The sequence below is a fragment of the Populus nigra genome, chromosome 10 (genome assembly GCF_951802175.1).
Source record: "Populus nigra chromosome 10, ddPopNigr1.1, whole genome shotgun sequence".
NCBI lineage: Eukaryota > Viridiplantae > Streptophyta > Magnoliopsida > Malpighiales > Salicaceae > Populus > Populus nigra.
This window is the reverse complement of record NC_084861.1, coordinates 3,697,174-3,766,507: the sequence shown is the minus strand read 5'-3', so window position 1 is coordinate 3,766,507 and position 69,334 is coordinate 3,697,174. Positions and strand designations below refer to the sequence as shown.

At 34.8% G+C, this 69,334-nt stretch overlaps 8 protein-coding genes and 2 non-coding genes across 19 annotated transcripts in view; 5 read left to right on the top strand and 5 right to left on the bottom strand.

Annotated features, from left to right (window-relative positions):
* Positions 1–11,352: 11,352 nt before the first annotated feature.
* On the bottom strand, positions 11,353–13,836 carry LOC133705090 (cytochrome P450 71B37-like). The gene is made up of 2 exons (XM_062130182.1): positions 12,925–13,836; positions 11,353–12,213 (listed from the first exon to the last, which is right to left on the bottom strand). The coding sequence occupies exons 1-2, from the start codon at positions 13,828–13,830 to the stop codon at positions 11,596–11,598; spliced, it is 1,524 nt and encodes a 507-aa protein (XP_061986166.1). The 5' UTR covers positions 13,831–13,836; the 3' UTR covers positions 11,353–11,595.
* Positions 13,837–15,748: 1,912 nt separating this feature from the next.
* LOC133704292 (pentatricopeptide repeat-containing protein At1g13040, mitochondrial) lies at positions 15,749–19,686 on the bottom strand. 4 transcript variants are annotated; one of them, XM_062129086.1, is made up of 5 exons: positions 17,808–19,686; positions 16,999–17,122; positions 16,701–16,760; positions 16,190–16,292; positions 15,749–16,066 (listed from the first exon to the last, which is right to left on the bottom strand). In XM_062129086.1, the coding sequence occupies exon 1, from the start codon at positions 19,368–19,370 to the stop codon at positions 17,832–17,834; it is 1,539 nt and encodes a 512-aa protein (XP_061985070.1). In that variant the 5' UTR covers positions 19,371–19,686; the 3' UTR covers positions 15,749–16,066; positions 16,190–16,292; positions 16,701–16,760; positions 16,999–17,122; positions 17,808–17,831. The 4 variants fall into 4 exon arrangements, with proteins under 4 accessions (XP_061985070.1, XP_061985071.1, XP_061985072.1 ...); XM_062129087.1 differs by having other exon boundaries at positions 16,222–16,292; XM_062129088.1 differs by lacking the exon at positions 16,701–16,760.
* A 1,592-nt stretch (positions 19,687–21,278) lies between these two features.
* On the bottom strand, positions 21,279–29,600 carry LOC133704099 (coilin). Of its 2 annotated transcripts, XM_062128842.1 has the most exons (14): positions 29,292–29,600; positions 29,152–29,216; positions 28,798–29,067; positions 28,395–28,550; positions 26,295–26,450; positions 25,420–25,489; positions 24,683–24,760; positions 24,224–24,443; positions 24,075–24,115; positions 23,384–23,581; positions 23,051–23,122; positions 22,816–22,965; positions 22,217–22,379; positions 21,279–22,095 (listed from the first exon to the last, which is right to left on the bottom strand). In XM_062128842.1, the coding sequence occupies exons 1-14, from the start codon at positions 29,466–29,468 to the stop codon at positions 21,908–21,910; spliced, it is 2,004 nt and encodes a 667-aa protein (XP_061984826.1). In that variant the 5' UTR covers positions 29,469–29,600; the 3' UTR covers positions 21,279–21,907. The 2 variants fall into 2 exon arrangements, with proteins under 2 accessions (XP_061984826.1, XP_061984827.1); XM_062128843.1 differs by lacking the exon at positions 24,683–24,760.
* A 2,556-nt stretch (positions 29,601–32,156) lies between these two features.
* LOC133705526 (protein PECTIC ARABINOGALACTAN SYNTHESIS-RELATED-like) lies at positions 32,157–37,820 on the top strand. The gene is made up of 11 exons (XM_062130783.1): positions 32,157–32,508; positions 32,590–32,640; positions 32,730–32,820; positions 33,499–33,575; positions 34,789–34,877; positions 35,361–35,480; positions 35,595–35,711; positions 35,834–35,977; positions 36,070–36,193; positions 36,287–36,478; positions 37,051–37,820. The coding sequence occupies exons 1-11, from the start codon at positions 32,236–32,238 to the stop codon at positions 37,408–37,410; spliced, it is 1,638 nt and encodes a 545-aa protein (XP_061986767.1). The 5' UTR covers positions 32,157–32,235; the 3' UTR covers positions 37,411–37,820.
* Positions 37,821–38,300: 480 nt separating this feature from the next.
* Positions 38,301–44,854, top strand: LOC133705525 (uncharacterized). Of its 2 annotated transcripts, none has more exons than XM_062130780.1 (14): positions 38,301–38,632; positions 39,558–39,720; positions 39,832–40,089; positions 40,379–40,553; positions 41,402–41,463; positions 41,548–41,711; positions 41,839–41,936; positions 42,333–42,391; positions 42,482–42,616; positions 42,701–42,945; positions 43,028–43,178; positions 43,666–43,741; positions 43,830–43,880; positions 44,498–44,854. In XM_062130780.1, the coding sequence occupies exons 1-14, from the start codon at positions 38,571–38,573 to the stop codon at positions 44,716–44,718; spliced, it is 1,920 nt and encodes a 639-aa protein (XP_061986764.1). In that variant the 5' UTR covers positions 38,301–38,570; the 3' UTR covers positions 44,719–44,854. The 2 variants fall into 2 exon arrangements, with proteins under 2 accessions (XP_061986764.1, XP_061986765.1); XM_062130781.1 differs by having other exon boundaries at positions 38,305–38,632; positions 39,579–39,720.
* A 2,642-nt stretch (positions 44,855–47,496) lies between these two features.
* LOC133705231 (eukaryotic translation initiation factor 4B2-like) lies at positions 47,497–54,067 on the top strand. The gene is made up of 3 exons (XM_062130365.1): positions 47,497–48,979; positions 52,294–52,722; positions 53,624–54,067. Exons 1-3 carry the CDS (start codon positions 47,838–47,840, stop codon positions 53,646–53,648), a joined length of 1,596 nt encoding a protein of 531 aa, XP_061986349.1. The 5' UTR covers positions 47,497–47,837; the 3' UTR covers positions 53,649–54,067.
* A 1,760-nt stretch (positions 54,068–55,827) lies between these two features.
* TRNAK-UUU (transfer RNA lysine (anticodon UUU)) lies at positions 55,828–55,899 on the bottom strand. Its single transcript has one exon. It is a non-coding gene; the product is annotated as a tRNA-Lys (tRNA).
* An 82-nt stretch (positions 55,900–55,981) lies between these two features.
* On the bottom strand, positions 55,982–56,054 carry TRNAR-ACG (transfer RNA arginine (anticodon ACG)). The gene has a single exon. It is a non-coding gene; the product is annotated as a tRNA-Arg (tRNA).
* Positions 56,055–58,516: 2,462 nt separating this feature from the next.
* LOC133704864 (GDSL esterase/lipase At3g26430-like) lies at positions 58,517–61,198 on the top strand. Of its 2 annotated transcripts, none has more exons than XM_062129887.1 (5): positions 58,517–58,983; positions 59,686–59,895; positions 60,040–60,209; positions 60,298–60,568; positions 60,669–61,198. In XM_062129887.1, the coding sequence occupies exons 1-5, from the start codon at positions 58,731–58,733 to the stop codon at positions 60,935–60,937; spliced, it is 1,173 nt and encodes a 390-aa protein (XP_061985871.1). In that variant the 5' UTR covers positions 58,517–58,730; the 3' UTR covers positions 60,938–61,198. The 2 variants fall into 2 exon arrangements, with proteins under 2 accessions (XP_061985871.1, XP_061985872.1); XM_062129888.1 differs by having other exon boundaries at positions 58,550–58,983; positions 60,650–61,006.
* Positions 61,199–67,253: 6,055 nt separating this feature from the next.
* LOC133705978 (uncharacterized) overlaps positions 67,254–69,334 on the top strand; it is a 7,156-nt gene continuing 5,075 nt past the window's right edge. Inside the window, exons 1-4 of one of the 4 annotated variants that reach the window (XM_062131450.1) lie at positions 67,254–67,420; positions 68,271–68,390; positions 68,535–68,646; positions 68,826–68,960. In XM_062131450.1, coding sequence (XP_061987434.1) covers positions 68,371–68,390; positions 68,535–68,646; positions 68,826–68,960 — 267 coding nt within the window. In that variant the 5' untranslated portion in view covers positions 67,254–67,420; positions 68,271–68,370. Of the gene's footprint in view, positions 67,485–67,767; positions 68,088–68,107; positions 68,131–68,270; positions 68,391–68,534; positions 68,647–68,825; positions 68,961–69,334 lie in introns of those variants that run through there. The other 3 variants (XM_062131448.1, XM_062131451.1, XM_062131452.1) reach the window with 3 other exon arrangements.

Sequence of the window (69,334 nt, the reverse complement as noted above, 5' to 3'; positions counted from 1 at the left end):
CTCCTGCTGTCGTCATCTGCGTTTTGCTACCACTTAGCCCTTTTGTAAAGTTAGACATGGGAGGTGGAGGGTTTAGTGGGAAATTTTCTTTGTGCTGCAACATGCATAGAATCAACGGGGTTCCTTGCCACGCCTGTTGCTCTTGTCCTGTCTAATTGTGCCTCTGCTTTTGTAGCCAAATTAATGGCTTCTGTTAAGGAATAGATGGTGTGTATTGAAACTCGGTCTTGTATATTTAAGCGCAATCCTCTAATGGACCTAGCAACTTGTTGCGCGTCTGTTTTCAACAAATTATTATGAAAAGATAATCTGTGGAATTTCTCAACATATACTTGAATCGTCCGACTCCCTTGTCTGCAATCCTGGTACTGCTGAAATAGTATCTGCTCATAATCTGGTGGCAAATACCTGTAATGCAGCAATCGTCTCATCTTTGACCATGTCTATAACATCCCTTTTCTTTGTCTCATTCATGTGAGTTGTAACTATTCCCACTAAGCGGAGGCTCCTCCCATTAATCTGTAGGCGACTAACTTCACTTTTTTATCTTCAGGGATTTTCATGTAGTCAAAGAACCTCTCCACTACTTCTAACCAATCGAGAAACCCCTCAATCTGAAGCTGACCATTAAAGCTGGGTAGATCCATCTTCATCCAAAACGCTCGAGGCTCTCGCTCTCCTATATCGTGATGGCCCTGTCGATTAGGTCTTAATATGTGTTCGGCATATTCTTCATCATCACTTAATTCTTCCTCGTAAGCTAGCTGCCTACTTGGAATTGGATTATGTTCACGAGTAGGGTCAATCTTTTCCCTGTAATTCTTGCGATCCCTCACATCTTCACGCCGCTGATTATTTCCAGTCATTAATCTAGTAAGAGTTGTTTGTATTGCTTACAAGGTCTGCTGGGTTTCACGTTGGAAAGTTCTAAATTTTGCCTGTGTGATCACGTTGTCATCACGGATTCCGCCATCAAGGGCTTCTCGTTCGTTCAGTGTGTTTGCCATCAGAACAACGATTAGACCTGCTCTAATACCAATTGACATAGCGAAAGGCTAACAAAAATTAAAACAAAAAAGGTCACCGCCGCTTTTCTGAATGGTTTCCTCGAATCCACGAGTAAGAATAACTACCTGAATCCATGAGTATCAAAGTAACGTTTTTGAAAGAAAGTTCTTATTCAAAATCAAAAGTATCCTAATGAGTGGATGGCTGCTTGTATTTACAAGCTGCCAACCCTAATCCTACTGAAATAATTATTTACGAAAGTAAATAGGAAAATAAGGGGTAATAGGAAAATCCCTACAAAAGAAATAAATCACGTTCTAAACTTAAGCTGAAATAATAGAGGCACACAAGGGCCATAAATAAGAATCTACGTTAAAAATAAGGAAAGAGTAGCTGGCAATTGTTTCATGGTAGTAATTCTGTTTAGGACTTGTATTCTTCGGTTGCAGCAAACCGTAATTCAGTTCATGGCAATCTCTTCGCCTGTTTCAGCAAGTTGTCCTGTTACAACAGCAAACTGTTCTGCATCACCGTTTCTCGTTTCAATGATACTTCTTATGACTGGATGGCATTGCTCAGCATTTCAGATTACCCTTGTCAAGAGTGAGGCCCCTCTCCATCATCTAATCCCATACCCTACAAGCATCTGAAAGCTTATTTTCCCGTACAAGAGCTCCAATGATCAATTTATAAGTCACTTCATCAGGAAAGGATCCTCTATAGATGCATAACTTTACCTCCTCTCAAAGATTTACAAAATCCATTTATAAGGGCATTATATGAAACCACATCAGGAATAATACCTTTTTCTACCATGTCACAAAAAATGCTGAGAGCCATCTCAACTTTAGTAGAGGAGAAGAATCATAAAGTGAAGAATTTGAATGGAACAGTGGGTCGATTAATGAAGGAGAAAGAACACATTGGTACTTTACTTAGGAGTGCCTTGTCAAAGAGGATGAAATTAGATCCATCCTCCAAACAAATGAGTTGTTGAACTTCTCTAATAAAATGAAACTTGATTTTGATATGCTTTGTACGTCCATAAAAGACTGGATTCTTTAAAATTGATACTGCAGAACTGTTATCACACATGATTTTAGTAGCTTCAACCTGTTCATGCCCCAAATCCTTTAACATTTTCCTCAACCAAATTGCTTGGTTAACAGCAGAGGCGGCATCAATGTACTTTGCTTCTGCAGTGGACTAAGTTGTTGTCTCTTGCTTCTTTGAACTCCAGGTGAAGACACCTGAACTGAGTGAGAATAAATACCCTAAAGTGCCTTTTGAATCATCAACACATCCTTCCCAGTCACTGTCAGTATAGCCTCTTAGTTCCACAACCCCTTCTGATGATCTTGGACAGAAAATACCAGATTAATAGTACCTTTGATGTATCTAAGTATCCTTTTTGCTGCAATGAAATGAGTCTCCCTTGGAGAATGCATGAACCTTGAAAGAATACTCACAGTAAACAATATGTCAGGTCTGCTTTCTGTGAGATATTGAAGGCTGCCAATTAAGCCTCTATACAAACTTTCATTCACTTTTTCAGATTCATCATCCTTGCTAACCTTGATACTTGTTATCATAGGAGTCCCCACTGGTTTATAATCCTGTATTTTGAATCTTTTTAGGATGTCTAAAGCATACTTCTTTTGGCATGTAAAAATGCCATGGCTGGATTGCATCACTTCCATTCCAAGGAAATAATTCATCATTCCAAGGTCAGACATCTCAAACATCTTCTTCATTTCATCTTTTAACTCTTGGATCATTCCAAGTTCACTTCCTATGATAAGCATATCATCTACGTAAATAGATACAATTAGAAAATGGTTACCACAGGATTTCACATACAAAGTTGCTTCATTTTGGCTTCTGTTGAACCCAAGTTGAAGCATATGTGTGTCCATTCTGTCATACCAAGCTCGGGGAGCTTGTTTCAATTCATACAAGGCATTCTTAAGTAGATACACATGATCTTATTTATCTTTAACAACATATCCATTGGGTTGCTCTACAAAGATTTCTTCAGCAAGAAATTCATTCAAGAAGGCAGACTTGACATCAAGTTGGTGAATCTGCCAAGAGTTATGTGCTGCAAGTGTAATGAGAAGTCTAATAGTATCATACCTTGCTACTGGAGCAAAGGTCTCTAGGCAGTCCACACCATATTGCTGAGCATAACCCTTTACCACCAATCTAGCCTTATGTTTACATATTGACCCATCTGGATTGAGTTTTGTTTTAAAAACCCATCTTACACCTATCACCTTGCGATGCTTAGGCCTTTCAATCAGCTGCCATGTTGCATTTTTATTGATCATTTCCATTTCTACCTCCATGCTGGAAATTCTTGAGCTTCAGTATAGCTGGTTGGTTCTAGAATTGCTATGTTACATCTTAGGTGAATATCTTCCAATGATCTTGTGCCTCTAACTGGAAAGTCATCCATTGATTCACCAGCTTCCAGCTGAGGTTGAATGGTGAATGGATGATCAGAAATCATATTTTTCTGATGTTCCTAATCCCATGTGGTTGCTTCATCAACCTTCATATCTCTGCGGAGAATTACCTTCTCTGTTTATAAGCAAAGGATTCTGTATCCTTTGGTTGTTATTCCATAGCCCACAAGAACTCCCTTTTGAGCTTTGTTGTCAAGTTTTATCCTCTTTAGCTCAGCTATATGATAATAACATATGCTGCCAAAGATTCGAAGATGATCTACAGCAGGTTTGACACCATTCCAGCCTTTATATGGTGTCTTGTCCTCCAGTGCTTTGGTTGGAAGTCGGTTCAGCAAGTAAACAGAGGTATTAACTGCCTCTGCCCATAATTTGTTTGGCATTTTCTTCTCAAGTAAGAGACATTTAGCCATCTCCATTACTATCTTGTTCTTCCTCTCTCACACACCATTTTATTGTGGTGTGGTGTCCTGATGCACAATGCCTCTTCTATTGCAATACTTAAAAAACTGATTTGAGGTATATTCAGTACCATTGTCAGATCTTAAGCATTTAATTAGCATGTCACTTTGATTCTCAACTAAAGCTTAGAATGTTTGAAAGATTGTAAATACTTCACTCTTAAATTTGATGAAATACACACAATGCATCCTAGTATAATCATCAATAAAGAGAATGAAATACTTGTTACCACATAAAAAGGCTGTCTTCATAGGTCCACACACATCAGTGTGGATGAGCTGAAGCTTTTGGCTAGCTTTCCATGCTTGCCTTTTAGGAAATGGTGGCCTTGATTACTTGTCAAGTTGACATGTTTCACACAATTGAATCTCACCATTCAATGTGGGCAATGCTTCAACCATTTCCTTTTGTTTCAAAATTGACAAGCTTTTTTGATTGAAATGTCCAAATCTTTTATGACAAAGATTTGAAACATCCTGAGTAGCACTCACATATGCATAATTGGATACTTTATCCAAGTCAACAACAAAGCTTTTGTTTTTCATCTTTACATATAACACTTGTTCTCTAAAAGGATCAAAGATAGTGCATTTATGATCCTTAAACTGAAGAGAATAGTTTTTCTCAATCATTTGTTCAACACTCAACAAATTTTGACTGATTTCAAGTATGAATAACACATCAGGAATGTTTTGATACCTAAACTTGTTTGAACATTTACTGACCTTCAGAAATTCTTCATTGCCAACCTTTACTCTGGATTTATAAGATTCATCAAAGGTTTTGAACATTCCAGCATTATTGCATAAATGGTGTGTGCATCCACTGTCAATAAGCCAAGTATCAGCTGAATCATTTGTTGAGAAACAAGTGACAACAAAGAATTGCTCCTCATATGTATCAACTTCATCTGCTATGTGAGCTTGTTAAGGTTTTGGGTCTGAATTTTTAAACTTGCAGACCTTTGTGATGTGCCCTGATTGTTTGCAATTTCCACAAATTACATCTGGCCTCCTCCAACAATATTTTTCTGAATGTGTGTTTCTTTTACAGTGAATGCAAAGAGGAAACTTCTTTTGCTTTGAACCTTCACTAGTGTTGCCCTCTTCATTTCTGCCTTTAATTCTCAAATTAAGCAACTTCTTTCCTTTTCTAGTTTGTTGATTTTGCACATAAAAGGCTCCTTCAGTCAATCTATCTTGCCTGATTGTTCTTCATCGCTCCTGTGCTTGAAAAGCACTCATTAGTTCATCTAATGAGATTTTACTGAGGTCCTTAGATTCTTCCAGAGAGGAGATTTTGGATTCAAACCTCTAAGGAAGAGTCACAAGAACCTTCTTCACAATCCTACTGTCAGAAAAGTCTTCTCCAAGTAATCTGATGTTATTGATAATTAGTGAAATTCGATCAGAATACTTGGAGATTGTTTAATCTTCTTGCATGTTAAGTGCCTCAAAATCTCTCTTCAAATTCAGCACTTGCATTTGCCTTGTTCTATCACTGCCTTGGTATTCTTCTTTTAGTTTGTTCCAAGCCTCGTTGGCTGAATTGCATGCCATAATTCTGTAGAAAATGCTTTCTACCACAGAATTTTGGATGATTGATTTTGCCTTAGATTTCTTTGTCTTTTCCTCACTGCTGAACTTGATTTGAGCCACAGTGGGATTTGTTGGTAAGGGAGCTAATGGTTTGTCTTTGGAAACAATTTCCCAAAGATCATAAGCTTCAAGAAAGGCTTGCATCTTCACTAACCAAATGTGGTAGTTTTCGCCAGTGAACATAATGAGAGAGTTTAAAAGTAGGTTGTTGGATGTCATTTTTGAGATCTTGAAAAAAGTGTTTTGGTCCTGTAAGATCAAAGAGTGCTCTGATACCACTGTTATGAATTGTGTTGTTGTGTTTTGTGCAGGTGAAGGGATGCACAATCAAGAACAACAGTGCTGGGTATTTGAAGAACACAAACTACACACAAGGTGTTTGATAAAATGTCTCTCTAATTATTTTATTAATTACATGTCTTTAAATACATGAAAAAACTAGATATGTATGTTGGCCTTGGCAGTGGCTTGGGCTGGACTTTGTAGGCTACCGCAATACCGAGACACACCAACAGAGTCAAATGAAATGGAGCTTTCGGAACCCCTCCTATGATCGTCTCTTTCCATTCTTCCTTTTTTGTGTATGTATCACGAACTCTCAAAATTATAGAAATGATAGTCAATACATCTTCATTCTTCAAACTTAGGCTTTTTTTCCTCCCTATAATGAAGAAGATTTGCACAACCATATGAATTATTGACTATTTGTTGTATATGACTCTGATGACCTACTTCTGAACATTGCCCAAGATGATGATGTACTGTGCAGTTTGTTACATAGCTGCACGACAGAATAATAGAAGATGTTGCAACAAGTAAAAGACTACTATAGGAAGGCAAGAAGGAGCAGGAAGTAGAGATGCTAGGAGCACGCAACCTGTTGTTTACTTATTAATATTTTGTTAGTTAGTTGGAGTACATTTAGTTAGCAAAGTTTGTAAATCAGTTAGAGTTAGTTGGATTGATATGTTAGTAGTCAATGTGGATTACTATAAAAGCACATTATACGGATTACATTATATATGAATAGATTGCAGTCTAATTTTGATCTCATTTCTTTCTTTTCTTACTATTCTCTACTACTATCACTCTGCTTCTTAGCTTCATCTTCTTGATTTGTTAAAAGATCTTAACAATTGGTATCAGAGCCTTAAGATCTAACACTATGGTGGAAAATCATAAGCTAAAAAACGTTGAAGAACACTGCAAGAAATTGGAGGAGCAAATACAGATCCTTTAACAAAAACTTCAGGAGTCCCTGGTCGATGAACAAAACAAATGGCAGGAACAACTCGGTAAAAAAAGTTAGAAGACTGATCAGATTAGTGCTCAAATTGAAACATTATTGAACCAATTTCAAACATTCCTTACTCATCATATGACAGGGAAGGATGTGGGAAGCACTTCCAGAGGAATCTTACATATACCAGCAAGGGGCAATCCAGAAGGAATGTTATCAAGGGAAAAAGGTCCTGCTAGGGGAGATCAAACTTATAGCCATGATGGATAATGCTGCCTGTCCAAGGATGGATCTGACAACATTTCGAGGAGATAATTTTAGGGGTTGGTTGAGGAGGTGCAAGAAGTTTTTTAGGCTCAACTCAACTTCATTTCAGCAATGGGTAGAACTAGCGTCTCTTTACTTCGAAGGAAAGGCAGAAAACTGGTTTGAAGGCTATATGTGTGGGGTAGAGGGTAATCTTGATTGGGAAGAATTTTCAGGAGCCATATGCAACCGGTTTGGTAATAGAGCTAACATTGTGGAGGAATTTAACAAATTAACACATAAGGGTGGTATTAAGGAATACATTGAGAGGTTTGAGGAACTGAAATCATTAATGCATTCGTTAAATTCCTTACTTCTTGAGTCCTACTATATTTCCAGCTTCATTAGTGGGTTAAAGGAGGACATCAAACTAATGTTGAAGATATTAAATTTATGTTTTAATGTGTATAATATGTTTCCTTTAGCTTTAAATTTCTATTTTGGTTGAATGTTAGGGTTTTAAAAATTGTGTTTTGGGTTTATTGATGAATTAATTTGAATGTTATAGGGTTGATTGTTGTGGGTAATGGATTGTTTAGTTGATTTTGAGAGATTGTAAGTAAAGATGATGATTTTGAGTTATGATTTGTGTAAATGGTGAATTTTGAGTTAGAAATCTGGAACGAACAGTAGGTTTTCTGTTGAAATTCTGGGTTTAAGGTTGAAGATGACACAATTTCGGTTTGGTCCCTCAATTTGTGAAAATTACAGTTTAGTCCCTAAACTTTGGAAAAATTATAGATTGGTCCTTGGAGCATATTCCTAGATTCTGGACAGAATAAAAGATGAATTATGGACAAACTTCCACTATAGTCATGAATTTATGATATTTTGAATTTGATCCTCCAATTTGACAAAGTTACAATTTGACCCTTAAAAATATGATAAATTACAAATTGATCCCTAGCTGTAATATTAGCTTTTGCAGTTGGTTTGATGATTAATTGAGGGTTATTTAGTGAATTATTATCAAGTCTTATTATTTGTTTTATTATGGATTAGATTTCGGGAAAAATGTTTAATTTTTGGGTTTTTGAGAAAATTGACTAGTTAGTTCAAAAACATATCGGGTTATGGAATACACCTTTAGTTAAGTGTATTAAATAGGTTAAATTTTATTTCAAGTCGTTCTTGAATATGTGTCCTTTGTATTCAAATAATCTTGATATTCTACAGGTGAGACGTCAGTATGATTTTCTTCGGTATCTGTTTTTGACTTCTGTTTGCTTTCGAGTCAGGTGAGTGAATAATTTTTCATATGCATGAGAAATATTATAAATATTTGATTTGTTAATATGAATTGGATCATGATTCTTGATAATATATATATATATATATATATATATATATATATATATATTGATTATTATCCTTATTATGATAAAGCATAATCAATTGTTGAATCTGAATTCTTGATATGAACCAGTATATATTTTGAATTGACTTTTGAATTGATAGCTCCTCATTTGATTGATGTCATGAGTTGAGCCTTGAGATATGAATATGTCTGTTTGATTATGATTATGAACCTATAGTATGTCAGTCAAAATACTCATGCTAACAGGGTAGTGTTAGTCTTTATGCACATTGTATCTGAACCCTAGTTGGTCCGGAGAGTCACCAACTTGTGTGGACTGATCATCCCACAGTACGGAGCCTTATACTCATAGCATTTTGATTTTCTGACGAGCTTTACCTTATGATATTCTTGTTATGGCATATTTAAGAAACCTTCCTATAAGAACCTAAAGCCATAATTGTATACATATACGTTATTGTTATATTATCTCGTGTGTGTGTGTATTGAACGCTATCTACTCACTAAGTTGTTGAACTCACCCTCCCATTATTTATTTTTCCAGGCTTATAACTTGTTAGCGGGTCATTTTATTGGATCTTCAGGACCTGTTATTTTGTTGAAATTTGTATTTTTCCTTATGTTTAGTTAGTGCTCCACAACTATAAAATTGTATTAACTCTTGTATTAAGACAATTAAATTATATTATGAAGTTAATTTTGTTATTAGTGCTACGTTGAACTCTGATTGAGTTATTTGAAGGATACGTTTGTATGTAAGTTTGGGTTTGCATAGGCATGGAACCTTGGAGAGGAACCTTGCCTATGTGCCGATCATGGATTCGGGATTTGGGTCGTGACAAACTTGGTATCAGAGCTTTAGGTTAAAGGAACAATAGTATAATTAAATTTCATAATAAGTGGAGCATTAGGATCCATATTGTCTTATTTGTTGTCTTTGAAATTCTGAATTCTCATCAAGCATATCTTCTTACTTATGATAGATATGCTTTCCTATAATTCTGTGATAATTATCATGCTATTCTCCTAGCATGACTTGAGTGCTCTCACTTTTTTATAGGAAACGCCAAGGAATAGACGAATAGCTGATACTATTAAAGTAGATGACGATCAAGATGATGTCCCTATTGTGCGGTTGAGAACTACAAGGCAGAAAAGGAGGCGCGGTGCACCTGTGCCTCAACATGTTGAGGAGGTACCTCTACTAGTGGAGGAAGAGCCTCGGGAGATAGAAGAGGCAAATATGGTTGATGAAACAGGTGTGGGGGTAGCTGACCCTGAGCCTGTTACAACGTTTCAGCAACTTAGCCAGGTTGTGTGAACCTGGATAGAGTTTATTATAGAGAGAGATAGAAGAAGGGATAGAGATGTACCCTCGACATCCCATACTGTTCAGAGAGTTAATGTGTTGTTAAATGACTTCATGAAGTTGGCACCTCTTATTTTTACTAGGATGGACAGTTTAGAGGATCCTCAAAGGTTCCTAGATGATATTTGGCAACAGTGAGAAGCTTTGGGATGTACAAACCACCGAGCTGTGAGTTTGGCATCGTTCAGGTTGGAAGGAGATGTGGCAATCCCTTGGTTTGAGTCTAGGAAAAGAGCAAGGCCAATAGCGTCTTAGTGGACATGGAAGAAGTTTAACTCCATGTTCTTAGACAGGTTTCTCCCTCAGAGCGTTAGGGATGCTCGATTTTATAAGTTTGAGAGGTTATCTCAGGGGAGCAGGACAGTGGATGAGTATGATCTGAAGTTCACTCAGTTGTCCAGGTTTGCAAATCTCTCTACCTACTAAGGAGTGGAGGGTGAAGAGGTTCATTAGATGACTCAAATCCTCTATGTATATGGTGATGGTGTCACAGGTGTTTCCATCCTACAGGTGTTTCCATCCTACTCCTTAGCTGATGATAGCACTAGGTTGATAGAGGCGCGAGAATTAAAGGACATGACTGTAGGCCAGTCTAAGAGGCCTAGAGAAGAGGGTCAGTCTTTTAAGCAACAGGGATTATGTGATATCCCACATCGAAAGCGAGCGTCCAGAGCCAGGACCTTATAAGTGGTGCTAGTTGCTAACATATTGTACATGTATTGGGGCCATGCGCAAGAACAAAACCGTGAGGGGGACCTGGGTAGAAGCCCTGGAAATGGGTGGACTGGGAGGTCCAAAGCGAACAATATACAGCATGTTGGGTCAGGCCATTACATTTGGTATTAGGGCTGAGGACAGCTCGTCTTACGGTGGGGGAATTGTGATATCCCACATCAGAAGCGAGCGTCCAGAGCCAGGACTCTATAAGTGATGCTGGTTGCTAACATGTTGTACGCGTTTTGGGGCCATGTGTGGCTGCCAAGAACAAAACCGTGAGGGGAACTTGGGTAGAAGCCCTGGAAATAGATGGACTGGAAGGTCCAAAGTGGAAAATATACAACATGTTGGTCAGGCCGTTACAAATTAAGTACATGTCCGTCTAGGGGACAAAGTGGACGTCAGGGCTCATGGGTTCAGAGGAGGTTTAGACAAAAACTGTCAGTTAGTGGCTCAGACGGTCATAGTATCAATAGTGGTACTCAGTTTAGTTCAGACTACACCTTATAGTTCATTTGTTTCACTGGAAATAGTTTTTTATGTCAGCACTGTACAGAGAGTGTTAAAAAAAGACTAGGACTTGTTTTAGTTGTGGCCAAAAGGTCATTTTTTAGACAATAAAGTGACGGAAGCCTGAATTAGGCACCCACACCCTTAACAGTATTGGCCACTAATTCCAACTCATTCATCCTCAGGCATTTAAGATCTGCTAGCTATGGAGAAAGTATCCCGTCGACCTTCCTTAAAGTATACCCTGGAAAGCTTTTTACACATGGAAGTTTCATTGAGAGACGCGGAAGAAAACGAGAGAGGGCTCAAACATTTCAACCAAACTCTTTGTGTTGAAATTTTTGGAACTCTCTGCAGACAGCCATAACTACAAGCACATACATACACATCACTCGCATACATTACAATCGTGCACAAATCGTACTTTAAGTGCCATGAGCCTCTGGCTCAATGGCATCCATGTCCCCCACCTCGAAAGAGGTGTTCTGATCCGAGCCTATCCTTCTAACAAAAGCTAAAACGAAAGAAAAGCACAATCATACATTCTTAAGTGCATGAAACTATAGATATGCTTATGAGATCATGATATCTTCTGATAGTCACTGAAGGTAGTTGACTGGTACAAGGATGAGAGGTGTCTTCTTAGAGGTAGTAACACTAACACCAGCTTTCTCTTCCATGTTGATGTCTTCCATATTAATCCCATCGGGAAAAACCCAATCAAAACAATACAAGAGATTTGCAAGTATAATCTCCATTGTTATAGATCCCATATGAATACCAGGACAAATTCTTCGACCAGATCCAAATGGCAAGTACTCAAAACTTTGTCCTTTATAGTCAATGGAGCTATCAAGGAATCTTTTAGGGAAAAACTCTTCAGGATCCTTCCAGTACTTGGGGTCACGTCCAATTGCCCAGACATTAATTTGGACCAGCATCTTCGGGTAGATATTATGACCACTGACTTTACAGTGAGACATGGTTTCTCTTGTGATAAGTAGTGGGGCAGGAGGGTGCAGTCTCAGAGTTTCTTTTATTACCATCCGGAGATACTCAAGTTGATCGATGTCGCTTTCAGTAACTCTTCCCTTATTTCCAACACATTTCCTAACTTCATCCTGCACTTTCTTCATCACTCTTGGATTCCTAACAAGTTCTGCCATTGCCCAATTCACTGTCAGTGAAATAGTGTCTACTCCTCCCAGAAATAAATTCTGACAGACAAACATCAGAATCCAATTAGACAATTAATCTGTTTAAACAATAGAGAAAAGTAGGCAATTAATTTCATAATAACAGCAAGCAAATATTTCTTTATAGCTTTAGTTTATAACAGAAATTACAGCGCATGATGTTGCTGGACAGCATCATTTAGCATGTTGCTCTTACTATTCCCAACACTTGCACAGTGATGAATCTCAAGAATCATGCAAATTTATCAAGCACAACAACTTAGCTTTGAGATTATACTCTGAGGGGTTTTTCTAAATGGTATAGCAACCATGCCAAGAAACACAACGAAATTTTCTGATATAATAGCACTTGAAAAAGCTTTGGCAATGCACAGACAAGGGCTTAGATATAATGATAGACGCCACCTCCAACCCAAAAGCCAATACTAAAAACGTACGGGTACATCTTATATATAAGCACCTTACTTACCACTGGGCACCCAACAAAAACTATCTAACTTTGACGGCTTATCAGCTAGACCCTTAACATATATATGTGAAACTACATAACTAGATTCCTCTTTCAGACAACCAAATGCCTGTGGCTTGTTGCTCCCTAAAAGCCTGGTGGCAAATTCTGAAATATGCTAGCGGCAATGAAATGATAGACACTACATATACACTTAATAACATGAAGTAATCTATTGAAGCTCAGGATTTAATGTATGATAATGGCAATGTTGAACAGCATACCAGGAGGATTGCCTTGATATTATCCTTTGTGAACTGAGATGCACCAAGTTCAGTCTGATCCTTCTCTACTCTCAGCAAAACATCTACCATGTCATCGTGCTCCTTTATCCTTCCAGGTTTAAGATGATTATCAATTAAATGCTGAAAGAAAGTATCTAATTCATGGAAAACTCTCTCAGTCCTTGCACGATGACCAGTAAGCCGATCCACAATCCACCCTAAATACGGGATGGATTCATCTGCTGAGATGCTTCCCAGTACAACCTCGGTGTCATGAACCACTTCATGAAATTTATCTCGATCAAAGCTAGTCCCTCGATAATTGAATCCATAAGCAATCCTGAATGTTATATTCGCAACGAGAGCATATAATTTCTGAGTAAGATCAACAGGTGCTGCTAAAGCTGATGACTCAGAGATAAAATTGACCAGCAAGCCAACTTCTTCTTCCCTGATGAACCGGAAAGACTGCACCCTTTTCAAGCTGAATAGCTCCAGAGTAACAATTTTTCTCATGTTTCTCCAGTGATCACTATATGGTGAAAATGCTATGTCTAGATAATTGTACGTGAGTCTCCCTGGCCCAGCTAAAAGAGGTCTGCTGCAAAAGGCAAGATCATGAACTTTTAAGACCTCTCTTGCTGCCTCAGCAGAGGAGATAACGACAGTTGGTATTCGACCAAGTCGAATTAGCATGACAGGGCCATATTTCTTGGAGAGTTGCCACAGAGATTGGTGAGGCAGTGATCCAAGTTGGTGCAAGTTGCCTAAAATTGGAAGCTTAGGAGGGCTTGGAGGAAGAAGCTGCTCGCTTTGTCTCATAACTCCCATCTTTTTCAAAAATAGAAGCAGTAGTGCCAGAAGTAAGATAAGAGGAAGCCATAAAGGTACAACATAGAGAGCCATAAGAGTTTAGCAGCATGTAGAATGTCTGAGCTACCTTGAGATTAAATATCCTCACCACTGATTAAAAATCAACAATGAGTACAAAACATATCAGTACTATTTGCCCCTGTTAGGCTAATTGATTGTTGCTACCTGTGGTCCAATTATTTAAAGTGGTAAGGTTTACTGTTACTAGTCATCCAGGAGCTATCTTATCTCCAAAAGAACGAGGCTTAGGACAGGACGATTATCCCTCCTTCTGTTGCCAATGAAAAATAAATATTTTAATTTTCAGTGATTTGTTATGAATCAGTAAGGACAACATTACGCTCTCCATCTTGCACTGTCTAGCTACTTAAAGGTAATGCACTTTGTAACTTCCAGTGATACATAGACATCAACGTGAAACGGGGCAAGAACTAAAATGGAACAAGACTATAAGCGATTGCAAATCCTGAAATCCAAGAAAACCAGAACCTGGAAAAAGAAGTAGAAAACAAGACCAGGGAACAATCACTTCAATGCTGATGCTCAATGTGCAAAATCGAACAATGTTTGCCGGTTCGAAAATGTATACAGGATTGGTTCTCCTATCATCGTTTTGTTCTGCATTTGGTAGCTCGAAGGACACCACTAGGAGGACTTGTCACCAAGTTAATTCAATGACCATACAGCCTCTACGAATACCACAGCAAACTCCCCAGTTTCGATCGCACCCTGAAGACTCCCTTCACATCAAGTAGGACTCCGTTTCTGCTAATCTGCTCCGAAGCTGTTCGCTTTCCATTACGGGAAGCCGAACCTGAATAGAAACCATATGAACATTTCCAAACCTTGACTCAACCTTGACTAGCAATAAGAGTGCTTCCGTAGTATAGATCAACGATCAGGTGACTGAAATCTACACTAACTTTCCTGTTTGGATTGGTTTAGTTTGCTAGCACGGAGAGATCAGCGTCAAGAGCCTGCATCGATGTACGCTGTATTTAAGGTGGCACTGGAAACATCAACCGTGGACTACGTGGACGATATACTAGGTAGACTATAAGGACACTGAGGCCTCCTAGGAATATTACGATGCAAAAATTTGTGCAGAAAACTGCACCTAAACATGTTGTGGGTTTGGTTCGAACAGGTCTTGGCATCCCAGAAAACTGTGCTTGTGGGACTCTTTGGACTGTGGGGCTGCCGGGGATGACGTTCTTGATGCCGTGGATACGTCACCCTAAGACCACGGTCTCGATCTTGATGCATTGGTGGTACATGGGGTTCCCCGTCATGCTTTGGACTATCTGCCTGGGATGACCTTGGGGCTGTGGTGGCAGCACCCATGGACTCTGGAATTTTCTATCATGCTGTGGAAACGGAGATTCGGGATGTTGGTCCGTTTGTTGTTGTGGTGTGATCCACGTACAGTGGAATTGACCTTCATGCTTTGGTTGCACCACCGAAGCACCCTTCGTCTTGGAACCATGGCCTCTAGTCCGTGTTTGACACGCCAGAGGGCCATGTGGTAGCTGATTTTGTTGATCTTGGCGAAGCAGACACCCCAGGGCTAGGTGGCGTCTGGGAATCTTGGCCTTCAAGCTGTTGTAGCAGTGTCTCAATAAAATGTGGGTTTGTTACTGGATGCCAAAACATGGAAGCATGGAGATTGTCTCAGAATTGGCAACTTGTAACAGTGATTCTGAACGTGCATAACCATCTTCTGCTTCCTACACCAGAACAGTTTGGTCACCAGTGAAGCAAAATACAAGAGGAATTCCCACTTTCGCATCTCTTCCCACTGGAGCAACGATAATAAATTGTTTCTACTGCATAGTGGCCAGCGAAGTGCAGATGGCCTTGTATCGAGGAAATATTTAGTGCCAAAGAAACTAGTTGCTCCTAGTCCTATAGTAAGGAAGAAAACTGGCAGTGAAATTTAAATCATACAAGATTGGATGCTTTCAATTTCTTCTAGCCAAGGATAATAAATCTCGGTACACTAAAGGGCTCTATTTTTTACTTTAAATTACCAGCTCATGTTTGAAAAAAAAAATTCTGAGCTCCGTAAGAGAAGGCTCACTTAATAAGCAATCAGTTCTTCATCTGTATGTCATCTTTGTAGGAGGCCTATCAATTGGAGTCACAATTTCAGCCCTGAGCTCTCCTCAGAATAAGATGTATTTTATTAAAATTCTGAGATCGGCAAAAGGGGCAGCTAACAGATATTCAGACAACATGACGAAACCTTTCCCTTTAATTAGCTCATCTCCTGCAAGATCCAAAGAAATACTAGCAAAGAATTAGCAACAGTCATCTCGAAATCAAATATCAGCTTTCAGTTTTGTTTCCATTTAACATGATATTACTAAGAATGGGACATCCAGGATGTCACCTTTGATACATTTAGGATTTGAGAAGCCATACATCTGCATCTGGATTTTAAAGCTTGAAATCCATCATTAGCGATCCTGGATGTCTGACACCGTTGAAGTAGCCTAATCACACTCAAGAAACATGAATAGTTTGTTAAGATGGTGAGAGAGATATTGGAACATTCTTAATATAAAGATCCTACAGCTTTGCTTTACGGGAATGTTATGGAGAAAATGAAAAGCTAAAATGCAAATAGAAATTCATAAATTTTGACACATGGCATCCCTGTTTCTTGGCACTTCATTTTCTGTTAAGAATACAAAGAGTGGACTAAAAAAACATAATGGTTAGTGATTCTGTTATATCACCCCCAATGACCGAGGGTCAAAGTAAAAAAGGGTCTGATTATTCATATACAATATGCATCCTCAAGCTGAAAGTGAAAAGATGGCAGACATGTACATGTCGCAATAATTTCTATCATTAGGAGGAGAAATAATAATGTTTCAATAGAAGGGGGCAAATCTTACGAGGATAAGCCCCATATTTTTTTGAAGCATCTGACTTCAAAGCACCAACCCCACCATGCACTGCATATTTTCAGTTAAATGTCAGTTTCCTTGACAACATTCCAATTTGAAATTATCCAAATAGAGCAATGCCACTCAGAAATAATTAAAGAAAAAGACAGTCTTGGAATCATATTGTTGCTATGACCATATCCCTTTCCATACCATTTTTTTCATTTCATAAATAACCAGCAGAATATTAGAATTATAGGTATGCATGCATAAGAAGAAAAGTTTAAGAAAAGGCAGGGACTCAAACCTGAGTGTCTCATTATTGCCATTTGTGAAAGAAGTCGATGAAGTGTCAATGAAGTAGTAGCAATTTAGGCATGCTAAGATGTACTCCAACCACAAAATACTCCAAAACTTGGGCTTGCAATTGACTGCGGAGGTGAAGAGAAATACCGGTTAGATGAAGGGGTATTCTATGGTTCAGTTGCTTAGTCATAAAAGGCACATGTATATAAACTGTAAGAGATTATTGTCACGCAGTGAACTCAAATCAACATTATATGTGTAAGCAATGCACTTGCTCATTAATCTATAAACATTTCAGACCATTCCCTGATGAAAATGCCTGATGAAAATGAGAATTTGAAAAAAGATTGAAACCAAGAAGTCATCTCCATCCTTTAGGGGCCAATTGCATGCTCATACCCACCTTCCGACAATGCAGTTGTTATCAAATTCAGTAAATGGCACAAAATGATTGGTCGGCACAAAAATGTCTTAGCATTGGAAATTGGCACCAGAAAATGTAGTGCCTAAGAATCAGTAATGGCTAGCAAAACAGTAAACTGTTTATTCTCTACTCTCTAGACATCATTCAAACGAGGATTTCTTGGTAAAGTTCTGGCACATGGAAATGGCATGTTTAATAGGATTTCTTGGGATAATGGTCATCAGTCATCTGTAGTCATTGCAAACAATGCCCTAGTAAAATCACTCCACTTAACCTTGCCATTCACAATCGGCATTAGCAAAGAAGGAAAAACACTTAGCTTTGGAACATGCATTTAACACACACATGAAGAGGATCTGGAAATAGAAATTACAAAATACACAAACCGTTTCTCGTTTCAATGATACTTCTCATGACTGGATGGCATTGATCAGCATTTCAGATATACCCCTGTCAAGAGTGAGGCCCCTCTCCATCATCTGATCCCACACCCTACAAGCATCTGAAAGCTTATTTTCCCGTACAAGAGCTCCAATGATCAACTTATAAGTCACTTCATCAGGAAAGGATCCTCTTTGCAGCATTTCCTCATATAGATGCATAACTTCACCTACTCTCAAAGATTTACAAAATCCATTTATAAGGGCATTATATGAAACCACATCAGGAGTAATACCTTTTTCTACCATATCACAAAAAATGCTGTGAGCCATCTCAACTTTCCCACTCTTGCAGTGGTGATCAATGATTGTCGTATAAAATATACGATCAGGCAAAAGGCCCATTCCTGCCATCAGATCAAGAAGCTTCTTTGCTATATCAGAATTGCCTTCTCTAAGGAAAGCTTTTATAAGTATTGTGAACGTTACCACATCTGGGGCAATCCCCTTTCGTCCCATTTCCTCAAACAGCTTATAGGCCCTTCTGTTATTACTAATACTGCAAAATGCTTTGATAATAGTATTGTACGAAACGACGTCACAAAAACCTTTTGGCACCATCTTCGTCACCATAAACAGATAAGCTTTATCCGGGTGATTAGCTTTACAATGTGCCTTGAGAAGTTGATTATAGCTATATACATCAGGTTCTATCGCACTACACTCCATCTTCTTCAACAACTTCACCGCCTCCTCAAACATAAACTCGTTGCAACAATAATTCAACAACACATTGTATGTAACCAAATCCGGGTTGCACCCAGTCCTACTCATAAAAGACACCATAGCCAACGCCTTATCAATCCTACCTGCTCTACAAAACCCACTAATCAATGCATTATAAACCAATGTACTAACCTCTGACAGACCACCACTAATTACACCAATTATAAGCTCATAAGCTAAATCCACTTGCCCCCCATCACACAAGCCAACAGCAAGCGCCACACAAGCCTTGTTATCCGGCCTAATACCTTTATCTAACATATTAAGCCAAAACTGAACGGCAGCATTAAATTTCTTCATTTTACACAAACCATCAATAATAATAGTAAATGTCACCACATCAGGCTCTCTCCCTCTCTCAACCATTCTCCCAAACACCTCCAATGCTGACTCTTCCCTATTCTCGCGAAACAAAAGATTCAAATAGATATTAAAAGCCCAAATATCAGGTACACAATGAAGTTTCTCCATGTCTTTTAACAAATTATCAATAAAGCTAAACTCTTTTGTCTGGCATAAACCTGAAATGAAACGAGAGTAAGTAAAGGAAGACAAGGAGAACCCAAGAGGGGCCATTTTAGAATAGTAGTGATGGGCTAAATCGAAGCGAGAGTGGCGAATCAAAACGCCAATAAATCGGTTATAATCGATGCCAAAAACACGACATTCTGACAAAGTCATTTCGTCGAACACCTTGACTGCATAATCGATGAGACCAGCTTTAACGTAGCTGGCAATGCGAGTACGGTATATGAGGCGGTGTACGCCCAGAGGTTGATACATGTCAGAGAGATATGCATATTAATCGATTGAATGGTGAGCTCATGAGCTTTGTCAATGCTAGAAGAGAGAGTGTAGACACGGAATCATCAACAGATAGAAACGGAAAGATGAAGTAATTTTTTTCTATGGAGAAAACTGAAGAGAAGCTGTAGAAGCAGTAGCTTCTTTTATCTGAGCCCTAGCTGGTTTCGGCGATGGAGAAATGAGAAGGGGAGAGACAGGACAGCTGAGACCGAGAGAGCGGCGACGCGAAAGAGGGAAGCTGGAGACACATTTGTTTTCTCTTTTTCTTTAGACTGAGCCCCTTCCGCGCATAGTTATTAAACCCAACCAGGGTTAAACCTGATCCAATGTCTAATTAAATATGAGATTATCTAACTACTTATTTGACCGAATTTCACCACAATTCGAATAATTTTTATTATTATAAAAATGTGTGTGTTTTTTTAATGTAAATAATCTCTCAATCATAAAAAGAAGCTTATATGATTATTTAATTAATTAAGTTGATATTTAATTTTACAAACATGAACAATATGCTTAATTGTGTTTAATAATTCTATTTTTTATAATAAATATCTTATTTAATCAAACAATTATTTATACCAATAAAAAATAAAAAAGTTATTAACAAAAATAAATTGAATAAAATTATAAAACTTAATTATAAAATAATTTAATATTAAATAAAAATAGGTTATAATACTAAACTAGATTGGTGCGGACAGCACAATACACCTTAACATGAAGAAAAAATCAAAACAATTCAAATATCGTTGTGAAAAGTGATATTTAATCACCCGACAAGCTTGCATGCTCTACATGAAAGGCATGGTGTCACTCACGCACTAACGAGTGCATTGCACATATCATCTATTTTTAAAAAATAATATTTATGTTGGTTAAATTACAAAATTTCTCCTAAACTATCCTTAAAAAACACTAAATGAAAATAAAAAATACCTTTACACGTAGGCTAAATAAAATCTCACTTTGTCATTTAAATCATTTTATTATTCTTAAAGAATTGAAGATATGAAACACGCTGGACATTAGTCCTGAAGAATTTTCAATCTAGTGATAGAATAATTATTTTATTGTGCATTTAAAATATAAAATTATTTAATTGTTTTTTTTTAATTTTGATGATGACTTATGAGCCCTTGTAAAATTACAAAATTACTTTAATACCAATTTGTTTTGTTGTGTTTTGAAAAATGTAAAATGAATATTTCATCGTGTATTGTTAGAGTAAAATACCGTGTTTTTTAAAGTTTTATTAATTATGTATTAAACAGGTTAATCGGAGTTAATGGAATTTTTTTATTAAGAAAGTTAATAGATTTTAATTCGATCAACTTCCCAAATTCTAGGTTGATCTGCCCTAGATGTAATAAAAGTGCTTCCATACTGTTCTGGTTTGTTTCTCAGTTTTTTTTTTTTTTTTAATTTCTTCTTTATCAAAACTCCAATGCTTAAAAGGATTAATTAGGAAATCATGTATCAAGTATTTCCCCCTCCAAACAAAGTCTATCTTTTCAATCCAGGACATTGCTTGTTTTCTAAAGAAACAGTTTTATTTTTTTTAATGGATTATTTCTTTATATAAAATATTTGATGAATTATAGTATTTGTTATGTTAAGCATCATGCCATCAAATCCAATTTATTTAAATTAATTGCAATTTGTCAAAATTCTGTACTTCTAATTCTCATAAAATTGCAAATGAAAATAAAATAAAATAAAATAAAAACTAAATAAAAAAAATCAGGTATTATTTTATAATTAATTAAAGTAATTCAAAATTCACCGAGAAACAATTTAGTAAAAAAATTGTCTAGAAAGCCTTGCACCATGCATTTTCTTCCTAAAAATTAAGAGCAGAGACAAAAAATGGAAGACCTCTCCTAGAAAATTAATCCAACTTCTCCACTGTAATTTTTGCGAGCGTAGAAGGAAAAAAATTGACACAATGGCAAATAATTCAGACCTAGAACGCATATCAGGACCAAACTCATACAAAAATTGTAAAGCAAAATCTTGCACCCCGACAGCCTCCACCTCCACCTGCGGAGCATGCAATGCAAAACGTCCATTGCCATCCCTAACCTCGAGATTTTCCTTGTGATATTAGGAAAAAGCAAACACCAGATACCAAGATGGGTCTTTCATTTGCCTCCCACAAAAGAAAAGAATAGCAATTTCAGAGTAAGCACCTATGGTAATAAACGAAGGTTATGACTTTCATGCTTTTCTAGTTCAACAACAAATCACATTCCTCCACTGAGAATGTTGTGATTGATTGAAGATCTCACACTGCATGAAGGAGATAATTGACAGAAAGGAGTTGTGCATAAAATCTCAGCCATAAATATCCCTTGCATTACATGTTTTAATTGCATCCCGAAAGCAAAACTTGGCATCATAAGTGAAATGCTCACCCACCTTGAGGTTGCAAAATTAAGTGGATGGCAAATGCACAGTTCATGCTACTCAATTCGTTTTGTGCTCTTCATATTCCATTCATCTCGTGCTCATCATATTTCGTTTTGTGCTCTTAATAAAGCAATTGTTCGACCCAGCGAGCTGCCTCTCAAGGCCTTATAGGACCATGGGCTCCTGCTTGAACTCTCAGTTTTTTTCCAACCATCCTCCTGAGATAGCAGTTCCTTCTTTGCTGTCAAAGCCTGGTTAATTTCTTCCCATGGATTACGTTTTTCATTTTCTGAAGCACAGAAAAATCAAGTGAGCTTGTTTGCATTTAACATATTGCTATCATTGCTACTTGCACTCAACCATTAACCTGATCCTTGGTGTAAAAATAGTTGGAAACTTGGAATTAATACCTTGAGCGGAAGTATTAGCTTCATGGTTATTGTTGGGACTAAAACCTGTTCCAGAATCTTGATCCCTGACATGGACTTCATTAGATCCACTAGCAACGGATTTTGCTGACTCTAGATTACCATGGCGGACAAGGCGAACCTCATGAAGTGTTGAAAACTTTATCTGTAGAAGAGCTTTAACTGTCAACCTTCTTAATTGAGAAAGACAAACAAGAAAAGATTGGCCTAAGGTTACTAAATCTATAATTCAGACAAATACAAACTTGACCGCAATTATGCCCAAGCCTTGATCTAATAACCTGAGCATAGAAGATGCAGATGCACAACCTAATCGAATTCATTTGAGCAGTTCAAAACTAAAGAAGAATACCCCAATTAATTTAGTCAGATTCCTCAAGTTTTGGGAGGCGCATCCAAATTATGCGATGGTTAAATACAAATAAATCTGCATTCACTAAACTACGACCCCTCCATGTATATAGAGAGAGAGACGCGCACACATACAGAGATGCCTCATCACAAACACTGCCCCCCCCCACCCCCCCACCCAAAAGAAAAAAAGAAAATATTCATATATAAGAAATGTGAAGCTAATATACCTCTAAAGACCCATCTTCCCCATAAGGGGATGTTTCTGGTAGTGCAGCAGATGTCTCATCATCTATCTTCTCAGGAACTACTGGATATCCTGGTACTTGGACCAGTATAACTATATTGGATTCAAGATCATATTTTGATATCTTTCCAACCTGTGCACAAAGAGAACAAGATAACTTTCATGCTCTGCCAGTAAATAATAAGTTGAACATCAGTTTTATTGAAAAAGAAGCCTACACGGTAGGATGAGAGCTCAGGGGTCCAGGACGATGACAGCTCAACTACACGATAAGCAATTACATCACCTTCCTGCAAAATTTCAAGAACAAATAGATGCTTTAGCCTCCAAACAAGAAACAAATGTGGACCATGCTCTTGCATACAACGACACTATAAAGACAAAAAAGAATTTAAGAGATCAACCAACTGACCCAGAGTAGGTCTCAAAATTTACGTAAACTAGCAGTTGCTATGACCATAGAAAGCCATTTGCCACTGTCATGTTTTTCTAAAATAGAACGTCATAGAGATCAACTCAACAATTGCAATGAAGTTTTAAAAGAAAAAAACCTTTGGCAAGCTAGCATAGAGTGGAAGCTCTTCAAAGTTGGTACAATCATATACAGGTGTCTGTTCTTCAATAGAAAGACTGCTGGAAGACTCTTTCCTGAAATTGTTATAATCATTTCTTTTACATGACACTGTTCTCTCTTTACCCCACTTTTGACCCTTCTTTTTGCTTGTTATCCCATTCCAGTGAAATGTTTCCTGAAGCAGGACATGAGAACACAAATTTAACATCAATTGAAGCTAAGAACAAGTAAGCATTATTTTACAAGGAGCATGTACAGATATTGTAAAATTTTGAAACCACAGAAGTCAGAACCTGTTGATTATTTTATAAAAACATCTATGCATATAAATCCTATTTCAAAGCAGATCCAGAATATTTATAATAAACCATTCTGCAGAATATTTAACGATCCCCTATATTCACCCTCATAAAGTATGACATACTTGTAGAGTTTGCGAGCCAAGAAATCAAGATTATAGAGATGTTTGAGCACAAACAGCTTAAAACTTACAAAAGTGAATATGGGGGAGAGCTTAAAATGCTCTGCATAAATGGTTTGCAAGTTTGACTATGAAACTTAAATGGATAAAACAAATGCTTTGGAACATATCTATCTTCAAGGTATTGATTATTCAAACATAACACAGAGAAATGCATTGAAAAATTAATTGGATAAATGAAACATACAGCGGGAATGTGATTTTGCAGCACAGCCTGATCATCACCCCCTGGAACAACAAACATGTAGGCACATCACATGATTGAATGGAGTATATACAGTACACAAAATTGTTAATCACTTGGAACAGCTGTAAGATAAAAATGTAGAATCAGACCTTTCTTGAGTGGCTCAAAGCGAATATGTCCCGGCCTTATCACTATGGGAACAACATCACCTTCTACATCACTATCTTGCTCTCCCAATTGATTGTCTTCCCTGAGTTTTTCTTCTGAAAGTTTGTGACTTCCCAATTCCGGTGATTTCTCAGCAACATTCTGAGTGTCCCTTTTAGACGATTGCTGATTGATTTTTGAAAATAACTGCATCTGATTTTGCTGTAAAATTCAAAATAATAAACAAACAGTGTAGAAGGTGACTAATTTTCCCACCAACAGCACTGATATAGATGTGGGTGTGTGTTGTGCAGGTGCATGCACGTGTGAAACTCTTAACCTAATACCTGCTCAAAGACTGTACCCATCAGCACTTGAGCCAAGCCCAAACGCGAACACAGCTATACCACATAAATACAATCACAATAACAGGGTTGAAAACCTAACGAACACCAATATACCTCTTTCTTTTCAGCTTTGAGTTGTTCCTTTAACCATTGCCTCTTGGCCTTTTTACGCCTAGCACTTCTACTAGGGAACTAACAAGAAAGGGGAATGCAAGTGTTAAAAAACACACTGGACATTCAAGTGATGAACAGGTAGAGTTTATCATGATAGAAGCAAGGTCATGTATAATATCCTGCATTTCATTACCTACCTACCTCACCTAAAATGGTTGCTTGCACAGGGAGGCCAATAGCCTTGAACTTGAGCCCATGGGTCCACTGGTCATACTTGCAAGACCTCTAGCCTCTTAAATGATAAAAATCAACTTTCAATTATGCAAACGCTCTATTCCTTTTCTTTCCAATTACCATTAAAGTTCATGTTTTCTAATTTGTCCCTTTGTCTTCTGTAAGGGAATCATAACTATGCAAGCATCCATCTTACATGGTCCTCCATGGAAAAAAGGGCAATGAATAGGGAATACATGATATTGTTTCTTCTATAGACTTTTATGAGCAAAGGACACCCATCATATTAGACTCTGACAATTTTAACTGCACAGACTCTTCCATAAATACAAGCAAATTATGGCTGTTTGCCATCAGAAAGAGAGCTGCTCTTACACAAACATACATTTACAGAACGTGTTTACTACTATGCATGGTGGTTTTAGCCAGGTTTTAATAACATTTACTTTTTTTTTTTTTTTTGGGGGGGGGGGGGGGGGGTCAGTAAAATGATAGATCAAAACCTTTTTAGATCCAGAAAGTGTATGTGGTGCATCCACACTCCCATTGCCATTTTGTTCAGGTTGGCAAGACCTACAAAGCAGGACAAAGAGATATTCAGTAAACCAAAGGAAAATGTGGAAAAGAATTGAAGACATCAAGAGCTATGAAGATGCATCTCCTCATGAACAAGCAATATTTTTGCATAGTCATGTCATATAGGAGGGGACCCATCATCATATCATGTGCTGATGTTTCTAGATAAGTCAATCATAAATTTCAAAATATGAATAGAGTTTTCGATTGGAAATTGTGGTATAGGAACTAGACAAGACCTAGAATCTTCTTCTCTCTGGATAGCATGTTCCTTAGGTCAGAAATGATCCTTGTTAACTTCATCAAGGTACATATCATTCACCACTCAACAACAAATAGACACGAACGACTATGGAAGGCTGTGTGCTCAAATTGGCAATGAAAAGACAGGATGCCTTGAAAGTCTTGCAACTAGTCTGGTGAAGTTGATTTGGAATTGGTGATCAAAACTTAGTATCAAGGATTTGGTAAAAGGGACACTTATGACAAACTTTATTTATGCCTACCTTCTGCATTTGGCTTCTTTTAAGGCAATCCTTCAATGCCGTATATAATCTTAGCCCCATTGAACAATGTTCTGGGACAGGTCATTCCCCATTCCCATTCCAAGTTCATAATGATTGAAATTCTTGGTAACTTGGACACAAAATAATACATAGCTCAAAACTTAGTGGTGCCACAAACAATGATGGGTGATGAGGAATCTCTCATAGTGAATTTGTTTTTGGAAAATCTTATATTTTGGAACCTAGTAAGGAGGAAAAACAAGATTATGCGAGAATATGGATTTTACAAAACTTACTTCTTTGCATTGCATGTAGCTTCTGTCCTCTTGCTACTTCTTTCATGTGATTTCACAATGGTCAAAGTGCCATTCTGTCCTGTGCAGACACTTGTCCCTGCATTTTCTGAAACTTCCAGACATTTTTCAGCAATAGCAGATTTATTTTTCTTCCTCCTGCAGTATAGGAATTCCATAGTTGAGTGCAAAACCAAAAGTTCCTAGATAAATTATAAAAACTGAAAAGTGCGCTTATATAAACAAAACTTACAGTTAATAAGGTGAGCTAATTGGTAGAAACAATTTTAGGGAAAAACATACAGCATTAAACCACTGAGAAACAAATTTGGTGGGAGAAAACAACACTTGAACAGCATTCAGGCACACAATTTTTGTAGTAAAGCAGTAACCAGAACATGAATGTAATCAGTATGATCATGACCAAATAACAGCCAATTGTATTTTATTCAGTACTTGTTCAAGTGTTAGGGTGAATATGATAGGGAAGCGTCTAGTAAAAAGGTAGGTTTCTAGTTTATTTGTAAAATGCATTCTTATAACCAAGCAAGTACGACAGCTTGTCAGTTTAAATAAATGCCTTGAAGTGAGAAAAGTTTCATATATAATGATTGTCTGATAGGTGAATGATATTAGCATCTGTGCAACTTATAAAGATTCCCTCGAACATTACAAATTACTGATACATTACTGTGATATTGGAAAGAATGTAACCGATAAAATGCAATAAGACAACTACTTATCTAAGTAGAAGAACATCTACAACAATTGTAATACTCGAAGTTCAACCTCCTTAGGATGAATACATGCAACAGGGTAAAGTATGAAGCATTAACATAAATGCAATTTGCCCCTGTAGCATCTAACACCAATTCTTAGAAATCTTTTAATTAGTTTTACCAAATTTTCAGAATTTTGCTGAAATCTCACGCTGCATCTCCGGTATTGAGATACATGAAAGGCCACAGAATATGCAACCGATAGAATAATAAAATGTGCTCATAAAGCTGCTTCTAGCAATGCTTCAGATTTCAATTTATCTTTTAGTTGAACGGTATCCAACAATATGTTGTGTACCACATAAGGAATCATATATGAGCTTTTCAAAGACCAAAATCACTGTGTTTCATGCAGTGATACACTTTCCATCCTTGTCTTTACTGCATGATTTAAACACCACATGTGCTAGCTTTCTTTTGCGTTACAGAAATAGTCTTAACAATGCAAACAAGGACATCATTGCATCTATACAAGGGAATGCGCTTATTTTCATGCAGCATTGAAGACTCAGAAGGGAAGCCAGTTCAAATCAGGCTTCAGCTATTGAGTAAGAAAGCTTCTTCTCTTGATGAAGTAAATGCTTCTTGAGTTTCCAACCTGTCATGATATCAATAATTGACCACATTCTTTGCAAAATATATGACCACTTCTCAGCAAAAGACACCAAAAGAAATCTCTTTTTATATTTATATAGTGACTTAACAAGAATCTTTCTACAGTGGCCATTTTATCTAGAGATTTTTTTTTGGAAATATCTCTCTCTCCATAGCATGTTCCTCAGGTTAGAAATAGCACCTTGTTAGCATCATTGAGGTACATCCCATTCACCAATGACAAAAAATAGACACAAAAATGGAAAGTTGTGGGCGCAAATTGGCAATGAAAATACAGGATGCTTTAAGAGTGTGGCAACTAGTTTAGTGAAGTTGATTCGGGAATACTGATCCAAAACATAGCGCACTCCAAAACACTGATTTTGTCACCTAGAGTCTACTTACAGTATCAACTTTTTGGGAAAAGCAACATTTACAACAAATGTTACTTAGGGACACTTATAACAAACTTTACTTATCCCTACCATATTGCATTTGACTTATAATTAAGCAATCCATCAATGCTGTATATAATCTTAGCCCCATTAGATGATGTTCTGGGATGTTTCACACCCCATTCCCATTCCAAGAGGTCATATTGATTGGCATACTTGATAACTCAGATACGAAAGAACACAGAGCTCAAAATTTAGTGGATGAATGATAGTTAAGAACCTGTGAAGGAAGTAAAAACAAGATCATGCAAAAATAAGAATTTTACAAAACTTACTTCTTTGTGTCAGGCGTGGATTTTCTACTCTTGTTACTTTTTTCATCAGCGTTAACAATGCTCAAAGTTCCATTCTGCTCTGCACAGACATCAGTCCCTACATTTTCTGGAACTTCTAGACATTTTCCAGCACTAGCAGATTTGGTTTTCTTCCTCCTGCAGCATCAAAATTCCATTACATAATGATCTTACATTTTACAAGAACTCGTTCTAGACTGCCTACTTTATCTTCAAATTTGTTTTGGACACAGTGAAATTACTAGTCAGAGTCTCTAAACCCAAAGGACTGATTCGGATACACTACCACCAGCGCAAAATGGTTGATAAGGGTTGTAGAACATAAGATATATTAAAATTGTTCATATTTTTTACTCCATTTTGAGGAGGAGCACGGGAGCCATACTTTGGGCAGCGAAGATCCTTCGATGCCTTTCTCTTCTTGGAAACTGTTTTCACCTCTGGACTATTTTCCACATCCTCCACCTCTTCAGCCACATCCTCCTCTGATTCAGTTTCATAGCCACCAGATTCCTTTTCAAATTCCTCATTTGCAAGCAGATTCGTGCCTTTAGTTACCAGTGGCTTGTCAATTATTTCCACCACATTCCAGGAATCATTCAGCCCATCATCTATCTTGATAATTTCAGTAGACGTGCTGCCTTTCTTTTTCACTCTGTTACAGACATTACAGAGTAATATAAACAGCACACGGAAAAATGATTTTAAAAACAATATATATTTTTTTAATAAAACTAACCTGATAATATCTTTGTCCTTCAAAATACAAGTAGACTCGAAAGGCGGTAATGCAAACCCTTCCATCTGTAACAAAAAGGGGGAAAAATTAAGGACTGGTGAGAGGAATTCCAGGCTGTTTTGGAGAGATTAAATACTTACGGAGAGGAGGAGGCCGTGAGGGCATGCATTGTGGAGGTCAAAAACGTGGAGGATATGGGAGGAGAGATCGGAGATGGTTTTGTGTCGGGGCTTTAAGAGAATCCAGCACTTTCTAAGTCCTTCCGTCGTCGTATTCAAAGCGTTGTCGAGCACTAAACGGAGCCTCACCGTGTCCATCGCTGCAGCGATTGAAGGGAGAGGGGGGGTTTCGAGCAGGACAGGGTTGCCGAGACCGGCAATTTTAAACCCTCTTTCTCAGTGGCTTTGGGGTTTGAAACCAGTAGACTGTCAAGTGTCGGGGTTTACAAGTGCGCGTGTACATTTTAAAACGGAACACGTAAGATTTGAGGGTTTTCTTATTTTCTTATTGTTATTATTATTATTATTATTATTACAGCATATGCCATCATCTTCGAACGACAACCAGCATGGGTCGCAAATGCATTAAAATAAATATTTATACACTATGTATTATTCATTAAATACAAATTTTGAATATCTATAACTAATCTATGGTTATTTTATACTAACTCAAGTGTTATTATAATATATATATATATATATATATATATTATTGAATAAAAAACTTATAAAAATCATGTACATGCATGTTATTGTCAAGTGTTGTGGCGTCACAAATATACATGTATATATTTTAAAATAAAATATGTAAAATTTGAGGATTTTCTTATTTTTTTTATAGCAAATGCCATCATTTACAGTCCCTGTATGTTAAAATAAATATTTATACTTTATGTATGATTTATTAAATACAAAATTTGAATATCTATAACTAATCTATGGTTATTTTATATTAATTCATGTATTATCGTTATATATATATATTATTGAATGAAAAAACTATAAATATTATATGTCTGTATACACATATGCGCACGTGGGCATATACAATATTAATGCATGTATTTTGAGTTGAGCTTTGATTAAATCTTGCTCATTTTTTTTATAAAACAAATTCAGCTGTTTATTTTTATTTATATTAATTTATCATCTTTATAGATGGATTTTTTTTTTCAGGATGATACATTCACGCATCCAGCCACATATATTTCCTAGACACAAACATAATAGATTTATAATTATGCAAACAAATTTACAGAAAATTCCACCATTTTTCATATCATTGTGTTTTTGCCCTTACAACCTTCAAGAAACCACGTAGATAATAAAGTACATTTTGATTATTTAATTAAAAACTCACAACCTCATCATTATAAAAAAAATAAAACACTATCATAATTATAGACTTTGTAGTTATAACTATTCCAATTATATTATATTATATTATAAAAGAAACTAAAAGATTTGAGATTTTTAAGAGGCGGTGAGAAAAAAAAAAGATTAAATTGAGAAAATAAAAATAATAAAAAATTGATTAAACTGAGAAAACCAGAAAAAAACTGAAAAAATCGAACCATGAAAAAAAACTGATTAAAATTTTGAAAAAATGAACGTTTCGATTTCGATTTTATAAGTCTGAAACCAAAAAAAGAAACCGAATCCAAACCGAGTCAAACCGGTTTGAACTGGTTTTTGTCCTAAAAAACTGAACCGACCGGTCGGTTTGAACCGGTTTCAGTTTTTTAAAAAAAATTTGATTTGGTTACTTTTTTTGGATAAAAACCGAACCGAACCGAAAATGATCACCCCTCATTTCGACTATGCTTTTAGAGGGTGTTTGGCAGTGTGGTAGCGGTTGCTTTTCAAATAACTTTTTGTGCTGAAATACATGCTAATTATATTTTTTTTAATTTTTTAAAAATTATTTTTAATATCAGCATATCAAAACGATCCAAAATATATAAATCATATTAAATTTTAATAAAAAAAATTAAATTTTTTTTGAGAATGCGGTTTGCACCGCATTCCCAAACACAATCTTACTCTCACATTTCAACGTTCACGTCATCATTCACTACCAAAATTTCACTTGGTCCTTGAATGCTTTCTCACTTGACACTTTTGTCATTGGTGTACTTTTTTATTTAATTCCTGCGAGTAATGCTAGCATTATTTTTAATGTTGGGATTTATTACTATTTGCACCAGATTCATCAGATAGATAAAAACCAAATCAATTCAATTAATTTTTTTTTTAGTTTAACATGGATGTCTGGATTAGCTTGTTCGCACCTCGACTAATTCTATGGACCTTGAAGTTAACGACCATATAAATCTTCGGTGGTCATCATATAAGCAACCACAAAGTTTGAACCTAAGATCACAGAGAAAGCAAACCTCTTGGTCCTAAATTTTTACTATTGAGCCACCACTTAGATGGTTTAATTCAATTAATTTTTAATCTACCCTCAAGAGAATAATAGAAAGATCAAGGATTAAGATTGATATTTAAAACAAAATCAAAACATCTTCCTACTTACCTTGTTTAAATGGTGTGGTAAAGTTCATCTAGATCTTTCAAGTTTTACTTTTTTAATATTCCTTGCCTGTTTTTAAAACTTTTTCATTTTAATCCTTAAATTTATTTTTTTCATCCCAACCTTAAATGTTTATAAAAAATAGAAAAAAATCATAAAAACAGCGAGACAAAACTCTCCAATTGCTAAATTATCACTATCAATAGCCATGATCTTGATGTCATTTGATTTATTTTAAAAAAAGTATTCAATATAGGTTGTTTTTAGTGGGATTTAATTTTTTTAATTTGATTTTAATTTTTTTTCTTTTTAAAATGTGTTTTATGATACATAATTTCTCCCGTAGTATATAAAATGACCGGAAGGTCCCAAGTATTTTTTACCTTGAATCTCAAATTTCAATATTTTTTTATCCAAAAAATGAAAAAAAAAATATAAATCTTTAAATTTCATTTTAGTAATAGAGCAATTATCCCGATTATTATCTAAACTTGAGACGGTTCACCATCACCACCCGCGGAGCTGGCTTACAGTCCAAAGAGAGCGATGGTGGAGCTGAGGCACTCGAGCTCGCTTGGAGCTCGAGCCTCTTCTTCCCCAATGAAGCGTGACGAGGACGCCTCCCCTCTCATCCACGGTAGCACTCACGACGACGATCACCGCCATCAATTTTCCAGAGATCGTGACCGTCCCTTTTGTTCTTTTCTCAGTGACGATCCTAGGGTTTTTTCTCCCCTAAACTCCAAGATCTCCTTAATCTTGATTTCTATCTTTGTTATTGTCGGATTAATCTCCGCTTTCTCCATCTTTAATCGATTGGTGAGTTTTTGGATTTCGATTTTGAAATTTGTTTGCGTTTTTGTTTAACTTTCACTGCTAATTTTTTTATTGTCTTTGTAGAATGCTCCATACCTGTGTAAGAAAGATGGCATTGTTCTTCATTGTCCGCATGTAAGTTCTTGAAATTTTCTCTCTTTTTGCCTCAATTTACAGTTCTTGATTAAAGTATGCCAGCTTATATAACAGCTTCTATATTTTAGGTAAAGGAAGCCCCTTCACTTTGGGAAAATCCAGTCTCCGCCACAACCTCTTGGAAGCCTTGTGCTGAGCGCCGCGATGATGGGATATCAGGTGATTTTATCATGAAATCAGTAGTTTAGCCCTAGATATTCACGTTGACTAGATACAAAATTGATGTGGGTGTGAAATCTAAGTTCTCAACACAACTGTACCTGGTAGTCTAGCCCAGCAATACTAATGTCCACATGGTGTGATCCCGTCCTTTCATTTTATTCTCGGTTCCAATTCACAACCATTTTGTTTGTGAGCATTGATGAACAGAGATATGAAGGTCGAGCCCCCCTTTGGGCTCTTGATGCCACCTATCACATGGCCCCTCTAACTCCCTTGAATTCTTGACGATCACCTGCAAGCTTTGATGTTTTTTACCTTCTTGTTATTACAACCTGTTCCATTTTTTTCAATAAAGGAATTTAAAAGCCCTCTGTTGTTTGTCCGTTTGTGCCTTTACAACTTCAGGAATAAAAGTGTTCTGTAATCTGTAATAGAAATGTTCTAGGCAATAAAAAAAAGCCAGTTCGCATACGGAATTTAGAAGAAACTTGTGCTGTTTAACATTTAATGCTATATTTCCAGTTTACATATCCACAGATATAGGAAATCGCAGTTGTATGTCGTGTTGTTGGAAAGATCAGCATGAATTAAATCTAATTGTGAAATCAACTTTCTTTCTTCTCATCCATTCATTTTATCTGTTTTAACTCTTTGACTTTTCTCTAATTTTTGCAGATCTGCCTCCTGAAAATGAAACAAATGGTTATATATTTATCCATGCAGAGGGTGGTTTGAATCAGCAAAGGATTGCTGTATGGATTCATTCTCTCAAATAGTATAATTATGCAAGTTCTCTGTGTTTTTTGTTTTTTGGTTTTGAATTGAAAATCACAGCAACCCTTCCCCTCCACCTACCCCCATCCACAAGAAGGAAAAATAAAATAATTTGTGAAATGACTGGGTCTTGTGGTTCTTTATATTTTTATTTGAGAAATTGTCATTTGCTTCCTTTTCATACTCCCCCCACATTCAAAGCAAGGAGTTGCATGAACCTTGAGAATCTATCCCTTCATCCTCTGCATGGCCTAATGTGTCACGGAACCACATGGTTCTGTCATGCTTGACCTATCTCAAATCTCTTAAGACTTTTGTTGTTAAATATGTAGTCTTAACCCTGCAAGTGATATATATTTTTTGTTTTTAAAAAAGGAAACTAATTATAGATTGTGATGTAATTTATCTACCCAAATCCCATCTTTTCTAATGCAATTCACTATTGTGTCTTCCCTTGCTGGCCATGGCCACAGAATAGTTGGCATGCTGCACAATGTCCTTAAGGATAATAGAATTCCAAATAACTAGAGTTAGCTCCTATTTAGCTGTAATATGGGGCATTTATTTCATATTTGGGGAAATCTACCTAACAGGACCCAATTCATGCCACAAGGTACACATTAAGGAGGTTGACCTTGCTAAGACACTTTTAAGGTAGCGTCTAATTATTGTCTCATGACAAAAGAGACGGAGACAAAGAAGACATGATTCTTTGTACCTTTTGGTTTCAGAGTACAAAAACACGCTCCAAAACTGACCTACAGATTTATTTTATATCCATGTCTATTCAACCAAACACATTTTTGTCTCTTTTGTATCTATTCCTTCTATTTTGTGACACTAACCATATGCAACCTAAGTGATCACTTCACTTAGAATCCTTTGATCTTAGTATAATGTATGTTAGTTTGGTAGGTCAAAAAATTAAAATATCTGAACTAGGTGGTTTCTGATACTCCCTTTTTTTCCAATCAATTGTTAATATTTGATCTTGGTAATTTTGCTGGTTTGATAATTAAGTTTTCTTTTTTTTTTTCTCCTTACCTCTTTATGTTTAATCAAATTAACTTCCAGTAGTAAATTTTCATAAACAAATTATGCTTGTTTTTTCCACTTACTTACCAAGCAACAAGCTTTAAAGTGATTGAATTAGACTGGATATATGCAATGCCACCCTTGTTTTTAATGCAGATATGCAATGCTGTAGCAGTGGCCAAAATAATGAATGCCACCCTTATTTTGCCTGTTCTGAAGCAGGATCAGATTTGGAAAGACCAAACGTAAGCCAAAATTCTTATGCATATAATAGCATTGATACCTAGAGCTTACGTCTTGCAACATTCTTATAATGTAAAATGTTTGTTTTTGTTTCTCTTTCTCTTGATTCTGTCTTTAACTTCGAGACTTAAGAAATAATGTTTCTCAAGTATAGCGTTGCTCCTCATATCCCTTATTAAGGTCTTCCGGCACACTAACCGTTCCTGCTGTTTTTTTTGAAAAAAGAAGAAAAAATCAGTTGGAAATTGATGTGATTCTGATGTGCACTCAACAAATATGTATATTTTGTGGCTGTATAATTGTCTGAAATAGGTTCATTTGACTTTGGCATAATTACTAGTATATGTTTTGCTATATTTCATTCTCTTGCTAAACTTTGTCACATGTGCGGTTATATTAATGAGTTAGGTTGTATCCTCTGTTCACAAGCCATCTTTTATGATTTTAGAAACTTAAATACCTGCTTTTTAACAAAATGTCTGCAGGAAATTTGAAGACATTTTTGATGTTGATCACTTCATTGACTATTTAAAGAATGATGTACGGATTGTTCGTGATATACCCGAGTGGTTTACTGACAAATCAGAGTTATTCACAAGCATAAGGTTTGATTTTTGTGTTCTTTATCATTTTCTCATATTATGTACATTCATGTGTGGACTCCAATTTGTTGTGACTAGCATTGATTATTTGGAAACAAATTGCCATTTATGTTATAGACGAACAGTGAAAAACATTCCAAAATACGCACCTGCTCAATTCTACATAGACAATGTACTGCCTCGAATCAAGGAAAAGAAGATAATGGCCCTAAAGCCTTTTGTTGATCGGCTCGGGTAAGTCGTGGATGTCTTGCATCTTTGGGGCACTAGGCTCAAAATTTTGCTTTTGTCAAGGGAAAAATAATTGTTGTATTTTTTTTTAATCTGTTTATTTTCCTTATTTGTTTATGTTGTAGATATGATAATGTTCCTCCAGAAATCAACAGGCTAAGGTGCAGGGTGAATTATCATGCTCTGAAATTTCTTCCTGAGATAGAGGAGATGTCTGATTTATTGGTATCAAGGATGCGAAACCGCACAGGAATTTCAAATCCATTTATGTATGTGACATTGTAATCTGAAGTTGACTGGGCTTCTTTCCGATCATTGTTAATTCGAAGTTTAGTGGTGCTGAAAGTTATTTATCATACAGGGCTCTTCATCTTAGATTTGAAAAGGGGATGGTAGGTCTATCATTCTGTGATTTTGTGGGGACAAGGGATGAGAAAGATAGAATGGCAGAATATAGAAAGAAAGAGTGGCCTCGACGGTATAAGGTGAGTTATCATGCATCATAAGCTTTTCTGGTTTTAGTCAGAAACTAAAACAAGCATGGATGCATCATAAGTTTTTGGTGATTTATCATGCAGAATGGTTCCCATCTATGGCAACTGGCCCTGCAAAAACGGAAGGAAGGACGGTGCCCTCTTGAACCCGAGGAAGTAGCTGTGATTCTTCGGGCTATGGGATATCCTAAGGAAACTCAGATTTATGTAGCTTCTGGCCAGGTTTATGGTGGACAAAACCGAATAGCTCCACTAAAGAACATGTTCCCAAGCCTGGTAAGGCCTTTGATTCTGTTTCTTTGCTCCCCCTCACCATTGATGAAGTGACTAAACATGTTTTATGAAATGATTTCCATCTCTCTTATCTGCTCATACTTTGTCCCCAGCATATACATCCAATTGATGCTTTTAAGATGGAAAATTGTGTATAAATTCCACATGTATAATATTGCAGCCATGGGCAACCCCATCTCATTATGCCTTTGATTCAATACCATTCACATCGGTTCCTCACTGATTGCCAGAGATATAAAAAGGAAGAATGCTTTCCAGTTACTGAAATATCCAGGCCTGCATGAATACAATGCTTAGGAGTGTATTTCTATGTGTGTTATACCATTGGAGAAGAGAATTTCATTTTTCATTGGGATGGGAAGCTGAATGGTTTTGCATGCTCAATGTTTAGGATATTGAGAAAACAAAGCACCCGTAGCTGTGATCGTTGGCTTAGTTTTTGTAGTTGCCTTTTTTAAAAATGCCTAGCCTGTGAGAGGACCCTTTCAAAGTGAATTTTCTTATAAAAAGTTTGATGTTTTAACCTCATATATGACTCCAAGGTTTTCTGACAGGTAACAAAGGAAGAGCTGGCAACCAAAGAAGAGTTGGATGGATTCAGGAAGCATGTGACAAGCTTGGCAGCCCTTGACTTCCTGGTTTGCCTCAAGTCTGATGTTTTTGTGATGACCCATGGAGGCAACTTTGCTAAATTGATTATTGGGGCCCGTAGATACATGGGTCATCGTCATAAATCCATAAAACCAGACAAGGGGCTAATGTCCAAATCTTTTGGAGACCCGTACATGGGCTGGGCGACTTTTGTAGAGGATGTGGTTGTCACTCACCAGACACGAACTGGATTGCCAGAGGAGACTTTCCCTAATTATGACCTCTGGGAAAACCCCCTGACTCCTTGTATGTGTAGAGCCTGACTGCATATCGTTTTGGATGCATCACGGAGAGTTCATTTTCAGGAGCATGTCCTGAAAGAGCCAAAACCCTGTAATTTCAGAACTATATTTTACCTGGAACGAAGAAATTTGAACCAAGCGGCTTAAAGGTAAGAATATGGGAAGAACTAGAGGAATATGATCTGCACAAATAGGTGCTGGCTAGCTGTACCAGGAATCGGGCATGTGGTTGGATGACTCAAGCCTTTTTGCAGGCACTCAGCAGTTTAGTCTCCAGGCCAAAAAAGATGAGCAGGTGTGCCGAAGACTGAGACATTTTTTTCTTTTCTTTTTGGTCTATTTATTTATTGTAATTGCAAGTTAAAATTTGTAAGTTGATAGCTAATGCTTATGGAAATATCGAGGGAAATAGAGAAGACAAGGTACTGGTATCCCTGTGAAGAATGCTTTACTATCGATAATTTTTTAAAAATATTTTTTTTATTTCTAAAAATTATTTTTTATATTAATAAATTAAAATGATATAAAAATATTAATTTGAATTTTAAAAAATAATTTTTTTTGTTTTTGTTTTAAATATTTTTTAAATGTAAAAACTGGAATGGAAGGATAGGCTAGTTGTTGAGTTGGTATTTGAAGGGTTGTTTTTTAAAATATTTTTTTATTAGAAATATATTAAAATAATATTTTTATATTTTAAAAATTTTATTTTTAAGATAGTATAGGAAATAATATAAAAATATAAAAAAATTAATTTTTTTAAATATTTTTAAAACAAAAAATAAAGCTGTTGATAAGATTAACTATTACCTAACTTTTTTATTTAAAAAAAAAAACAGGAGAGGTTTACAGATTTTTATAACAGACAGGAGAAGTGACTCAAATTTTGACACTTCACTTGTTTCTTCTTATCAACTAAACCAGACAACGCCGTCTAATTTTTTATCTTCTTAAAGTATACAACTAGAACTTATGATTCCGTCAAGTAGAGTAGAAAAAGACAAGAGGGAGGATTTCAATTCCCGATACCCAACACGGTACCATCACCGGCAAATTAAATAAGAAAAAAAATAGATTATCCTCCCGTCCATTATGAAAGTCAAGTACTAACCGTCCTTCGAAAAACCTGATGGTGCATTTGCATTTCATTGATCATCAAGAAGAGCTGAGAACTCGGGATTATGGCTATCCTACCACGCACCTCTCTGTCTTTCTTCTTCTTCTTCAGTTTCTCTCTTTACAGGTGCTTTTCTGTCTCTCTCTTTCTCATAATTGCTTATCAATCAACCATCGTGAACAACCTAGAACCTGAAAATTCTTCTTCCTTTATATAAATTTTTGAACTCTTTGTGTGAATTGCCAGATTCTATATAGAAACTTGTTTGAGTAAATTTCCCTTTTCTGGCTTTGAAATTTCTGATATATTACTGCCATCTAGCTTGGTTTACCAAGTTTAAATTTACTATATTGTTGTGTCTTTGACAACTCTCTTGTACTTGCTAGATGTTTTTTTTTTCATGAGGTTACCAAATCACACACACACGCACACCCCACTCTCTTTCCAAATATATATATATGTGTGTGTGTGTGTGAATTCCTTGTATTTTGTATTAAGTTTCCGTATATTTGTATTTAATTGTGGTATATACGAATGATTTCTATAGATGGTATGATGCCATGATGCATTTGTAGACCAGGGTATGTTTACTATATAATGAACGCCTTCTCTCCCTGTCCTAGATAGTTAGGCAGAAGGGTTGTGTTTGGATTTCAGTATACCAAAACAATGACGACCCTACTGCTGAGCTCTCTGTTCTCTTCATGTTTGGTTCCTTCGGTTTTTATTTTTACAGGTGCTTCTCTTTCTACGTTTCTTCTATTCACTGCTGTTATAATTAACATAGGAGATGTTCTGGTAGAATTCCAGAGTTTGTTGTAAACTTCCTTCGCTGGTTTTGAAATAAGAAAACCCTTTTTACATCTGATTATTGGAAGCAAGGCAATTACTTTCGAAGTTGCTGACTAGACAATGCAATTACATTGTCAAATTTTGGTACATAGATGTCCATATTGAATTGAAGAACTCATAATTATGTTTCATTTTGTCTATCTCATAAATGTTCCAACTGTTCTGAAGGTTTTCTTGACTAAATCTGTGAACTTAATAGTACATACAAAACACATGTTAGGGTATCATCTCAACCTGAGCGTGCTAGCTTTCCACCTCGAGGTTGGAACTCTTATGATTCCTTTTGCTGGATTGTTTCTGAAGAAGACTTCCTGCAAAGTGCCGAAATCATCTCTCATCGTCTAAAGCCTTATGGGTATGAGGTATGAATATGGTTGATGACTACAATCAACTTTTTTAATTACTTGATCAGTATGAGAATGGAAAAGTTTACTGACATGGAGGTTGTCTTTTATCTGTTCAAATTCATGTAGTATGCAGTGATAGATTACCTCTGGTATAGGAGAGATGTTCCAGGTGCTTCAACAGATTCTCGTGGATTTGATGTAATTGATGAATGGGGGAGGTTGATCCCTGATCCAATCAGATGGCCCTCATCCAAGGGGGGTAGAGGGTTCACAGAAATAGCCAAGAAAGTTCACGGCATGGGTTTGAAGTTTGGGATTCACATTATGAGAGGATTAAGTAGACAGGCATTTGATGCGAACACCCCTATCTTGGATACTACCAAGGTAAGTTTGGGATTCACGTTATGAGAGGATTAAGTAGACAGGCATATGAATATATGATGTGAACACCCTCATTTTGGATACTGCCAAGGTATTGCTCCTTGTTATCAATGAGGATTCATTCTTCTCTCTTCTCTCTTTTCTATTTTCCCCCCCTCAGGAAAAATTTTTCTTCTTGTTTCCTTCACAAGCTCAGATTGCACAGTCCTGCAAAATCTATCATCATAAAAAGTAGACTGGTCAGGTGAAAGGTGAAATGTAAGACATAATGCTAAAATTCAATTTCTATTAGGGAGGTGCTTATGAAGAGTCTGGACGACGATGGCGGGCAAAAGATATAGGGATCAAGGAGAGGTCTTGTGCCTGGATGCCACATGGTTTCATGAGTGTAAATACTAAGTTGGGAGCAGGAAGAGCCTTCTTGAGGTCACTTTATGAACAGTATGCCGAGTGGGGTGTTGATTTTGGTAATTAGTAATTAACTGAAATCTGCATTTTTCCATCTTTCCCAACACATTAACAAGTCTATGAATCCAACAGGGTGCATCTCAAGTCTCAACATTCTCTAGAGAATGAATTTTCTCTTTCACTTCACTTATTAAGAATGGTAAAATAATTTGTCAAAGCAGCATTGCAGCTTTCGAGAACCGTTTGCATTGTTGGAAGCATGAATGAAGTATTGTTCTGTAATAATGTAGGAAATATATGTTGAAGGTCTTGGAAGGACCCAATAGTAACAATGCAATGAGTCAAATAGAGCTTTGACCTCTTCAAGCATCCTAAGCTTGAACTAGGCTTAGGTCAAGCTTCTTATGGTTTATTTGAAAAAAATCCTCCAAAATTAATCTTGAGCTCAAGGTTGTTAACTCAACAAAGAAATGGAAGTACAAATTCTAGATACACAGGTCATATTGACAAAACTATTACCAAACCTATAGCTGTATAGATATAGATTATTATGGAAAGAAATTACAAAAAAAGAATTTATTTCTGAAAAGATTGACCTCTATAGCTTTATTTTTAGGATGCTTAGTTGCCCTGTTTGTGCTGAATGTGTTTGTACGTTTAAAATCAAGTTAATCTGTTATGGAGTTGAGCTTAGAACTGGTAATGGACAATTTGCTTGGTTTTCTGCTCTAAAATCTAAATCAAGTCAGAAATTAAAAGTTTTGACTGGCATTTATTACAAAATTGTGAATTCCGTCCAATTCAGTCTTCCCTCCTGTTATTTATACCTCTAGGATTTCCGAGTGGCTTCACGTCAATCTCTCTATTTTAATAATTTTTATATTCTTTGCTTCTCTTTTATTTGCAGTGAAACATGATTGTGTATTTGGTGATGACTTGGATGTAGATGAAATAACGTTTGTGTCAGAGGTATACAGCATTTTTGGTGCATAAATTTTACCTCTTCAATCTTTTCTGAATAGTTATGGTGATATATGAAGAGCACTTGTTTAGGTTCTGCAAAAGCTTGATCGTCCCATGCTGTATTCTTTGTCTCCTGGAACCAGCGCGTCACCAACCATAGCAAAAGATATAAGTGGATTGGTAAACATGTACAGGGTCACTGGGGATGATTGGGATACATGGGGAGACGTTGCAGCTCATTTTGATGTTGCAAGGTGGATCTAAGTTTTCAAGCAAAATAAGAGCTTAAAATTCAAATTACATGTAGATTGCCCTCTCTAATTGGTGTTTTTCTTCTATTCTTCCATTTTTTTGATGTGATGTCTTGTTCTTCTGCTTCAGGGACTTCGCTGCTGCTAATAAGATTGGTGCCAAGGGCTTGCTGGGGAGGTCATGGCCTGACTTAGATATGCTACCCTTGGGATGGCTTACAGATCCAGGTGAAAAGTTAGCAGATTCTTCTTTTTAATTCTAGCACTTTTTAAATGAAGCGATGGAACGCTTGCTGTTACATGGTGGTAGCAAAATAGCATAGCTTGCATAGGTCCATGCACTTGAGTGTTGATCATGTTAACTAACAGTAACAAAAACACATCCTAGTAACAACTTCATTGAAAAGTGATGCATCTGGACCAGTTTTTACCTTGGGTCTAGGGGTTTGCAACTTAAATTGCAGAGTATTCATGATTACTATTAGGAGCTACTTTAGCTTTTGCTCAAAAAGATGTAGAAAAAAAATATTGTGACATTTCCTTTCTTACAGCTTAAAAGTGTTTAAAAAGTTCCACTAAAAAGAACAAAAATTTGAATAATCACATTGCTTTTCTGCATCCTAGGTTCTAACAGGGGACCATACAGAAAGTGTAACCTTAATCTAGATGAACAAAAAACTCAGGTATGTATATGCAACTCTAAATGTGTGTCAGTCCAATGTAATAAATAAGCTTTTTTTATTGATGACTTGATACAAGTTTTTTCTTTGCAGATGACTTTGTGGGCAATGGTCAGATCCCCTCTCATGTTTGGAGGAGATGTTAGAAAGCTTGATGAGACCACATACAGTTTAATCACGAATCCCTTTGTTCTGGAAATAAATTCTTTTAGCACGAACAATATGGAGGCATGTGAAACAATGTTTTTTTTAGAGGCCTTTGGAATATTAACTGATTTTTTTTCCTGATATATCATCACATTGCACATGCAGTTTCCTTATGTTACTGGTACGAAGGGTTCTGTACATGAAACCATGGCTCACAGCCAACGATCAAGAAAATGTTTGAAGGAAGTTGTATCACGTACACGGTTTTTGGGTCTCACTAGCTGCAATAATCCCAAAGTTAATGGATGGTTAGTTGAAGCTCTTGACGATCTTGACCAGATATGCTGGAAAGAGAACGTGCGAAGCCACGAACCTTTATGCCTATACAAGCGAAAACCTCTTTTGGCTTCGTAATCTCTTTTACCCTCCTTAGTTGTTCCAAACAACAGACTATTATTATGACATCCTCTGATGCTGTGAATGGAAATGTAGTGATGAACAGTTAATTTACAATCAAGGAGAGCTCCATTTATTAGCCAGTGATGGAATGGAGTTTTGCCTGGATGCTTCTTCAAGACAGAAGCGTACTTCAAAAGAACTAAAGAGCAGTTCCTTCTCCCCCTGCAGATCAGATGCCAATCAGGTATCTCTTCATTCACAATTCCCTAATTTCTAACGAAGGCACAGGAGCTAGTTTCCTGTACAATTTTAGTGGAACACAGAGAAGACAAATGTCACTTTCTTGCAGAATCATGTATAAATTGACCGCAAACAATTAACAAATACATAAAGTAGGAAACTATAACTGTCTGATTGTTGAAGCTCCAAGTTATAATGTCATTATTTAATTAATGGTTATAATTATCATCATATGAGTGATACTTGAAGGCACAGGAGCTAGTTTCCTGTAAAATTTTAGTGGAAAACAGAGAAGACAGATGTCACTTTCTTGTAGAATCATGTATAAATTGACAGTAAACAATTAACAAATACATAAAGCAGGAAACTATAACTGTCTGATTGTTGAAGCTCCAAATTATAATGTCATTATTTAATTAATGGTTTTGCCAGAATGGTTATAATTATCATTATATGAGTGATACTTGAAAGCAAACTCTCAATTTCAACAGATGTGGGAGTTAAACAATAATGGATCCCTTATCAGCAGCTATTCTGGTCTATGTGCAACTGTGAACTCAATTGACGGTAATATGCTAGAAGTTCAAGCTGATTTTCTACATGTTCATTAAGGGCCACTCGATGATTTTTCCTTGCCATGTTAATATATATGCAGCTCATGTTGGTAACAGTGGAGTTCGCTCTTGGATTGCCACTGGAAGAAAAGGTTTGATGCCCTCCAAACTCTCGATAAATTTGGTTTCAATGTCACCATTCCTTGGCAGTATTTTTAAAAGAACCCAGAGAAGTTTGTGGTTTAATGAGAAACTTGATCCCTAGGATGATTTTCCATTTCTTGATGAGTGTGTTCCCATTTTTGTTGAAGTTTTGTCAGAGGTGAGACTCAAACAAGAGACCTCAACCTTCTTGCCTACGCAAGAGTACCACTGAGCTACATGCTTACTGGTTACCCCCAAGATGATTATGATCGTTCCCCTTGGTGAAGGGAAGCTATTTAAATCGAACTGTTATGTTTTTCCATGTATCTGGGGTGGAAAATAGTCTGCTCAATATCAATATTCATGCCTTCATTTATTATTGTTGTTGGGCGTCTATGTTTATTTTAGAAGTTCCAAAATGCCTCATTCAAAAAGGAACGATCTTCTCCTCTTAGCTGCCAGCTTGTTTGTCTAGTATGGCACTCTGGTAGCGTCTAACCATACCTATGAATTATGATTGATAAGTAGCATGCCTACAGTCATTGATCTGAAAACTCTTAGGGCATACTGCATATGTATCTATTTCTCATAATACATCAATGCCTTCGCCTTTCTGTTTACTCAGGAGAAATTTATGTCGCACTTTTCAATCTGAACTCGGTGAAGACAGTAATATCAGCGAAGACATCAGACATGGCTAAGGTACTTCCTGGGAGAAACTTTAATGGGACATCATGCCACGGCAGAGAAGTTTGGAGTGGAAAAGATTTTGGAATAATAGAAGATTTAATATCAATGGAGGTAGAGGTGCATGGTTGTGCATTGTTCGTCCTCAAATGTCTCTAGTGTAAGCCGACACGGCAGAGTTTGTTTCCTTGCCATCCCTTTCTTTTCCGTTTCTTCTTCACTCTCTGTTATTGTATTAGCGAAAAGAAGAGGTGGCTGTTGTGTCCAAGGCAATGAAGTTAAGTTCCATTTATAAGTTGTAGCAGCCAAAATTTGATAACTGTTTTTAAAATGTTTTTTTTAAAAAAATATATTAAAATAATATTTTTTTATTTTTAAAAAATTGCATTGCAAAACAATCAAAAAGATATAAAAAATAATTTTAAAAAATAAAATTTTAGAGAAACAAACACTTCTCAAACACTAATTGCTCGTTTGGTAACGTGGCTGCGAGTGAGGTTCATTCATAGCCATGTTAATAAACGTTTGGTAACTAAAATAAAAGTGTTTTCAATGGGTAGAACCCACATGGCTCACCCGCAACCACATTAATAAACGTTTGGTAACCAAAATAAAAGTGCTTTCAGTGGGTAGGATCCACATGACATCGCAGGTTTCGGAAAACAGTGCAATTAATTGATTTCATTTGCACTATTCACGTTAAAGTGAACAATTTTTTTTTGTTTGTAAAAAAAAAAGTTTTAGGTAAATTAAATTTACTCGTACTGTAATCTCAATTTTATTTCTGATAATATTTTATCTAATTTTATTACACGCTCAAAAAATTAGGAAAACTGTAGATCTTGTCGAATGAATTTTGTACGTAATGAAATTGTAAATTTTTTTTTGAAAAAAATTAGTTTTACTCGAAAAACTAGTATTTAATATTATTTAATAACATTACATAAATTAGAAGGATATCACATGATGATGTAGTATTTGTGGAATTTGATCGCAATTCCAATTATGTTCTTGCCAGGTCCGACCCAGTTAAAAAAATTTTAATTTTAATTTTAATTTTAATTTTAATTATGTTTTATTAAAAAAATTAAAAGGATATCGTTTGATGACGTAACAAAAAATTCAGTTTTTATTGTTGTGTGCTTAAGAAATCATGAAAAATATAGTCATTGTTGGGTAGATTTTATATGTGATAACATTGCATATCGTTCAATGGAATAATAAAAAATATTTGATATCAATATTATTTATTTCATGATGTAATAATGGTAGTTAAATTTACAATATTTAAATTAAATAATTATTTTATAACCTTAATTTGAAAAACATTTTTTTAACCAAACATATTAAACTATTTTTTGTTCAATTTCAATTCCAACTACAGTTTTAACTAAATATATATTTTTTCAAACTAATTTTAATTAAAAAAATTTTTGTAATTTTTTTTTAAATTATAACCAGTAACTACAGTACCAAACACACTTATTAATGTGTGAGGATGATTTGCCACTCTCCTTGTATCCTTCGATGGACTTTTATAGTGTGGTTGCGGGTGCTTTTCAAATAGCTTTTCGTGCCGAAATGCATGCCAATGATGTTTTTTTATTTTTTTAAAATTATTTTTGATATTAGCATATCAAAACGATCCAAAAGGTACAAACCACACTTAATTTTAGCAAAAAAAAAAAATTTAAATTTTGACGAAACACAGGTACAAACGTGCGTACCAAATGTTGTCTTAGACAGCAGAGAGCATACTTGCAAATCCGATCCGGGGATGTTTTAAATTCTTTTTTTCTTTTATTAACCCGGCCCAAGCCGATCCGGGTTGTTTTATTAACAGCTACACCGGGAAGGTTATGCAGGTAAATAACCATTAAAAAGCATCAGGAGATATTGCTTGCTCAGGGAGGGCGGTGTTTCTCGGAGTTCTGCTTTGGTTTTTAGATGTTTTGTAGAGGTATTTTTTTTATTTTTAAAATATTAAATTAATTATTTTAGTGTTTTTGATGATTTTAATGTGTTAGTATTAAAAATAAAAAATTATTTAAATATATTGTCGAAGTTAAAAAAAAAAATCAAGGAGTCGTTGATAGAATTTTTTGAACGAGAAAGAAACAAACGAAAAAATATGCACTGACAAATGAGAGAGAAAAGGATAATGGTGGGTGGAGAGGTGATGGTTGCTTAGGTGTGTATTTTTTATGAGTCTTAACTTGTTTTTTTTTTTAAATATTTTTAAGTTTTTTGAAAAATATTAAAATAATATTTTTAGTTGTTTTTTTATATTTTTAATATACCAATGTTAAAAATAAAATAAAAATATTATTTTAATATATTTTTAATTAAAAAAATATTTTTTAAAAAATACTATAAATTACAATACTAAATATTTTAAAAATTATTAGCATGGGTTAATAACGTGGGTTACTAGTTGCAAATTAAACATTTTAAGTTTTCTCAATTTAAAAATAATATAATTAGTTTTTGTTAGGCATGATGTTTTTTATATTGTTTTTTATTTTAAAAAATATTAAATTAAAATTTTAATTTTTTATAATCTTATCGTATCAATGTTAAAAATGTTTTTTTTAATATATATTTTTTAAATTAAATATACTTTACAAAAAAGCTTAGTCACATGGAAAAGTTTACTACTTTACTTTAAAGCCCAAGTGAATCTTCCCCGTTAAGAAATCCTGAAAAGTTACACAAGCTGGGTGAGCTCCTAGGCTCCTAGCCTACTAGTCAATGCGTCTGCGCAGCTAGCATAGCAAAGCTACCCGCCCTTCTCCACCAAAAATAAAGGTGGAGATTCCAAAGAGCATCTTGACCGTCCAAATGTATGGATTCGAAAATCATTGACGCCTCCCTTGCAAGTGGGCCACACAATCCTCCACTACCCCCCACTCACCAACCAAGTATCCCTGCAACCTTTCTTCCGCTGATCTCATCAAGTCTGATCACTCCCATCTCATCACCCGCGGGTTACCTTAGCCCTTCTTTCATCCCTTCCGTTTATATTAAAAATTAAAAATATTTGAAAAACAAAAACCATCGACGCACCAAAGCTCAACAACTGTAACCTCCCTCCTTTTTCTTCATCTTCATCAACGTATGTTCCCGGTGTTCCGGCTCCCTTCACGGAGCCCAAGCTCATCACCCATCCGAATCTCTATCCCTCCCTGAACTCACCAGTTTTTCATTATTCTAAAAATCGTTTCGTTTTCCATTTCCCCTTTGCGGATCTTTTTTTTTAATTTTTTTGAAAAAAAACCATGTCAAAACAGAGGAGCAAAATCGGCGCATGGGCAGCCGATGCGGAGCAAGCCGAGGAAGAGGAGCGTGCAGCCGCTGCAGCAGCCGTTTCTCAAAGTTCCCCTAATCTGAAAGAAGTTGCCGGAACCGCTAAGACTAAAAAGAAGAAAATGTCTCTAAATGAATTCCACTCCACGCCCATCGGCGGCGGTGTTGAATCCAGAGGATTGACTCCGAACGTGATGTTCGGCCTCCCTACCGGTCCAAAAGAGCGTTCCGATGAAGAAATGCAGTATGGACGCCTCGGCGGTGGATTTTCCAATTATGGTCGAACTGGGCCGCAGCCTGGACGTATGCGTGATCGTGAAGACAGCGATGGATCTTGGGGAGGTGGTGGTGGTAGAAGGCAATTTGGTGGCGGTTTTGATGATGATCGAAGAGGTCCATCTTCTTCTAGGGTTTCTGATTACGATCAGCCTTCGCGTGCTGATGAGGTTGATAATTGGGCAATGGCTAAGAAACCACTGCCTTCCTATGATTCTGGACGACAAAGCCGTTACGGTTCACTCGGCGGCGGAGGCGGAGGCGGAGGCGGTGGAGGTTTTGGAGGTGGTTCTAGAGCTGATGAAGTTGATAATTGGGCGGTTGGTAAAAAGCCGTTACCTACTCCATCTTCGACTTTTGGTTCGGGTTTTCGTGATTCTGGGCCGGAGCCTGATCGCCAGAGCAGAGGAGGATACCGTGAGCCGGAGAGGGAGAGGCCTAGATTGGTTTTCGATTCACCAAGAGGTGAAGTTGGAGTTAACGAGCCTGTGAAATTAGACAGGCCAAATCCATTTGGAACAGCGAGGCCGAGAGAAGATGTATTGGCAGAGAAAGGATTGGATTGGAAGAAGCGGGAGATGGAAATAGAAGCTAAGAAGACTATGAGCTTACAATCTAGCAGGCCAACTAGTGCGCATTCTAGCAGACCTTCTAGTGGGCAATCGAGTAGGTCTGAAGGGCCAGGGCTGCAGCAACAAGGATTTGAGAATGTGGCTGTGAAGCCAAGGCCGAAAGTGAATCCTTTTGGAGAGGCAAAGCCCAGGGAGCTTTTGTTGCAGGAAAGAGGTCAGGATTGGAGAAAGATTGACCGTGAGTTGGAGCATCGTGGTGTAGATAGGTATGTCTTGTGGCATTATTATTGCTGTGAACGTATGTTGTGCACGTGGTTTTCTTGGAATTGCCTAGAAATTAATGTTCTTGTGTGTTTGCTTGCTTTGGTGTTTGCATATTGACAATACGAGGGTGCTTTGTTTATCTTATCTGGCTTCAAACTGCTTCTTTTTTGTTGTGGATATTTCTGTTGTTTTCAATTTGTTGTGGGGTATACATCATGCTAGCCATCAGCTTATCTTATAATGATAATAGGACATGGAGAGGAATCTGGATAATTTTGAATTACAAGTATGATCTGATGCTTTACTCATATTATCAGTGCCTTGTTGTTATGCAAAACATGTTGACTGACAACCATGCCTATTGCACTAGAATTTTGATGCTAGATATGGGCCAAAAAATTTTCTTATACTGTCCCTTTCCGAATCTGAATCTTGATTTGTGATGTAAAAGATATAGTTGGTTTGAAAAGCCAAGGCTGTTGACCAGACTCAAATTTGAGTAGGCTGAGCTCTAAATCAGACAAGCTGGTTCTATCCCGTGTTCAGCTAAAATTTTCTTGTTCACAATCATTGTTTCTAGGCTTATCTTTAATTATTATTATGCTTGGATGATATGTAGTTGCTAAATAATGATCAGAAAAAGGTAGCTCGGTTCCTATTGTCATTGAAGCTTTTGCGTTTCTCATATAAATGCTACTATTTTGCCTCTTATTTTTATTCATTTTCAGTCACTAGAATATATATATATATATATATATATATAACATAGTGAGTTTGTTTCATTAAAGTAATTTCTCTTGGGCTAAGTGACTGAACTGAATAGGATTGCGTTGCAACATCTGCATCTACCATTGACAGGCATAAGCAAGTTGAGTTATTGTTTTTAATTTTACAATTGGGCCTTAAAGTTGCCAAGTTGGCAAGCATTTGATTCTCCGTTACTTCTTGAGAATCACAGATAATATCCTTTTGTGCAAACAGGTTTTTGTGCCTGCTTTTTTAGCTTTCTTATATTTTCAGTAAGTTTTCTCATCATGTTTTATGATGAGAAATTTTTGTTACAGCTGATACAAGCACAAGATGGAGAAGTCTTGCCTTACCAAATTTCATTACTAGATCACTGTACTTTGATGGATGATGTTGTCTTGTTTTCATCTCATAAGGTGGTTGGTACTTTCTTTTAATTTCGTTAGGGAATAGATCTGAGTGCAACAGAGTGAGTTTTACTAAAAAAAACATGGTTTCTATTTTTAGATTTTATACCTCTGCTATATATATATATGTTAACATACCGACTATTTGGGCTGGTTCTCATTGTGTCCACTTTTACTTACAGAAATATTTTTTTTTTGTAAGAAAAAAAGTTTTTCTAGGGTAATTTTTCCTATCTTATTTATCTCCTTTACATCTTCTTCTTTACTGTCCTCAACCACTAGTTGAATGCTATAATGTTATCTTTTCCATCATCATGCGTATGGAAATACACTTTGAAACTAGGAATTTGCTGATCTACTAATGTTCGTAATTCGTTCATGTAATTTATCTGTTTTTAAAATTGCTCTAAAAGTTTTAATGTCTTGTTAAATCAATTTTACTAGTTCAGGTTCTTGAATGGATAGTCATGGTCAATTCTAGCTAGACTTTTGTGTTACTCTTGATCTCAGGACATTTGTTCATTTTGAATTGAATTCAGCTGGTGTCATGCCCACTAACATAATGTTTGCAAATAAAGAAGGAACAAGAAAGAGATGGGTAGTGCAAAGATGTTATCCTGTGTTTATAAGCTTCAATGTTCTACTTTAGGGGCCAAAATATCTGCATAATCTTGCTGGTTAGAGTATAATCTTGTCCATTTGATCTAGAATGTTTATGATCTTCATGGAAAAAAAAAGTTACAGTCAATTAGAAACGAAGAAAGGAGAGGTGTGTGAGGTAGAGACCTTTGTAACTAATTGATATATAAACCTTTAGAAAATATTAAACTCAAGGTTAATTTCTGTCCATAGAAAAGCTGGCACAAGGGGTAGTTTAGCAGAACCCACATAGACACACACATGTATATACATAGTGAGGGTTTCTATTTATTTTTTTCTTTTTCCCAACTTCTTTTGTTAACCTTTACAACTTTAATTCATTAACTTTTTCTTAGTGAAGCATGCATAAATCGACATTGCACATGACCAAAACATCTTAAATGATTTCCAGCAGCTCATTTTCTATAGGTGTTGCTTCCAAATTCTCATGAATGCATATGTTTCTCACATATTTGATCATGTTTTTCCTACGAGGGAGAGGTCCTTCCCTTTTTGGCCACTTGTGGTTGAGGAGGGATTAGCCACATGCTCAAATCTTTAGCTATAAGCCCCACTTTGTCTCTGTTGGATATGTCTCGAGGAATACCCTAAAATGTAACCTTTCCAGTCCCCAGCCATTTCAGAGTAAGATGTGAAAGCACCTCTCTGTCACTATTGTCTCCTTTTTAATTGTGCTCGTTTATTGTACTTTTGATGTCATGTAGGATAATATTCAAACTTGAAAGAAGTAGAATTCCATATAAGGGGAAAATATAGCAAGAAGAAAGAACTCCTATAGTAGTGGGTAATTCATATAGAAGAGGATTGAAGAATTGAAAAAAGACCAAAGAGAGAGTTCAAATAAACAAAGGAAACATACTTAATTCCGAGTCTCAATTTATCATCAATTAATGTTGTTAGCATTCTACTACAAAGATATGGTGTTTACAAAGACACTAAGAAACCCTAGTGTCCTAAACTAATAGAAAAAAAAATCCTAAAAAAATATTATCTTTTAATAAAAATAATAACAAATCCTAAAAATCTACTTAAATAATAATAAAAATCTTAAACAAAATATTATCCTTTTCTATTAGTAAAGCTACAGAATTTATCGAGAGTCCAAATTTTGTCCATAAACTTCAATGCATATATTGAGATAGGAGGCATGTTAGTAGTCCAAGATTACCTTATAAGGGATTAGATTCCTAAATAAGAAAATACTAACAGTCTAAAAAACTAATAAAGTTGATTACTATTGAGGACTAATAAAATACTAAATAGAAAAAAAAAATATTTGACAAATTTTCCTGATTTTCTAGTGAATATTGAAATTCCTGAAATACCCGTGTGTGAAAGACATAAATTTTGCATCTTTTGTTGTCTGCATAATCGAGTTGTATATGGATGCTTTAGAATGATATGTTTTCTATGCTTGTGCTCATTTTCAGCTCTGTGTGAACTGTGTCCTTGGTTCTCATGCTGACTTGTGAACTTTTATTCTTGGTGCCAATTTGTTTCAGGCCTGAAACTGAAGAGGAAAAGTTATTGAAAGAAGAAATAGAGCATTTGAAGAAGGGGCTTGAGAAAGAACTTGCAACAAAAGGGAACCAGGAACCTCCACGAGGTTCTGCTGATGACATACCCAGCTTAAGGGAGATGATATCTGAGAAAGAAAGGGAATTAGAAATGTTGGTCCGTGATTTGGATGACACAGTTCGATTTGGATCGAAAGCCAATGGAAGGCCAGGTTCTGGGGCAGGCAGGGCTTCTGGGTTTTCAGAGAGACCTCCTTCTAGATCTGGGTCATTTGACGAGTCTAGAAATATGGAGTTAATGGATAGGCCTCGATCTCGTGGCAAGCCAGATATTTGGACAAGGCCTGTTGATGACCGAAGAGCATTTCAAGGTGGAAGGGAAAGAGGATTTCTTGGTAGCGGAGATTTTGACAGGTAAAGATATAGCAATAGTTTCTTTTGTGTATTTCAGATCTTCCCTTGCGCATTAACTAGAAAGTAGCTTTTTGCCAACTTTTTCATTGTGGGACCCTTAAGGTCTTATGTTGTTCAAAGTAATGTCAACCATGGTTGCATCTATTAATATGGCCAAAAGGTTCAGTGGTTAATTTTAAGCTGACCATTTCATATAGGAAGTTAATTACTTTACCAGAAGGCCGTGAGAAAAAGGTTTGTGAATGAACTCATAATATCAATAGAACTTTTTGTTGGAACAGTTTATGAAACTTTAAAATTTGCTTGAAGTTGTATCCTTATATTGAGAATTTTGTAGTGGTTTTCGTTCATTAAATTAGGTGCAACCCTTTACCTTGTTTTAATTTTTGAAACCATCAGTTGAAAGAGCATGTTATTTCAAAAAGCCTAGAGATCTAGTTAACATGAAAGAGTTTGGGCAACGAGAGCCACAAGCATCATCTTCTAGCTGAGAGTTAACAATCAGAAGTGGTTTAAGGCAAAGGAATGCTTTGGAACCTCTATTTGGACAATAGCTCACATGATTGCTCCAGTTGTGAGTGTAAAGGCTAAACTGATCCAGCTGTTTGCAAGTGCCTTGCAATCACCTAGGAGAGTACTTTGATGAAATGCTTGGTGTATTATTTTTCCTATTCATCTTACTAGGAACCATTTATGCATAAAAAGGGTATCAAATTTTGTTGAAACCTAGCCTTTTCTGCATGGTTGTTTTATTCTCCAAGTTAAGGTAAAATGAAAATGTCTACCATGCTTGTTTTGCCATAATCATGCTATTGTTTTGCATGGCATATGCATTCCTCTCGGTTCCGAGCAGGGGAAAAATGAAATCCCTCCCGAATGCTAAGAAGGTTTTTCTTGACAGGCCGCGGACGGAAGATAGATGGTGAGAAGCTGTGATTCATTGAGTTCTCTTCATCTTTGACAACAGAAACCAAATAATATTTTCACTTCTTTTCCTTTCTTATTCCTTGTATTTTTTTTTTCTTTTTATTTTACATGTTCTTGTTTTTTGCTCTGGAAATGGAACAAGGATTAATGAGTTTTTAGCATTGGGTTGATCTGTTGTTACATCTTGAGACCAAGTAAAACTGAATTTCCACCCCTCTTTAGTCCGTTTTGAGGCAAGGAAGCTGTGTTATTGGTAGGACTCAATTTATTTGAACACCTCGGGACCTATAGGTTTTTCTTTGGCCTTGTCCTTTGACAGTGCCAAGTATTGTAAAGTTAAATCGTTCTGTTGTGCCTGAGCTCAGGAAAGCTGCTTTTTGCCAACTGCTATGCTGTCAATCGATTATTTTACTGCTTATGAATTGGAGTAGATGCAAGTGTGCTATTTCCAGCTTTAATTCTAGCCATAGAGACATGGGTATTCACAATATTTTGTAGGAGAATGTTAGTGTGTGCGCTGTGTTTGTTGTAAATTTGCTTGTCTAATTATGTGTTTGGTATTGTGGTAATTGTTGTTATGGTTGTGATTTGAAAAAAAATATTTTTATAAAAAGTGTTTTTAGTTGAGTTTGATTTGGTATTTATGTATGTTTGGTAAAAATTGTGGTTGAAATTAAAGTTGAACAAAATATAGTTTAATGTGTTTAGTTAATAATATTTTTGAAATTGAGGTTATAAAATAATTTAAAAAATATATATATTAATATTTATAGTTTTTAATTTAAATATTATAGATTTAACTATTGTTATTATATCATGAAATAAATAATACTTTATATAAAATATTTTTTTTTGTTCCATTAAACTATCTACAATTTCATCACGTATGAAATATATCTGACAAGGACTACAGTTTTTTTGGTTTTTTAAGCGCACGACAACATCAGGTAAAATATAATCAGGAACAAAATTGGAATTGCAATTAAATTCTATAAATGCTACTTCATCAAGCGATCTCTGTTTAATTTACGTAGTGGCATTGAATAAAGTTAAACACTAGTTTTTTTGAATAAAACACAATTAAAAAATTAAAAATAATTTTATTTTTTATTTTACTGGATTGGACCCAATTCAATGTATGGTGAGCTTTGGACCATACCCGATCCGGTTGGAATTGGTCCGACTAGAACAGTGTAGCATACTACATTGTTCGTGTTAATTGCATTGTTCAGCGAACAGTACAATTAGCATGAATAGTGCGCGAAAAGCACGAATTCCCTGATTCCTAAAAATTCAAGTTCTGCCGCATATAAATGATGGGACCCATGTTTTTTATTTTTGAACAATACGTAACCAAACAATTAATTAGTACGTTTTTAAAAAAACGTGAACCCTAACGCGTAGACAAACGAGCTAGGTGTTAAAATAAAAGATATTTATAGAATAAAATTTTTTAATGGTTATAATAATAAATTGATTAAGTGTTTTTTTCTTGATGTTAAGGTAAACTTTTTTTGATAAATGTCTCTGAATATATCTTATACAAGTATTTATAAATATTAATATACAAACATTAATAGAAAAAAATAATCAATATATTTTTTAAATATAAAATATAAATTATGATATATTATTTGAGGGTTGAGCTCGGATTATGCATTCAAACTTAATGAAAAGTGTTGGGTGTATCGTGTACTTGAGCTCGGGTTTCAGCTCGAGCCCAACCCTAGGAATGCATTTAAAAAATATTTTTGAAAATGCGATAAAAAGTTTTGTACTCATGATTATAATGGGTTTAGTGTAAAAAAGAAGAAGAAGAAATCTTGATCTATCACTTAGCTATCAATCAACCATGGCCTCCTACTTCTCTGCCCATCCAATGCTCAAGCGCTGCAATAACTTCGAAGGGTTCCTCCAGAGAACCAGCTCATATCTACTTTGAGAGACGGACACCAAGTAACTGGTAGCGTGAAATCTCATGGCGTTGAGGCTCAATAATTTAACAGTCAACTGAAGCAAAGGTTGTCTGCTTCCAGTTTGACGGAGCACCACCGTTGAAATCGACATCCTCTATTCAGCAATATATATAAAATTGATTAGCGAGGCAAAGAAGAAGAAGCATATAGCAACGATACACTTGATCCTGGACCGGGACATTAATATGAAAAATACAATGAGCGCCGTCTGTGGGGATCGAACCCACGACCACATGGTTAAAAGCCATGCGCTCTACCTCTGAGCTAAGACGGCTAGATCGAAACTGTAGCTCCATTTCATGATTACAAAATCAAAATAATGTACGGCAAAATATGAAAATTATTCATTGGAATAACGACTCCACTGGGGATCGAACCCAGAATCTCTGGTTCCGTAGACCAGCGCCTTATCCATTGGGCCATGGAGTCCTTGTTGACTTCTGTCTGAAAATAAAGGAATTAAAAAACAATAACATTTCTCTGAAATCTCTAGGAAGGGAATCCCAAGGGAAAACTATAAAATTTTGGTAATAGGCATTTGATTTTATTTTTGTTTTTTGTTTTGAGAAAATTATATAGCTACCACATGTTTGCGATCAAGTCCATTCCTGTTTATTTTTTAAGAATATAGCATTCAGTTAAAAAAATTAAAAATGTTTCAATCAAAGCTATTTTCAACACGGAGGGCAGCACAATAATCTGAACACATAACATAGAAAATATCAAACGTATTTTTACTTAAGATTTAAAAGTAGCGTTAACTATTAAAAATATTATTCCAATGTATTTTAAAAAATACTAATATTAAAAATAAATTTTAAAAAAATATATATTATTCCTATATATTTTTAAATAAAAAAATATTTTAAAAAATAATTACAATAACAATAAGATAAACATCTTATAAATTCTGACTCAATTATTATTAACCGTGTTTCTAAAAATTTTTAATTTTTTAATTAAAATTTAATATGATTTGTATATTTTGGATCATTTTGATGTGCTGATGTCAAAAATAATTTTTAAAAAATAAAAAAAATCATTGGTATGCATTTCGACACAAAAAATTATTTGAAAAACAACCATTATCACACTGCAAAACATCTTCTAAAAAGATTGTGGGCTGCTGCGTGTCTAAACAAGATATTTTTACGAGAGTTGAATGTGTTATATCATCTACAATCATCTAAATCTCAAGATATTCTTTTTTTTTATTTAGTCCATGGTATTTTTGTTAATGTTTGTTTTATTTGAAATTATTAATTGAATTGGGATTTTATGTCAATTTCATTCTCATTTGATTTTTTTATTTGTCAAATTTTATCTGCATTCTTTTAAATATTATTTATGTAATTAAAGTCTTTTTTTATTAAATCCTTGGTGTTTTGGCTAATATTTGTTTAATTTTAAATAAATTATTAAATTCAAATTTTGCTTCAATTTCATCCTGATTTGAATTTTTTTATTTGTTAAATTTTATCTTTATTTTTTTAATTGTTATTTATACAATCTGATATCATTTTTAAAATTGAGTCTTTTTTGTGATTTCACCCTTCATCATTTTTTTCCTATTTTTTCCTAATTCTTTTTATTGTTGTTATTTTTTGCTTTGTCAAATATTCTGGGTTGATATTTTTTTATTTAATTTAAATTTTAATATTGATTTGGTTTTGACCTTTTTAGTTAAACACGTGTCTAGAATTTTACAGGTTGAGAGTTTAAAAAATTAACCCATTTTTAGGAACTTTGCTCGGGATAGCTTTGTTTTTTTTAAATCATTTTATTTTTTTTTTAATTTATCCTTCAATATTTATTTAATTAGACATTAGGCTATTTTTTTTCTACGTCCCTTGTTTTTTATATTTAATTGGATTACCTTAAATCTTTTTATTTGTTGTCATTTTGTTAAATTGAGTTTATTCAAAATGAATTTTATTATTGAATTATATAGAATTGATGGATTAAGTATGATTAAGTATAGGCAAATTCTCACTTCATTGTGTTTTGTTGGGTTTTTTTTAGGGCATTGCTATAACGACTCATGTAATATATTAAATAATATTAAATATTAATTTTTTAAATAAAATATAATTAAAAATAAAAATAAAAATTAATCTTTTTCGATATATTAGCTTAGTAGAGAATATGGACTGTTGACAGTGAAATAATGGTGGGGACTTGAAGGTTTTTCCTTTCTTCTACGTGGATGTACGTTGTTGATGACTTCATATTTTTTAGTTAATTGTTGCAAGATTTTTTTTTTATTTCTTTAAAAGCACTGCAATTGTCTGAGCATTCTTTTTCAACATCAAAAAAAAATTAGGATAACCGTGGGTGGCGAAGAAATATCAGCGGGTAGACCCTGCAAAGATCCACCCGAATGGATTATCCGGGACGGTGTCCACTACACTCAAGCAGCTAACAAACGGGTTCCCGACCAGATTGTGGACGGTTCCATTTCGGACCCGCCATTTCCATGGAAGATGGCATGCCACAGGCAGCCAGTCCGTTAATGTTTTGCTGGTTCAAGAATTTGCTTTGCTGGTTCATTTGTTTTGAAATTTAATCAAGAGAGTGAAAGGGGATGGAGAATTATTGTTTTTGTTTTCTAAGAGTGAATTTTTTACATGAAATTTAATTCTTTTAGTGTTTTGTAATTTGCTTATATTAAAAATAAAAATAAAAACTTGTTTGGAAGAACGTAACTTTTATTTTAGATATTTTTTTTAAAATATATTTATCTTAAAAAAATATCAAATTAATTTGTTTCAGTGTTTCTTGATATATTAATATTAAAAATAAAAAAATAAATTTTTTTAACATATTTTTAAATATAAAAATACTTTTAAAAAACATTAGTATTTCGTTTTCAGTAACATGTGATCAATCAAGCTCAACCAGTCTTAATTTAGTAATAGTTTCCTATCTTTTACTTTTAGTTTATCCACCAATAATACTTAAGCTCATTCTAATTGTCTCCATACACGTTCACTGCCCTCCTCCTCCTCGGAGGAGGAGCATTTCAAATAAAAGGGGTGAGAAGACGTATCGTCTCCTCTGCTAATCCCACCACTCGTTACTAATCGCTTCCCATTCCCAACTCCAATGGAAGCACACCCTTCAAGACATGTTACGTTGGGCCTCTTTATATGGATGGCATCGCTACCATTCAGTCCCATTATCCTCACAACAGCTTCTTCATGTGATTTCCCTGCAATATTCAACTTCGGCGACTCAAATTCAGACACGGGTGGTCTGTCAGCAGCATTCGGACAGGCACCTTCTCCCAATGGAGAGACATACTTCCACCACCCTGCCGGCCGCTACTCCGATGGCCGTTTGATCATCGATTTCATCGGTATGTAGATCCTACGACGCATCTACACTATTTTCTATTTTTATTTTTGTCGTGTTGCCTGTGCAGCAACGATGAAATATTGAAACCAAGTCAAACCTAATTTTTATACGCGTCGGTTTCGAAAAGGATGCCGGGGAAATGATATTTCTGTTCTCTTTTTTTTTTCCATTTTGTTTTGGTGTAAATATAAATTATATATTATTATATTAATTCAACTTTATTGTAAAAAGAATAAATTATAAATTAATTGTAATAGTTTTGCAAAATGGATTAAACATTCTATCGTAGTTCTAAAAATAAATAATTGATTAATTTTCATATTTTCTAAATTTATCTTTGATTTAATCTTCTTCGTCTATTTTATACTTTTTAGTTCATTTATTATTTTAAAAAAATATAAAAAGATTGATGAGAGAAGACTTTTTTTATAATAAAAAATATTATGGACACCTGATATTCTTTTTTAAACAAGGATCTGACGTGATTCAGGCCGAGAAATCCGGGCAACCACCCCCTATGTGCCGATCGTTAGCTCATTCAGGGCCCCGGCGCCCAGCCTGATTAGTACTAATCAAAAAATTAAATCAATTTTAAAACTAGAGTGATTATTTAATTTATTTTAAAAAAACTAATTTATAGTTTATTCTAATAAAAAGAGAGGGAAAAAAAAGCATTATCAAATTTGAAAACTTGAATTTGTAGCGGAAAGCTTGGGGGTGCCACATCTGAGTGCATATCTAGATTCTGTGGGTTCAAACTTCAGCCATGGAGCCAATTTCGCCACTGCGGGGTCAACCATCAGGCCTCAAAACACTACGCAGTCTCAAAGTGGGTATAGTCCCATCTCATTAAACGTCCAATCTGTTCAGTATTCAGATTTCAAGAAAAGATCCCAGATAGTTCGTAATCAAGGTGATCAATCCCATCCCAAATTTCTAGTTGTTACAATCAATGTAATTATTATTATTTTTTTCTGATGGATGTTAGATGAATTAATTTGGAAAAGGAGACTGGAAATTTGAAACTATCCGATGAGGTTTTGTTGAATAATCACAGGAGGGATCTTCGAAACTTTGATGCCAAAGGCAGATTATTTCTCCAAAGCTTTGTACACCATTGACATTGGCCAAAATGATCTCACTGCTGGTTACAAGCTTAACTTGACCACTGAACAAGTCAAGGCAAATGTTCCTGACATGTTAGGCCAGTTCTCCAACGCTGTCAAGGTGAAGCGCTTTTCCTCTACATATACATATATAAACATCAATCAATTCATGTTTATACACACATTTTGATTTGATCATGTATGTGCAGCAAATCTATGCTGTCGGAGGAAGATCGTTTTGGATACATAACACTGGCCCAGTAGGGTGCCTGCCATACTCGCTGGACAGGTTTCTAATCACAGCAGCCCAGATGGATAAATACGGGTGCGCTACCCCATTCAATGAGGTATCTCAATTTTTCAACCATAGATTAAAAGAAGCTGTGGTTCAACTCAGGAAAGATCTTCCCCAGGCAGCGATTACTTATGTTGATATGTATTCACTGAAGTATACTCTAACCACCCAAGCCAAAAAATTTGGTAAATATATTAAATTATATAGCTTGATCATCAATTCCAGGCTCATTAATGAGGTTCTCACAAAATTAACGTTAACAATAGTTACTGATTTTTGGGGCAGGATTCAAGCAGCCTTTTGTAGCATGCTGCGGTCACGGTGGGAAATACAACTACAACAGCCAGAGAAGATGTGGTGCAAAGATCACTGTGAATGGGACGGAGGTGGTGATAGCTAATTCATGCAAAGATCCATCAGTTCGGATAATTTGGGACGGTGTGCACTTCACCGAGGCAGCTAATAAGTGGATATTCCAACAAATTGTTAATGGCTCATTTTCAGACCCACCAGTTCCTCTGAAAATGGCCTGCCATAGAACGGAACACCCTTGAGTTGCTCAAATTGTGTAAACACAATCCGCCTTTGCTAGCTTCCTTGCTTTTGCTGCTTTTGTTTTAGAACCCAGATGGATGTTCTAATGTCGGCTGTTAAGCACATGGTCCACGGAAAAGCCCAAACTATGTACTTGCTCTTTAAGTGCCATGTCCGGTCCTAATGGGCCAGCCTCATTAACATTAAAAACTTTGAGGGATAGATGCAAGTAAAGAAACATGATTTTGAATAACATCATGTTATTTAATTTTTTATATTAATTATATGTCAATTTTTAGGGGAAAAAATAAAATTCAATCGAAACAAAATAATTAAACAAGTTTACTTGATGTGATCTGTTTAATTTAGCATGATATGGTAAGCTAATTTAAAACTTAATTTAACTTGAAAATATTTTCAACACTTTGATGTTTTATTTTAAGAAAATAAATTATGAGATGGAAATAATTTTTATCATCAAACTCGTCATATGGATCATGGATCATTTGAATCTAATAATTTTAATTTTTAAAATCATTTTTTTATCTAATTAAATGATAACAAACACACAAAGGAAAGCGATTGTAATTTTTTTTGAAAAATAATATCATGCACAAAAGAGTGCTTGTTAATATTAAAAAAATATGCTACAATCCAATTAAAAAACACAAGAAATAAATTATAATATCTCAATGCATTTTTAATTTATTTATTTTTTAAAATTAATTAATTAAAAATCATGATTATAAAGCGGCAACCGAAGCGTCCTGGCATTCCCTCCATAAATAAGTGGTGCGTGTAGCCCAATGGTGGTTGAAGTGGCCCGTGTGACCTTTTGTTTTTTTTTTCTTTTTTTTTCCCTCTCTTTTACTATATTCTCATGCTAGCCTTAAAAAAATCAAATCAACCCCTAGAGTTTATTGCTCTTAAATTTTTATCCATATTCTTTTTATCATAATTTTTGAAATTTAGAATAATTTATGAAATTAAAGGGTTTTTTCAATTTCATCCATGTTCTATTTATTGTATTTTTTATTTAGAATAATTTATTAAATTAAGAATTTTTCTTAATTCATCCCCGACAGATATTCTCATTTATTAGAGTTCGTTCTTATTCTTTTGATTATATTTTTTTTTGTTAATTTAGATGGTTTTTTCAATTGTTTTTTTTTTCAATTTTATTTTTTTCAGTTTTTTCCTATCAAATCTAATCTTTTTTTTATTATTGTATTTTTTTGACATTGAAAGATTTTTTTAGATTGATTTTTTTTATTTATTTCATCTTCTAACATTTAATTAGTTGGGTGTTTAGCTATTTAGTTGAGTTTAGGTCTAGAATTTAACGGTTTGTAGGTTTAAAAGATTAACCCTAATTTACGATGTTGACACGGGTTTCCTTGATTTTTTTCTTTTTTTTAAAAGCCTTTTGTTTTCCATCCTATAGCATTTTGTTATTTTTTTTAATTCACTTTCTAGGATGTGTTTTAGTTGTTTTGAAAATAACACGAGTTATCTTGATTTTTGTTTTTTTTTTCTTTGTTAAATTTAGCTTTTCTGAATGAATTTTGTTTTTAAATTGAATTAAATTATTTGATTTCATCCTTTAATATTTAATTTTTTAGATGTTGAACTCCTGAGTTGAGTCCGGATCAAGAATTAATGGATTGTGGGTTTGAGAATTTAATATGAGTTTACAAAGTTCACTAAGGATTTTTTTTTTCTTTTTAAGCGGTTTTTTTTTAGATTTCATCCTCTAACATTATTTTCTATTCTCTTTCTATGGAATTTATATTTCTTTTTAAAATAACAAGGATTGCTGCAGAGTTTGTTTTTTCTTGGTCTTTGTTAAATTTAGCTTATTTAAAATGATTTTTTTTGTTTTTTAATTAAATTTATTGATTTCATCCTCATGCATTTCATTTGGCATGTGTTAGCTATTTAGTTTAGTCTAGGTCTATAATTTAATGGGTTACGAGTTTGAGAGATTAACCCGAGTTTATAAAGTTCACCTGGACTTTTTTTCTTTTTTATTAAGTTTTTTTTTTCAATTTCATCCACCAATATTTGTTATTTTTTTATTTGTTTTTATGGGATTTTTCTATGGTTTTAAAAGCAACAAGGGTTGACTCAAAATTGTTTTTCTACCTTTGTTGAATCTATCTTCTTTAAAAGCAATTTTATTTTTTGATTGAATTAAATTAATTGTGTGAAAGCAAGTATAGAATGCTCAATTCATGATATTTTGTTTTGTTTTTCTTTATGGATTACTACTATGACAACATATGCGACCTCTTTTAATTACTAAATTCATAGAATTTTTTTATTCATCTTAAAACGTTGATATCACATGAAAATATAATTTTATATTTGTAAAAAATGAACCCGACTCACAATATAACGCGTGCTATCTATCTAAAATTAGGACTTTCATACAATTTAAGATGGCAAAAAACTATTGTATTGATTTGGTTATGCATGCCCCCTGTGTTCCTATGTTGTGTTTTCTTGGCTCATTATATTTTGAGTTAGTGAGTAATTTTTGTTTTGTTTTTGAAAATGTTTTTTAAAGTGTTTTTTATTTAAAAAAATATTAAATTGATATTTTAATTATTTTTTTGATGATTTTAATATACAGTGTCAAAAATAAAACAAATATAAAAAATATTATTTTAATTAAAAATACTTTTAAAAATAATTATTGGATCACAATAATAAATATGCATAAGCCAACAACAAACTATGTTAGTGTGAAGGTAATGTTTGATGATTAGTCTTTAAAATATTTTTTGTTTTAAAATATATTAAAATTATATATTTTTTTAATTTATTTTTAATTTTAAATACTTAAATTTTTTTATATATAAAAAAACATGATTTAACTGCATAAACAAACATTCCCGAGATACGCGACAAATGTTAAAACAAATAAGCTAAAGTACGAAATTGTCTTCATATTATATCAATGCGGTTCCATTTGTCATCTCAGTAATCATTTCCTTTGATTATAAGACGATAAACCATGATTAGTACAGGACACGTGACATGCTAGTAAGTTGATCCGTGTCGAAAAAGTTAATTTTGGTTTGGATTTTTCTGTAGCTTAATAAACTATAAATAAAAAAATATCAATTATATATATGGTTATACGTCATGTATCAAATACCCCTATGATGGCATATTTATGTTTACGTGTTATTTATAAATAACAATAAAAAAAAATCAAACATCAAATATACCCTCAAACTATTGAGTTGATATCAGCTTTGAGCTGAAATTATATTTTTATATCAAATTTACATCTAAATCATTTTTATTTCTTAATTATAATTCTAAAAATAAAAATACAATTTGGATTGATATATAGAAGAAAAACTTTAAAATTGGACAAAAATCCTTAATAGAAAATCTTTAAAGACTTGAAGGGAAAATTAATACTAAAAATTGTTTTATGGTAAAATTATAATTTTCTATATAATTATAGATATAAATAACAAATATGATTCAAGTATTAATTCAAAAAATAGACTAAGTCATTTGAATATCAATTTACTCAAGAAAATTATTTTTATTAAAATAATATTATTTTATTTTTTAAAAAATCAGCATTGACCAGTCAAGTTTGGGCTGGGTTTGGGATCAATTAGATTTTATTTAATTAATATATTTTTTAATTCAACTTAAAATTCAGTTTAAATTTAATTAATGATTTTTTTAAATTAATGTATAAAGTTAGGTCTAGTTTAATAAGTATACCTAAGGAATACTTTTGAGGCTCCTCCAGTGGAAAAAGAAAAAACTTTCGGAAAGTAAATTCACCAAAAGAATTTATAGATTCTATACACGTGGAGGGATCCATAGCTATCCAAAAACTTGCATGCTACCAGTCTGAAAAAGGTAGGTAGGGCGAACCCACAACTCTGGTGCTTGTTAATGGCCACACACCTAAAAAAAAAGCGTTTAATTAAATTACAGTTTGTGCGCAGCCAACAAATTCTTCTGGGCCAAATTCCATCTGCCCCTTCCACCTAGATGCGCCAAGTCAACCATACCTATCACCTAGTTAGCCCACCTGGCATTCCCAAGTCTTGCATGATAAAAAGCAGGACATATTCGCTGCTTGTCACCTCTGTTTTTACTGGGCTGGAAGCTTATTTTTTGTTGGCTAATTTACGAGAAAGAAGAGGTATACTAACCACAAACAAGTTACTGACTGTTTTTGTATTTTAAAATTCTTTTAAATAAAAAATTCTTTTTATTTTTTTTAATTAATATTTTTGAATCATTTTGATGTGTTGATGTTAAAAATAACTTTTTAAAAATAAAAAAAATATTTTATAAAGAGCTATTACAAATACGTTTCCAAATAGCCTTTTAAGTTAAAATTGTGTTTGACTTGAAAAGGTATATTTTATATCTTTTCAAGTCAAATAAATGTCTAAAACACGGCATGGCTACATGGAGAAAAGGGCACATAATTTTAGGTTTTAGCTCTGGCCCATCATATCATCGATGCCTACAGTTTACTCTCTTATTTTGTTGACGGCAAATTGAAAAATTTAGTTTTTTTTTGTTCAACTGAATTAGGTATTTTTATATTATTTTAATATATTGGTATTAATTTTTTTTTAAAAATTATTTTAATATATTTTTAAATAAAAAATATTTTAAAAAATAATTATAATTACATTTTTAAACACCTCTAAAAAAACACTTAAAAGAAAAAAATCTCATACTTAAAAATGTACCCAGAAATGTATTGAAATAATTTTTTTTTATTTTTTAAAATTAGTTTTGATATCATCATATTAAAATAATAATAAAATATTAATTTTAATTTTTTAAAAAAGTGATATTACAAATACATTTCCAAATAGCTTTTTAATTTCGTATTATTAAAATTATGTTTGACTTAAAATTATGTTTGACTTGGAAAAAAATAAAAATATAATTTTTCAAGTCAAATAATTGTCTAAAACACGGCATGGCCACGTGGAGAAAGGGGCACATAATTTTAGGTATTAGTTTGGGCCATCATATCATTGATGCCTCCAGTTTACTCTCGTAGATGGCAAATTGAAGAACCAGCAAGTTGTTTTTTGTTGACCGACTTTGGTGTTAGGTCACGAAACTTAAACCTTACATCCACGCATTAACAAGCCATCGTTCCCTGTGGGGCATCAAAGTCCTTGAATTAATTTAAATGGGTCCGGTACTCTGGTCCTTGCTCGATGGGCGGCACCTAGCTATTTCCACACTTGTCTTTACTCGGTGAAAAACTCAACATTTGAGCGAGGTTTGATTGTGATAGGCGCAGCTCACGAAAATTATATATTTTATATTTTTTTTACGAGGTCATATGTATTTTTAAAGCTGTTTTTAAAGATTTATTTTTTAAAATATTTTATATTTAGAAATATATTAAATTTATATATTTTTTATTTTTTAAAATTTATTTTTAATTTAAAAACATCAAAAAATTAATTTAAGATAAAAAATAAATCCTTGTCCACAGCCAACGTATTCTGAGTGTTATGGCCATGGCCCTGGATTCTGATTCCTCGACGCTGATGTTGAATGGGAGACCGAGTCAAAGGGATATTGGGGCATCTTCCTGCAAAGCACGGCGAGAAGGGATTTGAATACTCAAACTATCATTTTATATAAAATTCTTTGTAAATATATCTATTCAATTATAAGTAATTTATTTATAATCCAACTGGAAATATACCTAGCTGGATAATTGAAACGAGGATAACCTTACTTTTAAATAAAAAAAATATTAAAAGTGCCTTTACTTTATTTTCTAAAATCTGATGAATAATTTAATAAATTCTCGCTTCAATGTTTGAGTTAAATAAATTAAAGAAAAAAAAATTAAAACTGAGCTTAAGCCTTTTCAAATTAATTTTATTTTTATTTTGTTGAGAAATAAAAAAGAATGTTGAAGATATTTTCCACAAAATTTAAAGCGTATTTTTGCATTTAATTATCTGTTCATAATAAATACCTCTAATATTATCATAAATAAAGCAATTTTTAATATGGTACGAGAGTTTTTATTTATTTAATATGACATATAATTAATTTGGATTATCATCAGAAAAAAAAGTATAACGCAAATCCCCTATTACATCAGTTTAATTATGTTACATATAATTATTTTTTTTGGGAACAAAATCTGATTTTGACGGAGAGGAAAAAATTAATAGCCCCTTGGTATTCAAGTATGTGTGAATTAAACAATATTCTTTTTTTACTTGACAGAAAACGTATTTTCATAGTATTTATCGACCTCCGTCTCTGTCTCTCTTCCTTTTTTGTAATTTTCTTTTTTTCTATTAACAATCTGATAATTATTCTATTTAAGGATTGATGAAACCTCTTGGCGTTTTACGCCTGTTTCTTGAGCTGGAGAAGGCAGGTCGCCAGCGGAGGCGATCACAGAGTTTTCTTCATTTCAATTCTCAGAGAAACTCGTGATTTCTTCTACACTTTCCATTTCAGTTGATCTCTCTCTCTCTCTCTCTCTGTCGTCCATTAACAATCTGCTGTCTCACCTCTTTTCATGTGCGTTTTTGCTCTCTTTACTTCTCCTCTCTGCACAATTTCTAATTATTATTTATTATTTATTATTTATTGCATCAGTGTAAAGAAGTAAATAGGTATTTAGCTTTGATTCAGGATTTTCTTTCTGATTTTTTTATTGATAATATCAAGCAAGTTGTAGTAAATTTATGTTTTATTGAATTGAATCAAATTCCTAAGAGCAGCTAACTTTAACGTTTGGTTTATGTTTCCGGTCGTTTCCTTCTCTATCTTTGAATCTACGCAACTGCACTTGTTGTTATTTTTGTCTTAATTCAAATAATTATTGTGTAATTTATTTTAAGAAGAGTAAGGTTTAGATGTTGTTAGTCAAAACAGGCAATGGGATTACCGATAATAGAGGTAAGTTAACCAAATTCTAGGCAGTTTAAGAGGGGAGGATAACATGCTTTTATTTATTTATTTGTTTGTTTGTTTATCAAGTTTTTTTTCATAGCTAGTTGTTGTGCATTATAAGTTCAACAAGTCTGGATTGATTCGAGATGTAGTGAGTGAGGTTATCCACAAGTAAAATCCTCAGTGGGTGAATTGCTTCTGGGAAGGAGACGTTGAAGGCTCTCTTTAGTTCTGTTTCCTGGCGATTCTTTTACTCTTTGCTTTTTAATTTGTGAGAGAATTATCATGTGATGGCATTTAGAAAAAAAAAAAAAAAATTAGTGCTGTGGCTATCATTTAAATTTTTCATCTTGATTTTTGAAGTTATTGCTGTAGACTGATTTTTGTTTTTTGTTGTTTGATTTACATCAGGTTTGGCATTCCTTTGACCTCATAAGCTGGCAGACCCCTCTCTTGCTACATTTTGATTTTAATTTCTTGTCGACGATACAGTCCAGAAATTGTAAATATAATGGGAATCTTTTCGCGCAGGTTCATATCTGATAGTTTTGGTTTTTTAGGAAGAGCTCATTCTTTTTATGCCCGTGTTTTATTTTCTGTCCTTTGGACAAATCTTTACTGGGTCTAGATTTGTCACAGCTTTATCAATGGAATATTTGCATTTGTTTCTTGCAGTGCTGCTGGTAGAAAACCAAATGAGACCGTTAAGATAATCTTAACGACCTTTCTTGGAGTAGCTTTTGGTTTCTTGATAGGAGTATCTTTTCCGACCTTGTCATTGACTAAGGTATGCAAATTTAGAAGTGCCTTCTCTCTTTCCTGTGTGATTTTTCCTTTCTTTTCCTTTCCATTTTTTTTTGGTGTGTATTTTTTGTACACATTATATGGATGAGTATCCTATTTAGTTTAGATGCTTTCTTTTAGTTACTTTATAGAACATTTTATGTTATCTCTAAATTTTGGCAGCTGAATATCTCACCCAACTTCATTCCTTCGATTGATATCTCGTACAAAGAGGGCCTCACACCTCAAAACACTCGGTCTTCCAAGGGTAACAATAGTAGTTCAATGCAAGCACCAAATTTGAACAATACATCAAAGGTACGCTTCCTTTCCTGAATCCTAACATCATTAAACTGTCAGATGCTGAATTTCTTTGTCTTGAAGTTTTGGTGCCGTTAAGGCACTTAATGGACCTTTCTCTACATGTTCACTACAAGATCCATGAAAGCTAGAGCTTCTCTTCCACCAAAAAAATACATGGAGAGCCAGGAAGTGCCTAATCGGTACCTTCTAAGCAATACCCTTTGCACTTTAGGATATGCTTGGTATGAGGATAAATGGTGAGCAAGTTATAAGGGACTAAATGTTACCCTTGTAACCTTGTAACTTTTCACCTCCTTGTATTTGACATAACTTGTAATTTGTGGGGTAGATGAAAATATCAAGGAGGTGAAATTGAATTTTAAAAAAGG

Excerpts from the sequence above, each read along its gene's own strand:
- LOC133704292 (XM_062129086.1), bottom strand. The coding sequence starts at position 19,370 with ATGTATCAACCTCTGGGCGTACACCGCCTCATATACCGTACTCGCATT.
- LOC133704099 (XM_062128842.1), bottom strand. The coding sequence starts at position 29,468 with ATGGACACGGTGAGGCTCCGTTTAGTGCTCGACAACGCTTTGAATACG. Across the intron at positions 24,116-24,223 it reads CTTTGAGCCACTCAAGAAAG|GGGGTGATGATCAGGCTGTG; the intron begins GTCTGATTCTAC and ends TTGTTGTTCCAG. Across the intron at positions 22,096-22,216 it reads AGCTAATACTTCCGCTCAAG|AAAATGAAAAACGTAATCCA; the intron begins GTATTAATTCCA and ends TCTGTGCTTCAG.
- LOC133705231 (XM_062130365.1), top strand. The coding sequence starts at position 47,838 with ATGTCAAAACAGAGGAGCAAAATCGGCGCATGGGCAGCCGATGCGGAG. Across the intron at positions 48,980-52,293 it reads GAGCATCGTGGTGTAGATAG|GCCTGAAACTGAAGAGGAAA; the intron begins GTATGTCTTGTG and ends AATTTGTTTCAG. Across the intron at positions 52,723-53,623 it reads GGTAGCGGAGATTTTGACAG|GCCGCGGACGGAAGATAGAT; the intron begins GTAAAGATATAG and ends TTTTCTTGACAG.
- LOC133704864 (XM_062129887.1), top strand. The coding sequence starts at position 58,731 with ATGGAAGCACACCCTTCAAGACATGTTACGTTGGGCCTCTTTATATGG. Across the intron at positions 58,984-59,685 it reads TTTGATCATCGATTTCATCG|CGGAAAGCTTGGGGGTGCCA; the intron begins GTATGTAGATCC and ends TTGAATTTGTAG. Across the intron at positions 59,896-60,039 it reads CCAGATAGTTCGTAATCAAG|GAGGGATCTTCGAAACTTTG; the intron begins GTGATCAATCCC and ends GAATAATCACAG.
- LOC133705525 (XM_062130780.1), top strand. The coding sequence starts at position 38,571 with ATGGCTATCCTACCACGCACCTCTCTGTCTTTCTTCTTCTTCTTCAGT. Across the intron at positions 43,179-43,665 it reads GCAGATCAGATGCCAATCAG|ATGTGGGAGTTAAACAATAA; the intron begins GTATCTCTTCAT and ends CAATTTCAACAG. Across the intron at positions 43,742-43,829 it reads AACTGTGAACTCAATTGACG|CTCATGTTGGTAACAGTGGA; the intron begins GTAATATGCTAG and ends ATATATATGCAG.
- LOC133705090 (XM_062130182.1), bottom strand. The coding sequence starts at position 13,830 with ATGGCTCTCTATGTTGTACCTTTATGGCTTCCTCTTATCTTACTTCTG. Across the intron at positions 12,214-12,924 it reads ATATCAAGGCAATCCTCCTG|AATTTATTTCTGGGAGGAGT; the intron begins GTATGCTGTTCA and ends TTTGTCTGTCAG.
- LOC133705526 (XM_062130783.1), top strand. The coding sequence starts at position 32,236 with ATGGTGGAGCTGAGGCACTCGAGCTCGCTTGGAGCTCGAGCCTCTTCT. Across the intron at positions 33,576-34,788 it reads TGAATCAGCAAAGGATTGCT|ATATGCAATGCTGTAGCAGT; the intron begins GTATGGATTCAT and ends TTTTTAATGCAG. Across the intron at positions 36,479-37,050 it reads AGAACATGTTCCCAAGCCTG|GTAACAAAGGAAGAGCTGGC; the intron begins GTAAGGCCTTTG and ends GTTTTCTGACAG.